The 67,475-nt window shown below is 51.7% G+C and overlaps 4 protein-coding genes across 8 annotated transcripts; 3 read left to right on the plus strand and 1 right to left on the minus strand.

Annotated features, from left to right (window-relative positions):
• Window positions 1-212: 212 nt before the first annotated feature.
• LOC137442118 (disintegrin and metalloproteinase domain-containing protein 9-like) lies at window positions 213-20,726 on the plus strand. Its single transcript, XM_068140454.1, has 22 exons — window positions 213-297; window positions 1,864-1,961; window positions 2,863-2,939; window positions 3,510-3,588; window positions 4,499-4,575; window positions 5,557-5,776; window positions 6,229-6,294; window positions 6,380-6,451; window positions 7,236-7,408; window positions 8,064-8,148; window positions 9,103-9,224; window positions 10,450-10,621; window positions 11,370-11,459; window positions 13,087-13,282; window positions 13,895-14,000; window positions 14,120-14,294; window positions 14,722-14,802; window positions 16,201-16,306; window positions 17,710-17,842; window positions 18,202-18,253; window positions 19,674-19,726; window positions 20,078-20,726. The coding sequence occupies exons 1-22, from the start codon at window positions 228-230 to the stop codon at window positions 20,154-20,156; spliced, it is 2,382 nt and encodes a 793-aa protein (XP_067996555.1). The 5' UTR covers window positions 213-227; the 3' UTR covers window positions 20,157-20,726.
• Window positions 20,727-21,457: 731 nt separating this feature from the next.
• PSTK (phosphoseryl-tRNA kinase) lies at window positions 21,458-24,691 on the plus strand. Its single transcript, XM_068140455.1, has 6 exons — window positions 21,458-21,715; window positions 21,917-22,202; window positions 22,582-22,795; window positions 23,213-23,288; window positions 24,268-24,361; window positions 24,486-24,691. The coding sequence occupies exons 1-6, from the start codon at window positions 21,479-21,481 to the stop codon at window positions 24,689-24,691; spliced, it is 1,113 nt and encodes a 370-aa protein (XP_067996556.1). The 5' UTR covers window positions 21,458-21,478.
• A 361-nt stretch (window positions 24,692-25,052) lies between these two features.
• IKZF5 (IKAROS family zinc finger 5) lies at window positions 25,053-37,789 on the minus strand. Of its 2 annotated transcripts, XM_068140460.1 has the most exons (6): window positions 37,705-37,789; window positions 36,100-36,165; window positions 35,182-35,276; window positions 34,675-34,838; window positions 34,215-34,397; window positions 25,053-29,063 (listed from the first exon to the last, which is right to left on the minus strand). In XM_068140460.1, exons 4-6 carry the CDS (start codon window positions 34,805-34,807, stop codon window positions 28,120-28,122), a joined length of 1,260 nt encoding a protein of 419 aa, XP_067996561.1. In that variant the 5' UTR covers window positions 34,808-34,838; window positions 35,182-35,276; window positions 36,100-36,165; window positions 37,705-37,789; the 3' UTR covers window positions 25,053-28,119. The 2 variants fall into 2 exon arrangements, with proteins under 2 accessions (XP_067996561.1, XP_067996562.1); XM_068140461.1 differs by lacking the exon at window positions 35,182-35,276.
• Window positions 37,790-37,830: 41 nt separating this feature from the next.
• ACADSB (acyl-CoA dehydrogenase short/branched chain) lies at window positions 37,831-55,234 on the plus strand. Of its 4 annotated transcripts, none has more exons than XM_068140459.1 (11): window positions 37,835-37,917; window positions 43,320-43,482; window positions 44,365-44,465; window positions 45,241-45,447; window positions 46,048-46,218; window positions 47,677-47,802; window positions 48,254-48,346; window positions 50,880-50,969; window positions 52,415-52,552; window positions 53,815-53,914; window positions 55,052-55,234. In XM_068140459.1, the coding sequence occupies exons 1-11, from the start codon at window positions 37,876-37,878 to the stop codon at window positions 55,120-55,122; spliced, it is 1,302 nt and encodes a 433-aa protein (XP_067996560.1). In that variant the 5' UTR covers window positions 37,835-37,875; the 3' UTR covers window positions 55,123-55,234. The 4 variants fall into 4 exon arrangements, with proteins under 4 accessions (XP_067996559.1, XP_067996558.1, XP_067996560.1 ...); XM_068140456.1 differs by having other exon boundaries at window positions 43,323-43,482; XM_068140458.1 differs by lacking the exon at window positions 46,048-46,218 and having other exon boundaries at window positions 37,831-37,917.
• Window positions 55,235-67,475: the final 12,241 nt, after the last annotated feature.

The raw sequence follows: 67,475 nt of genomic DNA on the forward strand, positions 1-67,475 counted from the left end.
GAACCTGCTGCTTTTTATTTGCCTTAAGATGCCTGACCAGTTTAATTTCGTTTTTTTCAAGCCTAATGGCTCAACTTTGCCTTCCTGTTTCCTTAGAGCTGCAGTATGGGAGAGCTTTGGCTGCTGTTTACCTTCGGAGCAGACGGTTCCCGTCCCTCGGGCTCTCCTGCACAGAGCAGCTGAGAGCCGGGCAGGCAGCGCCTGCAGACTCTCTGGGGAATCCAGTCATGATAAACCACAGCCTGGTTCTGCTGACTTTTGGAATAACTTTAACTGGAAAGCCTTCTTGGATCACAGGTAAGCTCTCAGGGTTTGTCACATATTCAGGAAGTTTCTCTTGTGCTCAGCAGTGCTGATGGAATGATGATGTGCCCCTGCTCAGTGGGGTCACCACCCTCCCCAGATGCCAGGCTAGGAGCTGATCTGCTCACTGAGAAGAAAAAGCTGTCTGGAAAAGATGACAGGTTGAAGCTTTTTACAGTTGGGCTCTTTGTGTTTGTTTTTATTCTCCAGAAGGTAGTAAATATCTCCTCCTCCTCACGGGACCCTGCTGGTGACAACTGCAGTCACTGTCACCCTCATCGAGTCCAGACTGGAGACTTATTCCCCAGGAGTGTGAAGGAAATCCCTACAGTTAGTAGGTCCTCATTAACTCAGTTCCATGTGTGTTTTGGCTCCAGGCTTTAGATTTAGATGTAACAGAAGATATTTTCCCAGCACATGATGTGCATTAAGGGTAGTCTCCAGAGCTCAGGTTTCAAAATGTGTTAGAACAGCATTTCCACTGTTAAGTTGAAGCTACACTTCACTCACAAAACAGGATGGGTTTTGTTATTCAGACAATCAAACTAACTGAAGAGCAAAGCCCCGAGTGCCACTCTTCTTTGCAGACCTATTTGCTGACAGCAGCTTCCACATTTTGATCGCAGAGGTAGTCTGTAATGCTAAACATATGCTACCTGCACCTGGCCTGCAGAAGCCCTGATGTTATCTCACAGGCAGAGATCATCATTACACTGAAGACTCCTCCCCCTCACTTTGGGTGATTCTGTGGCATCTGTGCAATTATGATTGCCTTTCACAGAATGGTGGGAGGTTGAGAGTGACTTTGTGCTGCTATACATGAGAAGAACAGTTTAAGAAAGCACTTCAATTGCCCTTATAAAAAGGTTTACCTGAAACCAGACACTCAACAGACTTCTTGTCTGTAGCTTCCTGCACTGGCACGATGCTCTGCAGAGAATTCTGATCCCATGCAAAAGGCTACAAACCTTGTGCAAACCTTTGACAAAATGCAGCACGAGGCAGAGGCAGGAGGCAGCGTGCTGAGCCTAGACTGGTGGCACAACTGCATCCAGAGGACAGCTCTAAGTGGTCCTCAGGGCATTGGGGAAAGGAATATGAGAGAAGGGATATGAGGAGAAGGCTGAAAGGTGAGTTGATTTTGTCTAGGAAAGGGCAGAAGGAAGTAGAGGAGCAAGAGGGAAGAGATAAGTGCAGGACCTAACAATATCCAGGGGGCAAAGCTACAGCAAATGACTCTCTAACCAGTTAAAGACATTCCCAGGGTGTCTGGGAGCTGCATTTATTCTTCTGCAGATGCAGTGTTCTCCACTTCTCTGTCTAGTAAATCCTGGGGAAAAAATGAATTAAAATGTTGATTCCTGTAGGTTTCCCAGCACAGTCCTGGACAGCAGAGACCGTTCTGCCCATGGCCAGCCAGACCTTGTACTGGTGATGCTGCTCTTGCTCCATTCGTGACCAGATCAGAATGGGCTTTTGGCTGTCACCACTGTGTAGATGCCCACATAACATCTTCATGATCCTTGCTGGTTCATTAGAAGTGTCAAATTCTATTTGTAGGTGTGTCTTCTGAGCAGACCTCTAGACTTCCTACGGTAGAAATCGTCATTCCTCAAAGCCTGACAGGCAGAGGGAAGCATCACACATCCTTCCAAGAGGTTTGTTACTCTCTTGCTTCTCCTGTTGCTGGCTTTCACAATACTGCCCTGGGTCACACATACAGCCTGTGGGCTATAGAGATTGTTACTGCTGTGAAGGAATGTGCCCTGTGCTCTCTCTTCAGACTCTTAGTGGTTCCACCAAGTTTTGTGCAAATATCTTCCCACAAAGATCTGTGACTGCACTCTGAGTTACTGCACTCTGAGTTAGCACCTTTCAAACCTCAGTGAGCAGCCTTGCTAGGCAGAAGTGAGAAGGACCATGAATATTGCCATTTCCTCCAAGTCAGAGCAGATGTTGAGCTCAAACTTGAATTAACATCCATGCTGTGCATCCCCTTTTGCTCACTGTACCTGGTCTTTGGCCAACCAGAGGATTTCAGCCATGCAGCACCTGAAGGGCTTGACGCTCACTTGGGAGAAGTGGTGCCAGAGAGCTGTACAGGTTAATGAGTTAAAAGAGAAAGATCCAAGCCTCAATTCTTCAGCTGTGAGGTAACTAACTTTTGTGCTAGATATCAAGTTCACTTACTGAAGTAACTGTTACTGAAACAGCGTTAGTCAGCCCTGTGCAAACCGATTCAGGAAGGCACAATTTGCAGAAGGAGTGTCGTGAAACCCCATACGACAGTCCAGCAAAGAGTGCACACATGGGCTCTGCCCTTCTGTCTTCTACAAGCAAAGATACAGATTATGAGACCATAAACTTCCCAGAGGAAGGAATGTAGAGTGTGCTGCTGAGACTTCAAAGCACAAAAGGCATGAGGGTCAGCAGTCTGTGTTTTGGTAGATAGTTCACACCTATATAGTAGTTTGTCCTCTCTTCTCAGACAAAAGATGGGACTGAGGCAAGCGAGCAGAAAATCACCTCATGTAGTGTTCTCTTTTGTTCTGCTTTCAGGAGCACCCTGATGACAATCTGACTTACTCACTTAAAACCAGCAATGGAACCTACCTCCTCAAACTGAAGAAAAATAAGTATGTGACAGGGTGTTCTAAGGGGCTGTGGGAATCAGTTGCATGCAGACAAGAATCTTGATGCTGAGCAAATCCAGCAGCAAGCATTTGAATGCCAGATTGTAGTAACCACAAAGTGACTCTTGAACAGGGTCTCTGTTACAGCAGTGGCTTGCAAACAGAAAGGAATCCTGTTTTTTTCTGATCATGAGGGAACTTATTTTGACTGATTTCTCACCAGCAGCCCCAGAGAGCACATTTCAGCAAAGCCTTGTGGACAAGGACGAGTCGTGGTAGCAGGAGGGAGGGTTGTTAAGCCCTGTTGTATTTAAACAAATTGGCCTGTTACTGCTGTTCCTCATTCCTCAGCCTGCAATAATCAAGTCCTTGATGCAACACAGTCTGCTCAGATCCCACTCTATGGGCATTTGAGTCACCACATCTCCAAGTAACTTCTTTCCCAAAGCCTACAGCTCCCTTTAAGGCATTTTGTTTCACAGCTGTGTGCTGCTGACAGGATCTACTCACTAGGAGTCTGAACTTCTTGATCTCTGGACTGCTAAAAGAGCATTAGCTTATGTTTGTTTCCAGAGAGCTTGTCAGTGAAGACTTTATGCTGTACACATATGGGGAAAATGGGAGCCTGGAGGCAAGACAATCAAAACCCCAGGTACTGTATAGGATGAAATTCCCTCTCCGTGCCAAAGCTTCCTCAGCTGAGTGAAGCCAAGCTTGGGGAACTGAAGGCCACATTAACAGTGTGATGGAGCTAAGGGTGGCAAGGATGGCTCTGAATCTAAATGTGTCTGCAAAGCAAAAGCCAACACCCAGGCATCACTTCTGAGTGTCTCCATGGCTCTGTGAAAGGACAGTGGCAGCCAGTGACATTGGTGGCAACGGAGGGGAAGAGGCTAGTGATGCACAGAAAGCATCTGCAGAAGGAACATGCATTTGGGAAAGAGGCTTTTGTGAGGTTTCACACTGCAGCATTGCTGTTGAACCACTGACACAAACCACACAAAGCTGTGTGTGATAGGAGGGAGGGGGCTGTGCATGGTGATACAGCACTGCTGCTTTCCAGGGTGTGAAAGGAGATGCCAGGGCTGAATGTGAGCTACCTGATTAGGTCTTCTTTGCATAGTATGCAATTAAAGGTGCCATGGCAGCACCAGAGCTCTGTGGCTTTTGGGTCCCACATAAAACAAGCTTTATACATACTTTTGGGTTTAATTTGAACTTGCAGCTGCATGTGAGGTCAGTGAGGCTCGTTTGGGAGCTCTGCCTATGGGAGATCTCAGATCAGGCTTTGAGAGAGGCCTGTTCAAGAGCAGGATGCTGAAGGCAGATGACAGGATTTTGCTAAGAGTTAAGGTACAAAGCTGTTTGCTTCCTGGAAGCAAGGCACAAAATGCTGTTGCAGTCATTCATCTGCCCCAGGGTTGGGGTTACTTCTAGAACAGGGCACTGTGTAGCAGCCAGCCTTACTGTCCTGCAAATAAAAAGGCTAGTTAGCAAGTAAGTTTGCATGGGAAGGGAACAGTGCCTTCTGTCATTAACTGTGTGGGCTTGTTGCATTGCAGGCAGACTGTCACTACCATGGCACCGTTGAAGGAATTGCTGGCTCAATGCTTGCTCTCAGCACATGCACTGGCCTTAGGTATTGCCTCCTGCTTTTTGCCTTCAGGATAACTCATGGTGCAGTACCATAGCAATCCAGTTTAAAACCAAGCTGCTCTTCACCATGCAGCTGGAGAGAAACCACCATCTCTTTGTCAGTGTTTCACCTTTTGACAAAGCTGAGACTCTTGAGAGGTTTCATATCTCTCCCAAACTGCATTTCTTCCTCCCTTTTCTAAAATTCATTCACAGAAAAAAGCCAACATGAGAGCACAGTGCAAGTAGAGGCAGGACACAGGCATGAGGTGAGGCCTCTCTTACTTGGTGTGAAAGTCTTGACCAGAGGTAGCTTTGTAGAAGCAATGCTGTCTGATGAAGCTTCTGCTGAACTTCAGACACCCCTGCAAACAGTTCTGTCTTAGGACTGGGGGCAGTTCAAAAGAGAAATCATTTCTGAGGACCAAAACTGAACCACTTTTGTGGTTCAAATCCAGTAAAATTGCATTTATTTGAGAAACATAAAGGGGCCAGGTGAATGCATAACAGATGGTGCTGTTCTCCCCCCAGAATCAGCCCATGTGAGCTGGCAAAAGGAGACAGCAGGCACGGCAAGCTGCAGGTATGCAGCACGTGCTCAGCTGTGGCCTCCAGCAGCACCCTGCTGGTTGCTCTTAGCCTCTCTTCCTTAGGAGGTCTCCTTGTCCAAAAGGCTGGATTGCTTTAGCTGCACAAGGCCAGAGATAAAGACCAAAGGAGACCCTTGGCATCAGCTCTGTACCCACAGTCTAGACTCATGCAGGAACAATTTGGCTTTCCTGCTAAGTGATTGAAGGGTTGGGTGTGTGATCAAAGTTCTGTTTGAACACACCCCTGCTGTGAAGATAACTCAAGATAGTAACTGAGTTCAGCACAGTGGCATGAACAGCTCTAGTCTTTGAGTGTCCAGCTGGTATTCACTCACCTAGTCCTGACCATGAGGGGAAAAGTGTGGAAGAATTGTTCATTCTTTGGTGATTATTAGAGGAATTCTCTACATTGGGGGCCGATGGTACGGGATGGAGCCGCTCAACACGTCCAGCACGTCTGAACACATCTTCTACCGGTTAGAAGACAAGCAGGAGCTCCCCTTCCAGTGTGGTGTGCTGAATGGCAGCCTCCATCAGGAGCAGCTTCTTGTCAAGCAGGCTGGGAAATATGCCTCTTTATCAAACAGTACCTCCAGCAGGGAAAAGCTTCTTAGGGTAAGTGCCTTTCTGTTTCTCTCTCGCACCCAAGCCTTCTCCTCAGTTTGTTCCAGCAGCCCAGGGGCTCCGGAGCTCTTGCTTTGGCACGGGGTCGTTGCAGGTACGCTGGCAGCAACTGCCTCGGTGCCTTCGTTACCGAGGGAGTATTGCTAGGGAAATCCTGAAACAGAACAGCAGCACCATGGGAAGAGCTGGAAGCAAGCAATTTTCTAGCAGATTTGCCCAAGACAGTCCTGGGTATGAGGTGGAAGGCATGAAGCTGCCATGCAGCTCGTGCACCCCAGCGTCTGAGCAGAGAACTGCTGACATGCAGGCATTGATGTGGAGATCTCAGGCAAATTGGTAGACCACAGTGAAAGAAAAGGCATAACTGCTGTGTGAAAATCACAAGGAAGAGCAATAAAAAGTGGAGCTCCCTATGTTGACTTCTTGTGCTTTCTGCTTTGCAGCAGAAGCGAGCTGTCCTGCCACAGGAAAGCTACGTGGAGTTATTTGTGGTTGTGGATAACAACAGGGTAATGATTTCATCCTCTGCTACATACCTTTTTACTACACCATTACATTCTTTTCTCTCTGACATCCTCACGTGGTATTTTGCAGTTTTTGATGAAGGATTCTGATCCTGCTGCAGTGCAAAAGGAAACAGTTGAGCTGATTAACTACGTTGATGGGGTAGGTCGGATCAGCTGCTGAGATTCAGTGCTTCCTGCTGTATGGTGGTTTGCAGAAGAGCAGCTGCTGCCCTACATCTGAACAGTTATCTTCTGAAACTGCAGTTGGAAGTTATTCAGCAATTTTTAACACATTTAAGGCACCTCATGAATCCATGCACAAGTTTTATAGAGGAGTGGACAGAGGAAGAGTTGGGAGATGATTTTTAAACCACTTCTCCATGCTGCCAGACCATGGCTGCTGCAGGGGTGTGAGCTCTCCAGTAGGTTTCACACTTCCAGCTCTTTTTTGATTAAGAAAACACTCAACACTGTGAACACCTCTTACCCTAAGAGGTTGGACTAGATGATCCTTGAGGTCCCTTCCAACCTAGTGTTCTATGAATCTCTGAATTCCCTAAGTTCTGTGGTCATCTGCTCCCAGTTTCTCCTCCAGACAGTTAGCTAAGGAAATGAATGGATGGGGTCTTTGCAGCTTCTCCAGCTGGACCTGACGGTCTTGGAGGTCCTTTCCAGCCTGGATCTTGATGGTTGGACTCCATGATCTCAGAGGTCATTTCCAACCCAAAGAATTCTATGAGTCTATGAAAAATAAGTTTAGGTATCTTCATGAAGTAGATTGCTTTCACTCCCCTATTCTTCCCTAACATCAAGCTGTTAATTACTCAGGGAAAGTGAAGCTATGGCTCGGTCGCTGCGCTCCGCTCACCGCTTGCTCAGTACCGGCGAGGTAACCTCTTCAGAACGCAGCTGATGGACAGTGATTGTCATTGTGGTTCTTTCAGATGTATAGAGCATTAAACATCCACATTGTTTTGGTTGGGTTAGAGATCTGGACAGACACAAACCACATCTCTGTGATGGATGGTTCAGCTGGAGATGTGCTGAGCAGATTTGTTTCTTGGCGGCAGAAAGATCTCCTCAAGCGATCACGGAATGACGTTGGGCATCTCATAATGTAAGTCTTTGTTCAGTGGCAGCAGTGGCCACACAGCCAGGGCAGTTAGTCTATGAGATTTGGGGGGGGTGTCTGAAGCAAAGTGTAACTAGAGTAAAATTCACTCCACCTCCAAACTGTTTTAACCTGGGAAACATGTAATGAATCCTTCATGGATAACCAAATCCAGGTAGCTCTGCTTGCGCAGGCTGCCCAGAGAGGCTGTGGAGTTTCCTTCTCTCCAGAGACATTCAAACCCCACCTGGACACATTCCTGTGTGAACTACTCTAGGTGATCCTGGCCTGGCAGGGGACTTTGGACTTGGTCTTTCAAGGTGCCTTCCAACCCCTAATGTTCTGTGATTCTGTGCAGGGAGGTTGGGGCAGATAACCTCCATCAGTGCCTTCTGGCCTCAGCCATTCTGTGAACTTGGAAGCAAAGACACAGAAGATTAAGGTGCTGGATCATTATTTCCAAGCTGTACTATTCATTGCTGTATTTCAGGCTCTAGTATTAATTATTAGGAATAGTGAAACTCTGCCCTGGTGATAAATCTCCTCTTGATTACACAGTTAGTCTTGCACTATTTGTTTCAAACTCATTAGTGTGCTTAAGTAGAAACCAGGAACTTCCAGCCCCTCTTTCAGCAACACCTTCAAACTGCTTTTGTTGCAGAGGGAAAAGCTCCTATGGTGGGTCCATTGGAATGGCTTTTGTGGGAACTGTCTGCTCACAGGTCCAGGGAGGGTCCATCAGCACTGTAAGTACCTCCTGTGGTGGTTATTGGCAGAAGCTAGGGCAGGAGCTGCTGAACTGTCATAGGAATACTGCCAGTGGCACAAAGGGGCACCTGAACAACTGGAGGCTTTCCCCTCTGCATGCACAAAACCCAGAGGCATAGCTACTGCTACTGCCAGACACTGCTTCCAGAGAGCTACCTGCCAGAATATCCCAAACCAAGTGCCCTTGGCTGACCTCTTTGCTCAAGCCCCCCCAGGCTTGGAGCTGTATGGTTCCTGTCCTGGGGGTGTCTTTGTAAAGGCTTGTGCATTGAAAAATCAACACCTACTTCCCAGTTTCTGCCTTCAGCACACTCCAGGCCTCTTGGCTGATTGATTCTTGAGGCAGTATTTTGGTCACCTTTGGAAGTTCTTTATTGCATAAGGCCATCCTCATACCACTGAAGTTCACAGCCACAGTGCTTATGGGATGGGAATGCAGACACAAAATAATGTGCATTGGCTTTGCCTTTTGCATGGGCAGGCAGTGAGCATACTGCACCCCAAGTGCTGCAGTTCCCCCCAGGGAGGCTGTAACAGGCCAGCATCTGAAAGGTGGCTACATAAACCATTGGGGTTTGTCCTCCATCCTTGGGGCATCCTGCCCCTGCAGTATGGATACCACAATGGCATGGTCTATCTGAAGGGACAAATTCTGCTCTTTTAACAGTCTCTTTGTCTTTGAAGACTTCACTGACGTGGGTGTGATGAGTGGTTAACTGTGTCACGACCCAGAATGTGAGCCTGGAGGAAGGCACAGAAAGAGTGGCAGAATCTGGCCCTACTGCAAAAAAACACAGACAAGTTGTCCTTGTTGCTTTCATTTTGCAGTAGAGGTCAGCATTTTGTCTTCACAGCCTCTGAGGGCTTGGCCAAAGCAGTAGGCAGAAGCCTGGCAAAGTCTTTGCACCTCCTTAACCCTGGTTGTCTGTCAGCTGCAGCACGCCGACATGCTCCGCCACGCCACCGTAGTTGCGCACGAGCTGGGGCACAACCTGGGCATGAAGCACGACGACCAGAGGTGCCCTGCCTCCTACATCATGCACAGCACAGACAAGTAAGGCTTCCAGCTCTGATTTGACTAGTGCTTCTTCACCTGCAGTGGCCATGCCTAAGGGACATCCCATGGCGCATGAAGAGCCCCTGAGAATGGGAGCTGTCTGGAGAGCTCAGACACAGAGGTGGATTCGCTGACTTGATGCTCACAGACTGCATCAGGTTGGGAGGGACCCTCACAGGTCCCCTTGGCCAGCCCCCCTGCAGTGAGCAGGGACCCCTCCACCTAGAGCAGGCTGTCCATGGCCACATCAAGCCTGACATCACTGTAACTCATTTTCAGTGTCAGCTGTTCTCCAGTCCTTCCTGCTGTGTAGCATCCCCACAACTGTTTGGTTGGTTGTTGGGCTTTTCCATTGCAGCCACTCGCTCATTGACCTTTCCCCTGCTGACAGTGCTTTAGCTATCCACATTTGCACTGCCCAGGCAGGGCAGTTGGGCACTGGGCAAAGCTACTGACATGGAACTGTTAGAGGGAGTCCAGAGGAGGGCTGCAAAGATGATCAGAGGGGTGGAGGACCTCTGCCATAGGCAAAGGCTAAGGGAGATGGGGTTGTGCAGCCTGGAGTAGAGAAGGCCCCAGGAAGACCTTGAAGCAGCCTTCCAGGGTTTGAAGGGAGCTACAGGAAAGCTGGAGTGGGACTTTCACAAAGGCTTGCAGTGACAGGACAAGGGCTGATGGCTTCAAAGTGGAAGAAGCTGGATTTAGCTGAGCCATTAGGAAGAAATTCCTCACCACAAGGGTGGTGAGACCATGTTGGACAGGCCCCTGAGCAGCCTGCTCTAGTGTGAGGTGTCCCTGCCCATGGCAGGGGGCTTGGAACTAGATAACCTCTAATGTCCCTTCCAAGCCAAACCTCTCTATCATTCTATCAGCAAATGCATCCCTGAGCTCTTAGGCACTCCAAAGGAAGGTGAATGCCCTTCTAGAAAGCATTGTTTCATCAAGCCTTTTCAGCCTGAGTACAGAGCAGGCCTTTCTAAGGGCTGCTTTACACAGGAGGCCAGGCTGGCTATCTGCTGGCCTCTCCTCCCCCTCTGAGAATGCCTGCATTCATGTTACAGATTTTCATGTCCAGTGCTGTATTCTAGTGCCAAGCAAAGTGACAATGAGGTGCCTCCTGGAGTGGTGAAACCTGGGACCCAGTACCTGAAGGGCTGGGGTTGGACTTGCTCCTGTGAGCAGAAGATTAGTAATGTTTCTCAATTACTGTGATGCTTTCCAGTGGTGCCAGGAGCTTCAGCAGCTGCAGTGCTGATGATTTTGAGAACCTTGTCCTGAGTGGAGGAGGAAACTGCCTCAGGAACCCTCCAAAAGCAAGCACCATTTACAAGGAGCCTGTCTGTGGCAACAATGTGGTGGATAGCAGTGAGGAATGTGACTGTGGCAAACCAGAGGTAAGGAATGGAACCCAGCTGGGGGCTCCTTGCACATGGATTACATCTGCTGTATACCACTGCCCTTCTCTTTCCCCTGAACCAGGGCAGTTCCTGGGGACTTTTCCCTGCAAAGTCACCTTTTGGGCAAGCAACATAATGACAGCTTTTAGGGAGAGACTAAAATCATACCTTGGCTTCCATGGGAACTCAGCTATGAGTGCAGGACTCCCCAGAGCTCTGAGCCCATGCCCACAGCAGCAGAGCACTTCAGTGCAGAGCACATGGCAACACCAGGGGGGGTGTGCTGGCTCTAGCAGCGTGGGCACTGCTGTTACAGCAAGGAGCTGCTCAGCTACAGAGCACTGTAGCTGTGAACAGTAAGCTCTGTAAACCCTGAACTCTGCCTGCTACACTTGCATGGTCAGTGTCCCTCCAACAGTGGGATGTCAGCAAACCCAGGGGCCACTCCATAGCCTTTTCTGTCCCACGAGCAGGAGCCAACATTTCTCTACACCAGCCTGCTAGAGCAGAGGGAAAGTAGGATGGGGGTGCTAAGAAGTGTTCTTTAAACCCCAGAGTGTTCTGCTGCTTTCAGAGTCCTCCTGTGGTGCAAGCCTGTCCCACAGCCCTGTGGCACAGCACACAAACCAGCACGTGCAAGGGCTGGGGTGCTTAAGCTTTAGCTGCTCTGTGCGCTTGGTTTGGTGCTGCTCTCTACAGAGCAAGGCAAAACCACCGTGTCCCCTTGTCTGTGGGTGTCCTTCAGGAGTGCACTAACCCCTGCTGTGATGCTGCAACCTGCAAACTCACCCCTGGATCACAGTGTGCTCAAGGGCTCTGCTGCAACAACTGCAAGGTAGGCTGTGTTTTACTGAGCTGAACTGCAGCCTCTGTACTGACTCAGGAGGGCTGTTGTAGCACTCCTGGTGCCAAACAAGCCCTGGGCAGTAGTCTAGGACTGGAATCTCACCTCTGTCTCCTTGCTGGCAGGAGGCAGGGGCACTCAGGGCACTCACCAAGGCCTTTTCCATTCCTTTCATGTGCACTTGTGTGCATGTCTGGCTGATCTACCCAAGTCCTCTGCAGGCTCAGCTCACCAACTCTATACCATATGAAACTGAGGGAAGGTTTGGCTAGCTGTCAGATGTGGATCTGTGTCTAAGCTCAGTCTGTGCCTGGGACTGAGCCACAGCAGTTCTCTCTCCCCAGGAGAGAGGGGGCACTGGGAAAAGGAGAGGAGCCCCATGGGCTGAAACCAAACTGGACTTCCTAGAACAAGAACACTGATGCCAGTGCCAGTGTAAAGTGCAGAGTTACACTCAGCCCAGCAAAGGTACAGCAGCCACAGCAAATGGGAAGGCAGTCAGCAGGAGAAGAGAAGCAGGCTCAGGAGGAGACCAAGCAAGAGCAGAAGCCCAAGCAGGAAACCTCCCATCCCCAGCAAACTTCCCCCTTTACCCTGTGCTAGAAATGTGGAAGTTTATGGGCTGGGACACGCCTGCAGCCACCTGGGGTGAGCTGCCCTGGCTGACTCCAAACTGCCCCTGGCCTGCAGCCCTTGGCTGGCCTAGGATTCTATCCCAGCAAACTAGGACAACCTGAAAAGCTGTTTTGTCCACCTTGGAATCACCAAACGTTCCCAGCTGTCAGTGTTTCAAGTCAGAACTTCCACTCTTACAGAATAAAAGCAGAGTGGCTTTCCTCTCTGGACATTAGGAAAAAGAGTTTCAGGGCAAGAGTGGTCAGGGCTTGGAATGTGCTGCCCAGGGAGGTGGTGGAGTCCCCAGCCCCAGGTGTGTTTAAAGGTGGTTTGGATGTGGTGCTTGGGGCTATGGTTTAGGGGTGAGCCTTGCAGAGGAGGGTTCTGGGTTGGACTTGGTGACCCTGAGGGTCTCTTTCAACCTGAATGGTTCTGTGGTTCTTACTTCCCTCTACAGCTCCCTGGAAGGAGATTACAGTGAGGTGGGGTTGGTCTCTTCTCTCTAGTATCCAGTGACAGAATGAGAGCAAATGGCCTGAGATTGTGCCAGGGGAGGCTTAGGGTGGAGAGTAGTGAAAGAGTGGTCAGGCAGTGGGAGGGGAGGCTCCCCAGGGAGGGGGTCAGGCAGTGGGAGGGGGTCAGGCAGTGGGAGGGGGTCAGGCAGTGGGAGGGGAGGCTCCCCAGGGAGGGGGTCAGGCAGTGGGAGGGGGTCAGGCAGTGGGAGGACAGGCTCCCCAGGGAGGGGGTCAGGCAGTGGGAGGGGGTCAGGCAGTGGGAGGACAGGCTCCCCAGGGAGGGGGTCAGGCAGTGGGGGAAGAGGCTCCCCAGGGAGGGGGTCAGGCAGTGGGAGGGGGTCAGGCAGTGTAAGAGGAGGCTCCCCAGGGAGGCGGTGGAGTCTCCATCCCTGGCTGTGTTCGAGAGGCACGCTGGGACACGGCTTGATGGCCGTGGTGGCGCTGGGCCGCGGGCTGGGTGTCCTTCCCAAGCCATTCTGTGGTTGCAGTTCCGAGCGGCAGGAGCAGAGTGCAGAGCCAGGAGGGGCTCCTGCGACCTGCCGGAGTACTGCGGCGGCGGGCAGGCCTCCTGCCCCGAGGATGCCTACGTGATGAACGGCCACCCCTGCGACAGCAGCAGCGCCTACTGCTACTATGGGCTGTGCCAGAGCTGGGACTCGCAGTGTGAGGCCATCTATGGGAAAGGTATGGCTGCCACCTCAGCTGGGCAGGCTTGCAGGCTCCCCGAGACGGGGCCAGCCTGCCCTCCTTTCTCAGCTGCTTAAGGCTGCTGAGGTAGTTTGAGGCCTTTAAGTGGAAGAGTCTGAGCTGTCCAGCAGGACCAGCAAGGCCCAGGGGAGGGCTGGAGAACTCTCCTGTTGTGTTTCATTCCCATCATTCTGCTCTCCCTTTGACGGCTGGCAGCAGGGCCAGCTGGGGCTCTGCTCTCTGGAGGGGGTCCCTTGCCTGGTCACAAGGGGCAGGAGGTCTGCTTGGGCCCTCACAGACCTCATGAGGTTTCCCTGTGCACTCTGGGCCTGCCTGGGCCTACTGGAAGGGAGGCAACAGGAGGGGGCAGAAAACAGGCACTGGGGTTTGTGGTTTAGTCCAGCTGGGGGAAGGTCTGGGGGGGTCTCTGTATTAGCTGTTAAGGATTGAGGCATTTTCCTGTGTCATTTTGAACACAACTCTGTACTCCTCTCCAAGTCAATGGCAGCCTCTTGATTTCACTTCCTTGGGGAGTGAATTGTTTCTGTCCACTCTGTACAGTAAGAGAGCTGTGCAGTGGCTGACTAAGACTCTCTGGGTTCCACACAGGGGCACGAAAAGCACCTGATGTGTGCTTTGAGAGAGCAAACATTAAAGGAGATAGGTTTGGAAACTGTGGAATGAGAGGTGGAGTCTACAAGAAATGTGCTGTACAGTAAGTCACCAGCAGAGGAAAGCTCACCCCAAAACCTTCCTTGCCTGGGCAGAGTGTCTGCACTGAGCCTGGGGCCTGCTCTGCTCACCTTCTCTCTGGGTGTCCCTTGCTCCCTGCAGGCACAGTCTGTGTGGCAAGCTCCAGTGCACGTCTGTTAGCCTTCAAAACCTGCCTGCCTGGAGCGTTGTCAATAATGCCTCTGGGGTTTTGTGCTGGGCTTCTGACTTTGACCTGGGATCAGATGTCCCTGATCCTGCTCAAGTGCACGATGGAACAGCCTGTGGAGAAAAGAAGGTGAGACAAATCACAGACTGCCTTCACCAACTGGAAAGCTCTTTGCTTCCCAAAGCACTCCTTAGCTCTCTCATTGCTATGCCTCAACACAGCAACAGTCTGCCTTTGCAGGTGCACAAGGAATTAGCTCTTCCAAAACTGGGCTGCTGCAAATCACTGCTGCAATGGCAGCTGTCAGAATCACCCCACCAAAAGGCAGCCACAGGCCTCAGAAAATCTGAGACAAACACAGCCATGATACTGTGAAGCCCTGGGTGTTCTCTCAGCCCTTTTCCTTGCCAGCTCAGCCAGTGCTGGAGGCCTGGAACCATAGACCCTAATGCAGCACATGGCTTAATGGCCAGGGGGCTGCTGGGTCGATGACCTCGGAGGCCCTCTCCCACTGAGACAACTCTGTTTTGTTGAAGTTCTGTCTCCCCTCTTCCAGGCCTGTGTAGGTTTTGAATGTGTTGATGCAAGTCGCCTGGGCTACAGCTGTGACGTGAAGCAGAGGTGCAATGGCAATGGGGTGAGTAGGTGGTGCTTGCATGCCCTCCTCCTTGATCTGCTGGAGGGCAGAGAGCCTCTGCAGAGGGACCTGGGCAGGCTGGGCAGATGGGCTGAGGCCAAGGGCAGGAGACTGACCACATCCAAGTGCCAGGTGCTGCACATTGACCACAGCAACCCCAGGCAGTGCTACAGGCTGGGGTCAGAGTGGCTGAGAGCAGCCAGGCAGAGAGGGACCTGGGGGTGCTGGTCGATGGTAGGCTGAACATGAGCCTGCAGTGTGCCCAGGCAGCCAGGAGGGCCAATGGCATCCTGGCCTGCATCAGCAACAGTGTGGCCAGCAGGAGCAGGGAGGTCATTCTGCCCCTGTACACTGCACTGGTTAGGCCACACCTTGAGTCCTGTGTCCAGTTCTGGGCCCCTCAGGTTAGGAAGGAGGTTGACTTGCTGGAACGAGTCCAGAGAAGGGCAACAAAGTTGGTGAGGGGTTTGGAACACAGCCCTGTGAGGAGAGGCTGAGGGAGCTGGGGTTGCTTAGCCTGGAGATGAGGAGACTCAGGGGTGACCTTACTGCTGTCTACAACTACCTGAAGGGAGGTTGTAGACAGGCAGAGGTTGGTCTCTTCTCCCAGGCAGCCAGCACCAGAACAAGAGGACACAGTCTCAGGCTGCGCCAGGGGAGGTTTAGGCTGGAGGTGAGGAGGAAGCTTTACACAGAGAGAGTGATTGCCCATTGGAATGGGCTGCCTGGGGAGGTGGTGGAGTCACCATCACTGGAGGTGTTCAGGAGGAGACTTGATGGGGTGCTTGGTGCCATGGGTTAGTTGATTAAGTGGTGTTGGATGATAGGTTGGACACAATGATCTTCCAACCTGGTCTAGTCTATTCCTGGAGACAGAGGCAGGGATAGAATCCCTGCAGGAAGCACTCACCACCCAGCTGGCTGTGGGGGCTCCTCTCATCTGCATTTAAAGCTAAGGCCACTTGTTAACCTGTAACTGGTGGTGCCATTCCCCAGGGAGTTTTCTGACGTTACTGAGCTGTTGCCTTGTGGAAGGCAAACAGTGCTCCAGTGAGGCAGCTGAGCCACTCCTGATCTCCACATTTCCATAGGAACAACCACAAGGGACTCCCAAGGGTGTAAAACTGAGGAGTTCTTTGGAGTCTGTTGCAGGCAAACAAACCCCAAAGATTAAATTGTGGGGAGGGTAAGTTCCTGGTACCTGCATCACTGAGTGCTCTGGAGGGGCAGAGCTCACCCCCAGGGACTGCTCCATGGATTTGTGCCGTGCTAGGCAGCAGTGCCTGCTCCCGTGCACAAGCCTTAATCACTAGCTCCTGACAGACACTGGAGATTGGGGATGGCTGCTTCCAGGAGGCGCTGCCGGCTTGGCTGACGGCTGCTGCTGTATCCCTGCAGGTGTGCAACAACAACGGGAACTGCCACTGCCACCGCGGCTGGGCTCCTCCCTTCTGCAACCAGTCCGGCTACGGCGGCAGCATCGACAGCGGCCCGGCCCACCTCGGTAGGCTGCCGGGACCGGCCCCCCAGCTCTGCTCCCGGCCCTCCCGGCCCCCCGCCTCTGCTGCCGGCCCCCCCCTGCTCCCGGCCCCAGCCGCACACTCACAACAGGCACTTTGTCCGCTGCTGTTTGCTACGGCACTGGGTCACAGACTGACTCACAGAGCAAACCTGACTGACTGCTGTGTAGGTCTGCACACAGCAGGAAGTTGGTCCGAGGGGGAATTCACCTCTCTGGGCCTGAGATAAAAGGCAGCAGGAGTTGCTTAGGATGGCTGCCACATGGTTTTCAAGGGCTAGCTCCTTTAACACTTATCTGACATCCTTTAACAGATGTCTGATCAAATGGATGTAACAGAGCAAGAGGATGAAACCTTCATGTATGGAAAGGGCCAACAGGAATGAGAGGGATAAGGAGGTGCAGCCAGCAAGCAGCAGCTGGCTCGTGCAAGAGCCATGACATCCTGCAAAGGGAAGGTGGAGGAGACTTTGGCCTTCACACTCAGAGACCACACAAAAACGTTTTCCCTCTCTTTGTTTCCAAGCCCAGGTCATCACCTGTAGCTCTGTGGGGCACAAAAAGCCAGTTCATATCTGATCTAGTTTATCTGCACTCATGTTTTGGGAAAGGGAAGAAACAGGAAGGCAAAGAGGTGAAAGCAAAACCAAAATGGATTTGTCTGCTTGAGAACTCTTGGAAAAAAAGAGGTGGGAAAGGAAAGAGATTGAGTATGGCACAGATGGAGTGGGTGAAGCAGAACTTGTGGATAAATCCTGCTCTTCTGATCATAGCATGTACACATTCCAGTGGAGTCACAGGTTTTAGCTGTACTCCTTTGAAGATGTCAGCAAGGAACTACTGGAGAGAGCCTGGGGGAGGGCTAGGAAGGTGCTGAGGGTACTGAAATGAGGAAAGGCTGAGAGACCTGTGGCTGTTTAGCTTGGAGATGAGACAACTGAGAGGGGATTGTGTCAGTGGTTGACCTAAATGGAGGGGCTCAAAAATGTGGGGCCAGGCTCTTTTCAGTGGCACCCAGTGACAGGATGAGGGGCAACAGGGACCAACTGGAACCCAGGAGGCTCACTCTGAGGATGAGGAATTACTTCTTTCCTGAGAGGGTGCTGGAGCCCTGGAGCAGGCTGCCCAGAGAGGAAGCAGAGCCTCCTTCTCCAGAGGGACTCCAACAGCCTCCCTGCCCATTGTGATCCTGGGCAAGCTGCTCTGGGTGGCCCTGCTTTAGCAGGAGGCTTGTGCTAGATGATCTCCAGAGGTCCCTCCCAACCACCACCATCCTGTGATTCTGGGACTGCAGTTTTTCCCCCCCAAATGTGATTTTACCAGAAGAGATGCCTTAATGTGCAGTCAGTTGAGGTCACTCTCACGTGGCTCCCCTCCCTTTGCTCTAGATACATCACTTCAGGATGGCCTGCTCATCTTCTTCCTCCTGGTCTTGCCAGTGCTCATCATGGCTGTGTTAGCAGTAACTAAGAGAGATGCAATAAGAAGGAAGCTCTGCAGGAGCAGCAGAAGGCAACACAGGTATTGTCTTCCTGCACCTGAGTATTTCAGCACTTAGAGCATGCTCCAGCTCAGTTTAGCAGGCAGGTAAAAGCTTTGGCTGCAGAGAGAATTCCCCAAGAGAAGAGACTTCCCTGCTGCTGGGTGGTTTGATGCACAGCCTCCAGCTGTCAGATCTCAAGCAGGTGTCTTCCCCCCAACCACACTGCACTTCCCTAACTGGCATGGGTTATTGTGTTGCACAGACACACTGGAAGGACTAGCCCAGGACAGAAAGGGGTGAAGGGAGTCAGCTGCAGCCTGGTGCCCTGAACACTGCTGCAGCCCTGAGGGTGACTAAAGCAGCAGGGCTCTGCCTGATGATGTGGGGTTTGTTTCAGGGACACCCACCTGCAGCAGCCAAAGCAGAACAATGGACCAAGCAATGATCAGGTAGGACAGATCCACACTTGCTTTGTCTCCTGGTGAGTAGCCCAAACCATGCAGCTCCTTCTCTCCAATACACTTATTGATCCCTTTATGCTCTTTGATGCACTGAAACCACCTGAATTGCCCAGGGGTTAAAGCAGTGCTGCCAAGGGGTTCTGAAGGCCAAGGGTTTCCAGTACATGAAGTGGGCTACAAGAAGGCTGGGGAAGGACTTCTTCCAAGGGCTTGTAGTGATAGGCTGAGGGAGAAGGGACTGAAGCTTGAGGAGGGCAGATTTAGACTGGAGATAAGGAACTGCTCAAGGCCAGGGTGGACAAGGCCTTCAGCAGCCTGCTCTAGTGGAAGATGTCCCTGCCCATGGTAGGGGGGGTGTGGAGTTACAATGCTGTGGCTTGGATTCTATGACCTTCCAATGTGTTAGGATTTCTGTTTGGGTCAGTATGGGCTTTATGGCCTTCCCTGTCAACACAGGCTCTGAGCAGACTGGGTTGGAACAGGCTGCTGCTTTGCAGAGCACCCAGAGACTGAACTCAGAATTCCCTGGCCCAGTGCCTGGGAAGCTCCTTAGCCAGGCTGTGGATCTTTGACACAACAGGATAAAAACTACCAAAACAAAATGCTGCAAGGAAATGTCAAGGGCTAGGACTGGGCTGGCCACCAGACAAGTGACAGCTGCTGGCCATGAACCCCTCTGCCTCCCAAAGGGAAGAGAACGGGAATAAGGGAGAGGCTGAGTGGAAAGCTAAACCAGCTTCCATGAAAACGACAACAACAGAGTGAAACAGATGCAAACCACCATCAGACCTGCCCCCTGATGGCACTCAGGTCCCATTCACCACTGATGCTGAGGGGAGCAGTGGTAAGTCTCAGACTGGACTTCAGGAGCTGGATTCTGGATCTGAGTTCAGGAATTCATGGATCAGAACCAAAGGCAGAACACCCAGGGTCCTCCCTAGACACTGGGCATTGAAGCAGAGGTTTGACACTGGTGATTGTTTGGCTTTATCCATCACCCTCATGGAATGGAATCCCATGTTGCTCAGTCTAGGGTCACCTGGCCTGTCCACTCCCCCTCTCAGGTGCCATCTCTTACTCTATGCACCCCCAACATGCCACACAAGGTCTAGCAGTGCCCTTGGTCTGCACCCTGACCCCTGGCAGTAACTCTGCCCCTCAGCATTCTGCCAGCAGCAGCCACTGCCTGCAGAAACCTGCCCTGGACTTCACAGCCAGTGCCAACACTGAGCAGAGCCTGAGCTGAGAATCAAATCACTGGTGAGCATCAGTCCTGGTCTAGCTCAAACCAGGAGGGGGAACAGGAAGAATGGCAGAGGTGCTGAGGCCACTCCCTTAACAGTGAGGCAGGAGCTCTGCCCTCAGAGCTGTGTGTTGTTAACCTGATTGTCTGGAACATCTTTTCCAGCCTGCCACCTCCAGTCCTGCTTTCTTCACCGTATCACATCTCCCTGCTCCAAGGTTTGTGGCATTTAAACCCTTCTCACTCCACATCTGCTGTGTTTACATTGCTGTGTCATGAAGTGAAGCTCCTGATGTCTCCTCTCCTGCTTAGGAGTTTGCATGCAGCATCACATGAGATAGTAGAGAGGAAATGCTCAAAGGAGAGATGCTGCTTTCAGTGCTTGTGTAGAATCCAGCACAAGGGGAGGTGTAAATGCTAGGAGGGAGAGGAAGAGGGAGGGACAGAGAGGGTGAAATCTAAGAACAAATGCCAGCAGCTGTTTCAGGATGGTGGTAAGGAAGCAGTTTACAAATACCAGCTGTCTCCAGTCATTAAATACATCACACTGTCTGTTTCCCACCCTTCAGGCAGCCACTACAAACCCAGCCTCCTGCAGTTCCTTCAGGACCAGTAAGACCTCCAGTCCCACCTAAACCAGCTGTCTGACTTGTCTCTTGGGAACCCTCAACCAACTCTGATAAGCATTGGGGCTGAAAACAAGGAAGAGCCTGGGATCCTGCAGTCCTCTCCCTGTGCAGCCAAAACACCTCCTGCCAGCACATACCTCTGAGAAGAGACTTGGTGCCAAGAGGCACTGACCACAGATTCTCTAACACACTGACTTCCTCCACTGCTGCTGGCTGTGTTTATGCCTCCTCTACCTCACCTCTTGGTTTTGGTTGTTTAGTTGTTTTTAATGAGAAGCCTGAAGTTCAGCTCTGCTAGATGAAAGCTGTAACAGCAGGGGAGGGCAGTGCTCTGCCACGGGGCTGCCTTCTGTGCAGGCTGAACTCAGCTACTCACAGGCATCATCTATCCACCTCTGGTCAGCTGCTGCTATGAGAATGGAATCTGACCTCCTGGGGACTCTGCAGCCTACCTCCCGGGCTGGCTGGAGACCTCTGTGGTGCCTGCTGAGCGGTGCCAGGCTGGAGGACAGCTCCTGTGCATCCCTCTGAGCCCTGGCTTCAGTGCAGCCCTACTAAAGCTGGGATCCAGAGTCTCCCTCCCAGTACCTACTAGACAAGGGGTGAGAGTTTTAAAATAAAGGAGGAGAGACACTAGAGCTAAGGAACACATTTTTCACAGTGAAGGTGGTGAAACACTGCCCCAGGTTGCCCACAGAGGTGGCAGATGCCCCTGTCCCTGGGAGCATCCCACATCAGGTCAGACAGGGCTCTGAGCAACCTGCTCTAGTTGCAGATGTCCCTGCTGGCTGCGGGAGGGTTGGACGAGATGGCCTTTAGTGTCCCTCCCAACCTAAAGCGTTCCACGATCAGACTCTAAACCCCACACTGTCTGTGTCCGTGAGCAAGCTGTGGGAACATGGAGTGAAGTGACTGAACTGTGAGGTGGCCTCACCGACCAAAGAACCCAAAATCTATTGCAGGCAGAAGTCTGCACTGGCAGGAAGCATCTGCCAGAGAACCTTCCCTAGCTCCTCAGAATCCTGACCTGCTGTCAACCATTCCTGCCCTTCAGCCCTTAACTCACGCGGCTGTCATCAAAAGCTGAATCACCAGCGTCAGCACACCGCCTGGGTGCTCGCCGCATGGTCACAGCCAGCCGCCCCGCGGGACACGGCCGGGCTGCCCAGCCCCCGCCGCTTCCGGCCCGGCTGAACCAGCCCCGAGCCCCGCACCGCGCCCCGCCCCGCGCCGCGCCCCGCCCCGCGCCCCGCCCCTCCCGGCGACGCCATGACGACAGCCGGGGGCCGCCCCCCGCGCATGCGCGCTCCAGCGCCGACCGCGGGCGGGCCGGCCTGACGCATGGCGGCGGCAGAAGAGGAAGAGGAGGCGGGCAGCGCCGGGCGCGCCAGGGTGGGCCTGTGCGTGCTGTGCGGCCTACCGGCGGCCGGCAAGTCCACCCTGGCCCGCGCCCTGCGCCGCCAACTGCCGCAGCGCCCGGGCTGGGCCTGCGCCCTCCTCACCTACGACGAGCTGATCCCGCCGGAAGCCTTCGGCCCCTGCGAGCCGGAAGCGGAGTCAGAGGAGCCGTCCTCATTGGTCAGTGCGGCTCTACTTCCGCTGCTCCCATTGGCCACCCTGGGGGCGGCGCTCGTTGCTAGGCAGCGCGGCGCGTCCTCACGCGGGGCCTCCCCGGTACCGGGGCCCGGACGGGGCGAGCGGCGGAGCGGGACCCCGGGGAGCTCAGCAGCGGCGCCATGGGAACCCGGGCCTTCATCCTTCCGCTGCCTTCCTCCGCAGCTGCCGCGCTGGAAGCGGAGCCGGCGGGAGCTGCTGCAGTGCCTGGAGAGCTTCCTGCTGGCGCTGCTCACCGGGGAGCCGCTCTCCCGCCCTGCCACCGCCACCCAGCCGGCCTGGGAGCGCTTCCTGGCCTGCTGCCGGCAGCAGGGGCTGCTCTCAGCGGAAAGCCACGCCGGAGCTGGTAACCGGATACTGGCAGCCGCGTCTGGGCCCCTCTACCTGGTCTTGGACGACAACTTTTATTACCAGAGCATGCGATACGAGGTGTACCAGCTGGCTCGCAAATGTAATTCCTCTGCCTCCCTGTGCATGAGAGCGTTTGCAGCGCTGTAGGAGGTCCAGCGGCCTTTAACTGCCTTAAGTGTTCTTGTGTAACATCTGTTACTCTGAGCTGCTGCATCCCTGCAGCAGAGCAATCATCACCTTTGTCCCTGTGACATGAGGTATTGCGAGATCACCTAAAGCCTTTCTCATGTGCATTGGCCTCAGAAATTACTACTGGAGCAGCCTGCTAGGCTGCTTGCAGTCTTTCATAGCTGGTGTTTTCAGGCTCAGAAGTCATGTAGCAGCTCCTCATTCACATGAAGCCTTTCTGGTAGGTGTTACTCTCAGCAGTTTCCACTTGACCAGTTTGAAGGGGAAGTTCTCTGTTTATGTTCTTTTAGATTCCTTGAGCTTCTGCCAGCTCTTTTTAGAGTGCCCACTTGAATGCTGCTTGCAGAGAAATCGTCTCAGGAGCCAGCCCTTACCTGACCAGACAATATCTCTGATGGCAAACAGAATAGAAATGCCTGATCTCAAGAAGAATGCCTGGGAGCAGAACAGCCTCCTTCTGCAAAGCCTTGGCACTTCAGAGCACCCCTGTGCTACTGGGCTGAGGTGAGGGGTTTCACTAAGTACTGATTTCAGAAATGGGGGGCCAGAAGCACTCTACTGCATCCACACAGGATGTTAACACTCTCCCTGTGGTGATGTTTGGAAGCCAGCCCCTTACACACACCACGTTTGCCAGGTGTTGGGAGCTTACAGCCACCACTCCTTGCAGAGTTAACCTGCAAACTAACTGCATTTCCCCAGTGCTGGTGAGGAGTTGTGTCACTTGCCTGAGACATGCAGAGTGGAAATCACTCCTGTAGCCTGAGCTGTAATTGTCTTTCATCTCACCTGCTGTACAAAGACCATTGCATTGATTACCTCAACTGAACTTGTGCCTTTTCTCCTCTGTGCTCAGGTGAAAAAGGGACACTTCAGTGAGCCTGTTTGATGAATGCCTTTCACTGTTGTTTGTTTTCTTAGTGAGCAGATCATTGGTTTGCTGGCCACTGCTCTGGAAAACCCACTCAAGCAGAATGAGGAGAGCACTGAGCAGAAGGTAGCCCTGCTTGTCTTCACAGCCATGTCTCTTGCAGGTGGTGGATGGCTTGTTCCTGAGCTGTGCCAGAGCACCCTGATGACAGGAAACAGCCATTGCATTCCTGGGTGTCAAAATGCACACCAGAGAGTTTCTCCTATTTGAAATGGGTATTTCTGGCCCCCTATGAAGGCAGCCCCCTGTTGTGTTTGTTGTGTTCTGGGGTGTTTAACAAAACTGTGGAGCTGTCACATCACACTGAGGAAAATGACCTTCACTTCTTAGCACAGAGCCACAGAATGGCTTGAGTGGGAAGGGACCTTAGAAATCATCTAGTTCCAGCCCCCCTGCCCTGGGCAGAGACACTTCCCACCAGACCAGGTTGCTCAAAGCCTCCTCCAGCCTGGTCTTAAACACTTCCAGGGCTGAGGTGTCCACAACTTCTCTGGGTGGCTCATTCCTGTGTTCCCCCACCCTCATAGTAAAGAGCTTCTTCCTAATGCCCAATTTAAATCTACCCTGCTCTAGTTTCAAACCATTGCCCCTTGTCCTGTCACCACAAGCCCTTATAAAAAAGCCCCTCTGCAGCTCTCCTGTAGCCCACTTCAGGTACTGGAATGCTGAACAGCCCCAGCTCCCTTAGCCTGTCCCTATAAGGGAGGTGCTCCAGCCCTCTGATCATCTGTGTGGCCTCCTCTGGGCCCTCTTCAACAGATCAACATCTTTCTTGTGTTGGTGGCTGCAGAGTTGGATGCAGTGCTGCAGGTGCAGTGTCAGAAGGGCAGAATCACCTCCCTTGACCTGCTGGCCATAGGTACACCACAGATGCCAGTCTCTGGCAGTCACCCATGTGTGCCTACCTGGCTCCTAATGCAGCAGAGCAGGCATGAGCCGTGCTGGTCGCTGTGTTGCTACTAAGGTACTTGAGAAGCTGGTGACAGCCTACATCAGCTGTTCTGTGCTTGCATATGACCTTCCTCCCTGTTGGTGCCCCCTGCAGGAAGCAGCCCGGGCAATCTCTGCGGCCAGTGCCATCCACCAGGCAGACCAGGCCTGCAGGCGCATCATCTCCCAGGCCATGAGGGATGCCAAAGGTACAGGCAGGAGCCAGCCCTGCAGGTGTGGCTGAGGCAGGTGGCCTTCAGCAGTCTGCTCAGCTAGTGGGAGAGCTGCAGCCAAAGCCTGTCAATTAAAAGCTCAGCTTTCATTTTCTTCCAGATCAAAGTGTCCTGCCAGGGGAGATGAAGAGCCTGGCAGAAGAACTCAGCAAGCTCAAAGCAGGACTCCTGGAAGGCCTGCGGCAGGGAAGCAACTGGGAAGCCCAAATGTGCCTGGAAAACCAGCAATCCAGCCCTGCTGCCTGGGGCATCTCCTCCTTCCAGCACCAAGCAACCAAAGTGCTCAATAAATACATTTCCAAGTAATGCCCTGGGGGTGGTTTGTGTTTTAAGAGTCCACAGTGCTTAAAGTGCAGCACAGCTCAAACCCCTTGAGACAGCTTCCTCCTCTGGAGGCCTGTGCCCAGGCATATCATGGAGCAGAGCCTCCTAGCAGCTCCCCAGCATCAGCACAGGCTGGGGGACGATGTGGTAGCAGCCCTGGGGAGTACCTAACCAGGCCCTGTACCTGGAGACATTCAATGTCAGCCTGGCCCAGGGGGGACTCTCCCTGCTTACTGCAGTGGGGTTGGACTAGATGACCTTTCCAGGTCCTTTCCAACTCAATTCAGCCCATGATTAGGGAAGAGAAATGCACTCACATTTGCCTTTGAAGCTCAAACCAGCCTTAGATTTTATTTGAACTTCAGAGACTTGTGGGAAAGGTTCCCCTGGGGGGCACACCTAGAAGGCATCTAGTCCTGTTTCCTGCTTACTGCTGGACTAACTTCAGGCTGCAGCAGCTTTCTGAAAGCCTTCTCCAGCTGAGGTTTGGAAGAGCACCTTGGTGACTAGCTTTGCCCTGCCAAAGGGGTGGCTGAGGATTTCCAGAGCACACCTTTCTAAGTAGGTAGAAAACCAAGGAGATGGGTGGCTCTTGGCTCCTTTGCTTGTTTCCCTGACAGAAAGAGCAAAGAACAGAAACCTGGCAGCTGTGTGCATGTAGGCTTAACTCCAGGGCCCCAAGGAGCTCAAAATGTGCTGGCAGCTTCCAAGCTGCTAATACCAACGTACACAGAAGCTCCTCCTGCAGTGACACCACCTCACCAGGACAAACACTCTGATTTCAGACACAGAACTCCTGATCAGAAGGAAACAGGAGCATGAGGAAACAAAGAAATTGGAGGAAGAGCAAATGTTTAACAGTGAAAAGGAGTAAAAGTGGGGCCTGGTTCAGCACTAAAATCAAGCCTTTTCCAGTTGAGCAGAGTGAAACACATGTTCCTTTGCTCACCCAAAGTCAAGCTTGGCTTCCTCACCACATCCTGGACCACAGCTGGTCAGCAGCAGGTCAGCAGCTGCACCTGCTGCAGCTCAGGCACTTCACAGAAGCCCTCCTTAGAAAGTGTTACTTTATTCATATCTTACAAAAGCAAAGCTTCACAATGTGGACTGCACTGGACAGAGTCAAGTGATGTCAGAATTCACCTCGGCAGCTGAAAACATTCACTGCATGGTAAGGTTCCTGGGACAGCTCTACCAGGCCTCATGGCTTTGCACAGCAGGTATCTCCTTACAGTGAAACACAGGCGATGAACAAAGCAGGGGGCTGGAAGCACACACACCGAGACTGCTCCATGAGAAACGCCTCAGCAGGGGGGAGACCTCCTGAAGCACAACATCCATTTGCTGTAGATTTTCAAAGCAGCTTCAAATTAGGAGAAAACTTGCCAGTGAAGCCTTCTGAATTACATTCCCTTTGTCAGGAAGGAACCAAAACCAACCAAGCAACTCCCCCACACCCCCCCCAGGCATCCTGGAACAACACAGAGAGGCAGATCGTGTGGCTAGGACACACTGCTGGAACCTGGCCTCCAGCACTGACTTCATCTGACAATGCCAAGGGTTTCTCTCAAATTCTTCTCTAAACATGCATCTGGGAAAAAAAAGCCAACCACTTTTCCTTCCTAGCTGCATCACAGCTGGGTTAAGAATTAACCAAGATAATCTGCTGTGATCTCCAGCCCAGTGTTTGCATGTTCACTGAACAGTCTGCACCCAGACTCCTATAAATAGTGCATGTTAAAAAGGTCAACAAATCTATCAAACCATCTAGGACAGGGAAAACAAAACCCCCACCAAGTTCATGTTTTGCCCCTACAGAAGTTAACAGAATCAAGCTGCAGAGAAATTTCAGCTCCCTCCCAAGCTTGCCTGTTGATAGAAGTTAAATTGCACATCATCAGCTTAAAATAAAAGGCTTTGGGGTTTGTTCAGAACAAGTTTGGGCAGTGTAGCACGTGGGGATTGCAGTATGGCAAGTCCTCCTGACCAAGGACTCCATCCCATAATGCCTGACAAATGATCCTGCTGGACTCTGCAAGGCCTGCTTGTGCAAGGGAACCACCAGGATGCAAACCAGTTTGCCAGTACTGATTCAGGACTTCAAGCACTCTGTACCCAAGTCTGAAAACCCGACCTGAAAATCCTCCTTCAGACCTGCTCAGCAGACAGAAAACCAAAGCAGACTCCTAGGAAGGAGAGCCAAGTGCAAGGGACATCTTCAGCCACCATCTCTGCCCAGGCTCCTCACTCACAACGACCTCACCTGGCTGCTTCTCCCGTGCCAGCCACCCCAGCGGCTCGCAGAGCCCAGACGCCCTGCCCCTTGCTCCTGGCACACCAAAAGGACAAGCAAGTGGGGGAGGGGGCAAGAGAAACTAAGCTCCAAGTGGGCTGAAGTTGGCAACAGGCTGGATCACACACCTTGCCAGCACACAGGCAACCTGTCTGCTGCAGCTTGGCCCCAGATAAAACTGAACTGATGGCTCCTTTGCAAACCAGCTGCTTGTTCCTACGAGAACTTCTGCCAGGAGACAGCCAGGAGACGGCAGCCTGACTGTGCAAACGGCAGGCAGCTGTACGAGTTAGCTTGAGGCAGCTGAAAGCCCCACAGAGTGTCTGTTAGTTCTACAAGCTCTTGCCTATGACTGCTCCAAAATGACCTCCTTTCACCAAGAGTGAGCTGGAGCAAGCTGGTAAGGGTGCTTCAGGTGAGGGTGTCCTGTTCAGTGTTGTTTGCCTAGCGAATGACAAGCTCTCAACTCCCTTCCTGCCCAGGTTTCAGTCACCACAACCTGCCATCTTCTTTAAAACACAACAAATTGGGGTTCAAGCCCTAGCATGAGGAGTTTGGCCTATACTAGCCCAAACCATCTTATTAACCCTCAGCAGATAACAGCAAGTTTTACATCCAATTGAATTTGTAAGCCCAAGCTGCTCCTGTTTGGCTTTGCAGCTTTCCCAGCTACACTTACAGGGACAAGCACATCTCCAAAGTCACTACAGCTATCCTTGCATTAACCTGTCCTATTTGATGGTGAGTATACTTTCTCTTGCCCTACTAGACAGGCTGCAAGTTGCATCCTGTGTCTCAGGACACAAGCTCTGCTCCTAGGCTTGCAGAATGTGTGCTGGGATGAAGTGGAAGCAGCTTCGATGCAGCAGCCAGAGCAGGTGAGCGCTTCCCAGCCCTCAGCCCAGGCTCCTGGCTGGCTTTTGCCAGGCCACACACAAAACCAGCACCACACCTCAAGATCAAATTCCCCTGGCAAGTTTAAAACAGCACAAATTCGCCTCCTGTGTCGAAGTGATGGATGTGAAAACCTCCTCCTGGGCACGTGCAAGCCTTCCCTCCCCCAGCATGAACAACAGACTGCAGTACCTTACAAACCTAGGCCAGGGCAGCTGCTCAGTCAGTGCTGGCTGTGCTGGCCCCGCGCAAAGTGGCAAGCGAAGTCGTACTTGTTTTTGCACTTGCAGCCACAGATGTTGCACTGGAAGGGGTTCTCAAAGCCGTGGCAGCCCATGTGGATGGTGTACAGGATGTTGTCTGCAAAGTACATGTCACAGTGCTGGCAGTGGTGCAGCAGCTGCGGGTCCTGCACCGGCAGGGTGGGGGCCGGCGTGCTGGGCTGGCTGTTGCTTATGCTGGGGGTGCTGGTGCGGGCGCTGCGCTCGCTGCTGGGGCCTGCCACGGGGCTGTAGTTCCTCTGGCTGTGCGCGGGCCGGGGCTCGGGGCTGGTGGGGGAGGAGCTCTGAGGAATACTTGCTGACACAGCAGAAACCACCGCGGGCGCGGCGGGCTGCTGGATCAGGAAAGGCTTCTCGTCCTGACAGGAGACCACGTCGGGAGAGGCTGGGGCTTGGGTTTCAGGGGGCAAGCTCGATAACTGTCCAGCTAAGGTAGAGAGCTGGTTTAGAGGATTATCCACCATGAGGTCCTGCGGGTCTCTCGGCAGCCCGCCGCCCTGGGCCGGCTTGGCCATGCCTTCGTAGGCCTCCGGCTGGATGCTGGGGATCTCGTGCGTGAAGTCGTTCAGGTAGTCTGGCTTCTGAACCACCATGGAGGGCGGGCTCAGGTTGATTAAGGCCCTTCTGCTGTACCCCAGATTGCTGCTCTTCTTCTGCAGCACGCCCCACATCTTCTTGCTGCTGAGGGAGGCCCTGGTGCCCTTGGCGGGCACCATCTTGTGCTTGCGGCGGCGGTGGTGGGACAGGTTGCTCCGGTCGCTGCAGCGGAAGGAGCACAGCTCGCACTTGTAGGGCTTCTCGCCCGTGTGGGAGCGCATGTGGGCCTCCAGGTGACGCTCATAGGCTGATGCAAAGGGACACAAGTGGCACCTGTGTGGCTTCTCACCTGGAAAACGAGAGTGCGTTACAGCAGGGCACCGCGGTGCCGGCCGCAGAGGCCTTGCGCAGAACAGACCGCGGCTCACTGGGAGCTGCTCGCCAGGCAGCTCAGCTGCAGCGTCAGGATACCGAGCCCTGAGCTTAGCTGGGCCCTTGGTGAAGGAGCAGGGTGCATGTAGGTGTCTGCCTCACCCAAGAGGTACTGATCATCAGACAAAAAGGTGCCCAGGTTAGGGAAGTGCAGCGCTGATGCCAAGGACAGCAGGCAGCGGCGTTTGTGCTCCTCGCTGCATCCAGCCCTCGCCGACACAGCGATGGCTGCACCACCACACTGCAGCATTCCCAAGGACAACTGTGCTTACACACTGAGGGAGGCTACCCTCTTGGTGTCTGCTAAACACCCTGGAACTGTTATCCCAATGACCCATGGACACACTCACCCGCTCAAGAACTCGGTTCTGAAGAGGGTCTTGGAGATGAAGAGTTGAAGAAAACAACAGCCAGCCCTGGAGAGCCAGGTGCTCTCTCACACCACAGTACCAGAGAGTCTCCTTCCTGAGAGGCACAACTTGGCTCTTCTTTTAAACATTTAGAGATACTGACACCTTTAAAAGGCCTCTGAAAAACTTTCCAATGCAACTACATGCCCCCACCCTCATAGCTAAACACTTTGGCACTTCTGATTTGCCTTTCCTAACAGATCACTGGCAGAAGCTTGCAGATCCAGATCTGCAGTGCCAGGAATGCCTGAAGGATCTGAGGCACATGAGGTGCTGGAATGACACATCATCTTAGCCTCCTGTCTGGAGGGCAAGGGCAACCTCGAGGTCACTGCTGTGCAGCTCATTCCCTCGCCACACAGCAAGACAGCCTCACAGCAAAGGTGAGTGGGCTGCTTCTCTGCAGCCTTCATGGCTTCTTTAAAGCATCTCCTGTTTCCAGCACAGGCCTTGAACATCCACCCAGAGCAGCTCTAACAGCCAGGATGCAGCAAGGGCCACTCATGCTGCAAGCACTGTCCACACCCTGGAAGACAGCACCTGACTGACACAGAAAGGCAACCCCAAGCTGAGCATCCCATAGTTTGGAATCTCAGCCTGGAATACTTCCTGGAAGCCTTTTTTCCTTACATCACTGGCTCTTCAGGAGGAAAGAAGGCAATTCCTGTGCTAGCTGTTAAGCATTTGATGTGCCCCAGCTGAAACCACGAGCTCTCCACAAGGATGTCTGGGTGTGTGCAGAGACCTGGAGGTTTGGGAACAGCCCCCATGGAAAGCCTGACAGAGTCCCTGCATTCCCAGAGAGTCTGGCAGTCTGGGCTGACTTCATTCCACCCTGCTTACACAGAGATAAGGATTTGCATGCCCTGTTGCATGCCCTTAATACCATGCAGCTGGTGAACCACTAATTATGGTGCTGTCAGCCTCAGCAGGAAGTTGATTCTGCAGCAAGTTGCACTTCATGCTGGCAGTGTGATGGTGTCTGGCTCGTAATTGCTTTGGCAGGTACCTTGCTATGCTTGCACGCTATCCAGGATGCATCATCTTCTACCTGCACTGCCCTGAGGCTACCAGCCAGCTACCACTGCCCTATTGTAATGCTGATTCAGTCACTCTGAGCCCTCACACTCCGTGCAGTTAATCTCTCGGCCTTTTGGCATGCTTCTCTCCTACAATTCTGAGCAAAACTACACTCAGGTCTTGGATCTCCCTGCCCTTGAGTGGGAAAAAACCAACAAAACAAACAAGACAGCAAAGAGAACTCCTCCAAAAAACCCACAACCACCAAAGAACAAACACACACCAAAACCAAACACCACCTCACACAAAATCCCCAAGCAAACCAGAGGCTCCACAGGGTTGGGTTGGCTGGAAAAGGCCTTTGAGATCACGGAGTCCAACCATCACATAACTCTGCCAAGGCTGCTGCTAAACCACGTCCCTCAGCACCACAACCTACAAGGCTTGCAAATCCCTCCAGGGAGGATGGTTCAGCCACTGCCCTGGGCACCCTGTGCCAGTGTTTGAGAGCCTTTCAGTGAGGGATGTTTTTCTAACCTCCAACCTAACCCTCCCCCCATGCAATGTGATGCTGCATTCTCCTGTCCTATCACTCCTTATCAGGCAGAAGAAACTGACCCCCCCTCACTCCAACCTCCATTCAGGTAGCTGTCATGAGTGAGGTGGTCTCCCCTCAGCCTCCTTTTCTCCAGTCTGCACCCCCCCAGTTCCTTCAGCTGCTCCTCCCCAGCCCTGTTCTCCAGACCCCCCCCAGCTTTGTTGCCCTTCTCTGTGCTCATTTCAGCACCTCAACATCTTTCTTGTAATGAGGGCCCCAAACTGAACACAGGATTCCAGGTGCAGCCTCACCAGTGCTGAGTACAGGGAACAATCACTTCCCTGGTCCTGCTGCCTGCACCTTTGCTGATCCAGGCCAGGATGCTGGTGGCCTTCTTGGCCACCTGGGCACACCCTTGCTCATGTTCAGCCCCAGGTCTCTCTCTGCTGGGCAGTTTCCAGCCACTATTCCCCAAGCCTGGAGCATTCATGAAGTTGCTGTGACTCAAATGCAGGACTCAGCACTAGGGCCTTGCTGAAGCCCTCCCTGCTCTGGAGTGCCTTGTCCCTGTGCAAAGAGACAAAGCAAGGCTTTCTGAAGAGCCACTGAGGTGCTGCCAAAATGATGTTGCAGTGGGACACTCTACAGGGCAGCACTAACATCAAGGACATGCAATGTACTCTCAAACCCAGAGAAACCAGAAGGACTGTGGCTGCCTAACCCATACCCCCAAAGAGGCTGTAGCCCTTCACTGCTGCAGCATGCTCCTGGTGTCTCATCAGCTGTTGGATGGGAAGCATTCACTGTGTGAAGGTGTCTCCAGACTGCTGACAGCAGGCCCCTGGCTCCCCCTCTCACTGCTTGCCAGGTTTCTGGAACAGAACTCAGCCTGCATGCTTTTGCAGCAGTGATGAGTGCCTCCCTTTTGGCAACCTCTTGCCAGCACCCCTGTGAAGGGTTCCTTAGCAGATGAGCTGTGCACACACTCCCTGGCAATGGGAATCCCTGCAGCAGCACCGAGGCAAGCCACAGCCTGCTCACAAAGCTCCTTCCTCCAGTACAATCCGGGGTGCACCACTGCCCTGTTCTTGGCACTGCTGAGGCAATACCTCAAATACTGGGTCCAGTTCTGGGCCCTCACTACAAAAAAGCTAGTCCAGAAAGAAGCTGGTGAAGGGTCTGGCAAACAAGTCTCATGAGGAGCAGCTGAGGGAACTGGGATTGTTTGATGTGCATAACAGGAGGCTGAGCAGAGACCTCATTGTAAGTCCCTGAAGGGAGGCTGTCATAAGGTGGTCTTGGTCTCTTCTTCCTAGTATCAAGTGACAGAACAAGAAGAAATGGCCTCAGATTGTGCCAGGGGAAGTTTTAGACTGGACTTTAGGAAAAAGCTCTGTGCTGCAAGAGTGGTCAGGCACTGGCAGAGGCTGCCCAGGGAGGTGGTGCAGTCACCATCCCTGGAGGTGCTCAAGAAACCTGTGGACATGATTTAATGGCCATGGCCACCTTAGGTCAATGGTTGTACTCAATGATCTTAGAGGTGCTGTGCAAGCACTTGACTTCCCCAAAACACATCCTGAGAGTGACTGTGTAACAGCAACGGTTCCCAGCAAGGAGAGAACCACAGCCAACAGTAACCCTAACTAAGGAGAGCTACAGTTACAGCCAAGTTGCAACAAGTGTGCGTCCTCCAAAGCTCCCAGAAGGACACCTTCCCAGGAGCAGGGCATGACACACCTCAGGACAGCCCCTAGCAGACTGGGAACCTGCAAACACTCGTACTCTTTGCAGGGTAAGCCTTCCTTTCTCCCTTTCCTCATTAGGTAGCTGCTATAAAGTGGTTAGTACTGGTGTAATATACTCAGCAGGCATCACAGTCAGACTTCACAAGGGCCCTTTGCTTGTTTTCTCTGGCTGGCTTGGTCCCATTTGTTTCCACCAAGAAGTCAGAGCTGAAGAGTTTAGGATATTCTAACTCTACTGAGAGCTTTGCTTTTCAGCTTTCTAAACCCAAGAGGGACAAAGGCTCTTAAACAAGCCTCACTAAGCATCTTTTCACACTGTTACCAACCACCTGTTTGATTATATACCCTCAAGTTTGACTATTCTGCCACCATCATTCTTCCGAGTGTGCTTTGTACTTGCCCATGTACAATGTGGGACAAACCAGGAGTACTTTCACAGCTAAACAAGAGAGGAGGGAAAGCCTCTACAGATCTCCACGTGGCAGTAGGTACATTCTGCACTTCTCTAACCAGCAGGGGAAAACCAAAAGTTACATTTAGGGCCCTTCAATTTACACTGGTGCTTTCATGTTAAACTTCACTCCCATACATAGCCAACAAAACTCCAAAGCTCCCTTCCAACCCCTGCCACTCTGTGACTGTGATAAACCTCTCAAACCAGCTGAGTGACTCCAAGAACCATCCCATTACTTGAAGATAGAAGAATAGAATAGAATAGACCAGACCAGATTGGAAGAGACCTTCAAGATCATCGTGTCCAACCCATCAACCAATCCAACCCACCTAAACAACTAACCCATGGCACCAAGCACCCCATCAAGTCTCCTCCTGAACACCTCCAGAGATGGGGACTCCACCACCTCCCCAGGCAGCCCATTCCAATGGGCAATCACTCTCTCTGTGTAAAACTTCCTAACCTCCAGCCTAAACCTCCCCTGGCGCAGCCTGAGACTGTGTCCTCTTGTTCTGGTGATGGCTGCCTGGGAGAAGAGACCAACCTCTGCCTGGCTACAACCTCCCTTCAGGGAGTTGTAGAGAGCAATGAGGTCACCCCTGAGTCTCCTCCTCTCCAGGCTAAGCAGCCCCAGCTCCCTCAGCCTCTCCTCACAGGGCTGTGTTCCAAACCCCTCACCAACTTCGTTGCCCTTCTCTGGACTCGTTCCAGCAGCTCAACCTCCTTCCTAACCTGAGGGGCCCAGAACTGGACACAGGACTCGAGGTGTGGCCTAACCAGTGCAGTGTGCAGGGGCAGAGTGACCTCCCTGCTCCTGCTGGCCACACTGTTGCTGATGCAGGCCAGGATGCCACTGGCCCTCTCCCACCCCCCAGATGCAAAGCAGTGGCAGGTTTCCCACCTGTGTGGATCCTGATGTGCTCGATCAGCCGTGCTGTTCCTTTGCTGGCGTAGTTGCAGTATCGACACTTCAGCTTTCCATCGAAGGTCCTTTCAAACCCATCCACTAACATTCCTGAGTTTTCATCCAGTGAAACTTCAACAGAAGGATGATCCAGGCCATTCTGATCACCTTCAGTCCCAGCTGGGAATAAGCCAACAGAGATGTCAGTTAAGACTCAGCGAGAGATCACCTGCAGTGCTGTGGGAATGTGCCAAGTGTCTTTTGCTTCTCGACACCCTTTAAACACACAGGGCTATAAGATCATAGCCTGGTCAGAACAAAGGTGTGTGCACAGCTTGGGTGACATGAAAACATCCATCAGAAATGACTCCAGACAGCCACAGCAGCCTGCCTAATTATCTAGAGTATAACCAGTGCAGTTACTCCGAATGACCAAAGAGCCCAGGAACAAGCTTACCTCCCTGAAGAGGCTCTGCCTCCTTGTCTCCACTCACTGAGCCAGAGATCATATTCACATGGTGGGTCTGCTGGGTGAGGTACTCCTGGAAATCCTTTACAAAGTCCAGAGGTTCTGGCTTCTTCTCACCCATATTCACTCCTTGTGTTTGCAGCCTCTTGTGCCTAGAAACAAAAACATTTCCCAAGCCGAAGTGACACAGAATTGTCCCTGCCCATGGCAGGGGGGTGGAACTGGATGATCCTTGTGGTCCCTTCCAGCCCTGACTGATACTGTGATACTATGACAAACAACCAGGGCTGGGTTTTCCCAAGTGAAGGATCACTTTTATCAGACCCAGTGCACAAACTGACAAGAACTTGTAACTCATTAAAAACATGCATTGTCAAATACATACTGCTGGGGAAAGCATTTGCAGCAGCAGTAACACACAGACAGCCCCAAGCTGGGTCAAATGGTGTAGTGACCAAGACCATGCTGTCTTTTGCTTTTTTAAATGGATTGTACCTGAATTTCAGCTCCCTGCTAAGTAGCAAACATGCTCCAAAGTGCACTCCCAACAGGTCAGATAGAAAACACAGAGCACAGCTTCTGTACCTTTCCTGGAAGGGAATAAAGAAGGCAATGCAGTCCGTCATTCCTCCCAGCTCACAGGAGCTGCCAGAAAGAAACTTCCCCAAAGCTTTCACATGCAGCTCCCTGCTGTAAGTGTTGTTAACACAGTGCCACTGCCAGCAAAAGCCTGCCAAAGGCTCTATCCACTCCTGGTTGCCTCACAGATCATCTGCTCTGGTGAGCACCTGGCTCCACACAAATCCCAGACCCGAGTGAGTCAGGTAGGGCAACTGTAAGGCTGGGAAACCAGCTGAACATCACTGATGAGCAAGGATGGAAAGAAGCCTTATCAAAGGCGGAATTTCACAGTTCTCCCAGCATGTGAGTTTCATGCTCTGCACAGACACCTTCACTGATGTCATTATTCAGCACTGAAATCACAAGCATCTTCACTGGAAGTCATTGGTCATGCTCTTCTCTGGGGCTGTAAATGACAAACCTCCAGAGTCTCCATTTGCAGTGACTTTGTGAAGACAGAGTCCAGGATTCAGTTGGAAAGAGGGCACTGAGTCACTCCCGTTACTGCTCAGGAATAAGCTCTAAGGCTACATCTTGGTAAGAATATCTTTTTCTTTTCCCAGTAGCTACTAACCCAGGCATTAGGTGACCTACAAAAGCTCAAGCCCCGAGTTCAAGGCCACATTTACACACCTTCTCCTCTATTTTCAAAGTCATTTAGAAGTGTTAGCTCATTTTCAGTATCCAGAGGAGTATCTTCCCTTCCATCCTGTCTCAGTGTGCTCAGCCACCACCACTATTGCCACCAGCAAGTTAGTTTTGAACACATCTTTACATAGCAATTTTGCCTACCCTCTTTCAGGTGTCACCAGCCTTCTGCAGGCTTAAGTTAATTTGTGTTCCATTTGTTGGTGTCTCCTGCAATAAAACAAAGATGTCAAGACAGCAATGTAAGACAGGGAGAAGGAGGACAACGCAAAGCAGAGCTCTGACCAGGCTGAACTACAATCGCAGAGAGTAACAACTTCAAACTATTCTAAACAGGGAGTGGTTCAACATGAAACAACGTTGAAGGTGCACACTTTGACAGAAGAATCTGTGTAACACTTTGTGTAAGGCATGAAGACTCACTTGATGGATCTACTTTCCTAACGACATTGACTTGTTACACAAGACATAATGAAATGTGACTGGGGGAAAGGCTTTGTTTTGGTGATCCTCTTTGTACAAACTTCCCTTCTCTGCTTCACTGATTCTTCCAGGGGTTCTCTCGTGGCAGTGCAGGTAAATTGCCCCAATTGAAGCACTGCCTCAAACCTCTACAAAGAGCCTTTTGTGACTTCATGTGGCGTTTCTTATAGGTATACAAGCAGCACTTCTCCTTCTCAGGGGAGAATGACGAGGATCAGATGCTCGCTGTCATTAGTGCAAACTAGTAAATGCAATGCTAATCATTAGAAACCTGAGCAGAGCAGCTCGTGTTTCAGGGGCTGATGACAGCAGATGTTCCTCAAGTCTTGCTCAGGACATTTTCTGCATAGACAACTGCACCCTCCCCAGCTTTATAGGCTGGTGGGTAGAGCGCTGGGTATTTGCTTTCTGCAGGGGCACAACTGTTGGGCTTCCCACTGGCTACCCTGCCCGTGGGTATGGAGTTTACCGTCTGATGAGACCCATGGGACGAAGGGGTGTTGTAAATGTCTTGCCTACAGAATTCTGCTAAAGAAAATCATTCAGACACAGCAAAGCCAGTCATTTAACACGGAGAACAAGACCTCCAACTGCCCTAACTGCGAGAGACTAAAACGACTGAGACCCACACGTGTCTATCCCGTTGTGCTAGAAGGAACCCAGGGTCGGAAAGCCGGAGATGTCTGTGCCCCAGACACATCTTTTTCCACTCAAATATCTTACAACTGAGGCAGGAGGAAGAATCCCAAACTCTCCCCCAGCCCTTCCTGCTGCTTCCCAGGGAAGCCTCCCCGAGCCCCAGGGGCTGTCATCAAAGCAAGCTGCCTGCTCGCCGCCACCTCCCTCCCTCCCGCCCCGCAGGAGGTGCGAATACCCCCGCGCCTCCTCCACCTTCTCCGACCCGCGACACGTTCGCTCGTGGGCGGGAAGCCACACAGCCAGGGCAGACTCCTGCCTGCGGCTGGCTGCCTCCTGCCTGCGGCTGGCTGCCGCCCGGCTCCGCGCCACGGCAGAAGCCGAGGGGCTGCCCCGGCCTCCGCTGCCGGCGGGGCGGCACGGCACGGCCCTGGCGGCCGCCTGTGCCCCCCCGCTCCCCGCGGCGACCCGCGGGCAGCCTCCGCGCCGCCCGGCCCCTCGCGCCAGGGGGAGGCCCCGGCAGGGGGACCCCGCGGCCGCCGGGCAGAGGTCTCGCGGCCGCCGGGCAGAGGTGTCACGGGCAGGGCCCGCGCCGCCGCCGCCGCCGCCCCCTCCCGGAGCGCTACTCACCGCCACCGGCGCCGCGCCGCGCCGCCGCCCGCCCCTCGCCCCGCCGCCGCCATGTCTGCCGCGCCTCCCGCGGCCCGGCCCGGCCCACCGCAGCCTCGCGAGACCGGGCCGGCGCGCGGAGGGGGGCGGCGGCCGCGGGGGCCGGGCCGGGCGGCGGGGGGCGGCGGCAACATGGCGGCGGCGGCGGGAGGTTGGCTGAGGAGCTGCGCCAAGGTGAAGCGGGGCAGCGGGGCGCCGGGGCGGGCTGGGGTCCCTGTCCCACCCGGGCGCTGCCGTGCCCTCGGCGCCTCCGGGCCTGCCGGCGCGGCCGTGCCCGCTGTCACGGCGCCCGGGCGAGCGGCCAGCCGGGGTTCCGCGCCCCGCGTGGGGAGCCCGCCCCGCCTCTCACCTCGCAGCGCCCCCTGAGGCTCCCCAGGGCACCCCCGCGGCGGCCGCGCTCCCGTCCCGCCCGGGGGGGGGGCGCTGGCTCCGCTGCCGCCTCTGGGGCCGGGGGCGCGGCGGGGCCCTGGGGAGCCGCGGGCTGGGCCGGGGAGCAGGCGGGGGGCGGGGGCGGGGTCTGCTCAGCCCGACGAAGGGAGCTCCGGAGCGGGTCGGAAAGCCCTCTTGCACTCGGGTCTGGTGGGGTTTGTGTGGAGGAGTGGTGTTGAGTAACTCCTTGAGACGGAGCGTGCTTGCCAGGGCTGTGAAAGAGCTGCAGCCCCCCGCAGGGCTAACCGGGCGGCGAAGCGAGCCAGCAGAGAGCCAGCAGAGAGCCAGCAGAGAGCCAGCAGGGAGCCAGCAGGGAGCCAGCAGGGAGCCAGCAGAGAGCCAGGGTTTGTGCCACACACTCTCACTGTGCAGAGGGAGAGGGCATGCTGCCCGGGCACCTCCTCACGGCAGCGGTAGGGATGTTGTGGTGACTGAAACAAAGAAAACCAGCCCGATAAACGAAGCATCTCTGCTGAGCAGTAGGAGCTGTCCGGAAGGCAGCTGGGACAGAGGCAGGAGTGGAAGTCACCAAGGAGAGCAAAATCACCTTAGGAAAATACATTGCTCTGGCCTTCTTTTATTTGTATCTTAATGCTGCTGCCAGGTCCACCAGCATTAAAAATCGTGTTTTAGAATGTAAAACAAGCAGAAGGAAACAAAAACAAACCCTGATCTTTAAAGAGCTGAGGTGGAGGTAAGAATTGAGATAAATAGAAAAATCAATGCTGTCAGCAGCCCAGGGAGCAGTTTCCAAATACATGTGCTGGCTTGGGCACGCAGCCTGCATCCTGCAGCAGTGGAAAGCATTTCCTTACCTGCAGAGGAGGAGGGGGGAGGAAAGCAGGGAAGCAGTATCAAAGCATGTGAGTAAAGCACCTCTGCACTGTGTCTGGAAGCCAGTGGTGCTGTATGCCTGCGTGGACTCTAAGAATAAGAATGTGCACAGTTAAAATGTACACACTATGATTATTAGTGTCTTCCCTCTCCATTCTAAGTGTTGAAAGCCAGCATCATTTCTACGCTGTGCCATCGCCCTGCTACGCCTGGGGGTTACTGCCCTGCCTGGGGGTCCCGTCCCTTGGGGCCATCCTACTGACTGGTTTTAAGACTTTTTGAGGTGACCTTGTTAGGACTGTTCATTTTGTCCTGGAGTGCCACCTCGATGTGCTGTCTAACAAGCTTCTGTCAAACCATGTCTGCGTGCATCTGCCTTTGCTGCTTCTGGGGTAGAACAGTTTTTGATTGCAGTGGGAGAGGCTCTCCAAGTGAACGCTCTGGGGGGGGAGGAAAGCCTGGGATGGTTTCTTCAAAGGGGGAAGGAGGGGAAGTGAAGGAAGGAAGGGATCCTTTCAGTGAGTTCCAACTTCCCCAACACTTGTGGCATTATTCCCAAGAGCAGCCCTGCTGTAACCTGTAGCAAGTACTGAGTTGTTTATTGTGTTGGAAAGCCTCTACTTGCAGGCACTCGGCAGGGCACCTCTTCTGTTACAGCATGCACTTGTGCTTGGCCTTGCTGAACTGCTTTTAATCAGGTTTGGCCAGCTTCTCATTTTCATGAAAGCACTTGAGAGAAATCTGGGGGGAGGCACTGATCTATACAATCTGTACTTCCCACTTCACATGGAGCAGTCTGCTGCATGCATTCAGTGGTGTGTTCACCTCTCTGGTTACTGATCCTATATCCAAGTGTCAGGTGCCACCAAATGAAAGCAGATGTGAGGCTGGAGTCCTACCAGCTGTAGTTTCAACAGTACTGCCTTGTTCTCTGCTGAGAGTACCTCTTCAGAGCATCTCAGAAGTGCTTTTTTCCTGACAGCTCCTGGTCAGAACTGCTGAAACATTCACAGTGCTGTGTCTTTGGCTATGCCACCTGAAAGAAACATGCTCTTTTCTTTGCACTTGGGAATCGAGTAGTGGAAGAAGCAGGGAGAGTGTGTGATTTGTAATCTTCTGAGTGCTCAGGAAGCGTAGTCTCTCTGTGTGTACTTAGGTTTTTCTGCTCAGACTTTGCTAGGAACACAAACCATATGCAGGTGGATGTGCATAGCCTTGCACTTGTGGATGTTGAGTGACCCTGCTGTGGCTGGGTGTTCTGTGAATAATCCACTCCTGACTGACAGCTGCTGCACCGTGGTTGCTTTGGCTTGCATCTTTGTTAAAAGAGCTCCTCTTTTGGTTTTCTGTAAAGACCTACAATGACTCAGGTAGAATAGCTGAAGAGGGAGTTTTCACAAAGGCATGGGGTGATGGGGTGACGGCTTCAAACTGGAGGAAGCTTGATATAGAGGAGACATCAGGAAGAAATTCTTCCCCATGAAGGTGGTAAGGCAGTGGAACACATTGCCCAGAGAAGTTGTGGAGGCTTTGGCCCTGGATATGTGCAAAGCCAGGCTGGACAGGGCCTTGAGCAGCTTAGTCTGGTTGGAGGTGTCCCTGCCTGTGGCAGAGGGATTGAAACCAGAAGAGATTTTAAGGTCCCTTGCAGCTCAAAGGATGATTCTGTGATTTGAAAGTGTTGCAGCTGTCACTGGGCATCCAAACTTTGTGTTCCTGAATCAGCCCCACTAGCAGCATTTGCTCTACGGGACCAAGGGTATTCATGTGAACAAAGACTGGGTGTTCACAGCAGGCTCACAGGGGCTGGTGAGACCTCTTGAGCAGAGTCCTATGAGGAGGGGCTGAGGGAGCTGGGGTTGTTTAGCCTGGAGAAGAGGAGACTCAGGGGAGACCTCATTGCTCTCTACAACTACCTGAAGGGAGGTTGGAGCCAGGTGGGGGCTGGTCTCTTCTCCCAGGCAACCAGCACCAGAACAAGAGGACACAGTCTCAGGCTGTGCCAGGACAGGTTTAGGCTGGAGGGGAGGAGAAAGTTCTTCCCAGAAAGAGTAATTGGCCATTGGGATGTGCTGCCCAGGGAGGTGGTGGAGTCACCATCCCTGGAGGTGTTCAAAAAAGGCTTGGATGTGGCACCTGGGGCCATGGTTTCGTTGTCAGCAGGTGTTAGGTATGAAGTAATGGGTTGGAGTTGATGATCTCTGAGGTCTCTTCCAAGCTGGTTGATTCTATGATTTGTTTTCTATCTTGCCATCTCCAGCTGGTGGTTTGGGGTTTTTCCTTTGGTCCTGCTCGAGTAGCTGTGCTAAAGTTGTCATTTCCTTACTGTAACAGCCTTAAGCATGCCATCTCTTAAGACAGAAAGAGTCCATAGCTCTGTTTTCCATCAGCTCTTCAGCCAGGGAGGTGCCAAGTGTCGAAAGCCGGCATGAAAGAGAGTGAATTGTCAGGAGGATCAGCAGGATCGTTACTTCCTGAGCCCAGCGCTGCCGGTGCTGTGCCAGGAGCGCTGCTGTCAGAGCGCACAGCGCTGTCCCGCCCCGTGCTGCGGGAGCCCAGCCTGGCCGGTGCCCTGCGAGCTGCGGTGTGTGCTGGCAGCCCTGGGCTCCTACCTGTGGTACTCTGATGGGGCAGCTGTGTCTCTGCTGGGGGGCTCTGTCAGCACTTGCTTTGGGAAGACGTAGCAAAAAACCTGACGTGGCAGCAATGTGCAGCAAAGAGCTGATCTGTTAGCCACAGAGTGAGGAGGGGTTGGGGAGCTACCAGAGCAGAGCTGCTTTTCTGTCTTGCCTCTCCTGAGACCGGTCAGTGTCAGGTGGAGGGGGCCAAGCTCCTTTGGGTGGTGCACAGTCATAAGAAACAACAGGTTCAAACTTGAACAGAGAAGACTTCAGCTCAACATGAGGAGAAAAAATACAGTGAGGATGACAGAGCCCTGGAGCAGGCTGCCCAAGGGGTTGTGGAGTCTCCTGCTCTGGAGGTGTTCAAAACTCATCTGGATGCATTCCTGTGCAGACTGCCATGGGTGATCCTGCTTTGGCTGAGGGGTTGGACTGGGTGATCCCTGGAGGTCCTTTCCAGCCTCTACTGTACTGTGATGCTGTGGTGCTTTTTTTGGAGGCTGCTTTTCAGCAGTGGTTTAGCTATTCTTAGCCTGTTACTCTTTGAGCCAGATCATATTCATTGTGTCAACTTCTTTCTGAAGTGCTAGGAAATTACTCTGTGGTTGGAAAGTGTAAGACCTTTCAAACCAAGCCTCTTCCTTTCTAATGCCTGCTGTTACCTACTCAAGTCTTTAAACACTAAAGTATGGTTCACCAAGGTACAAAGCTAATTGCCTATCACTTTACCTGTGTCTACCCAGCTCACAATCGCCGTGCAGCTTGCTCCCAAAAGCCACTGCTCTGTTTTGTTCTTTGTAAGACTTTTGCCACATGCTCAGTGCCACTCCCCTGCAGCAAAACACTGCAATACCTCCACTCTCTCGCTGGGATAAGCAGTGCTGCTTGGTATCATTTGAAACTGTTGTGTGTCAGGGAGAGGCTGGGAGAGGGTAAGCAGAAATGGCTCACCTTTAGTTCCCTCCTCTTCAGTAGTTGTTAGTTACATAGTGCTATCACCATGCTAGCAGGGTTTAAACTGGCTCTGTAGAAATTAACTGCACAGAAACACCCAGGTGCCAGGGCTTTGTCTCTGAAATGGGTGCTCACTCTGCAAGTGATGAAGAGGTAGATGAGAGCTCAGCTGGAGTACAGAAATCCACAGTGCTGTTAAAGTTCTGCCCATTCAGCTGAAGTGCAGCCAGGTTGCTTTAGAAACAAGGGGCTCTGATTGCTGTCAAACCAGGGAGAAAGCAGTTTTGCCGTGGAAGTTGACTGCTCTGCTGTGAAAACCTGGGTCCCTCTGGTTTGCAGTTACCATCTGGGTTGATGCAGGGATTAACTGTGTCAGAATACACAGCGACACTGTTGCAGCAGAGGTACAGAGCCCCCTGTCACCGCCAACGCTAGCAGCAGGGTTTGTTTGCTGTGAGCACCAGAACGGACCAACACGAATGTCTGCAAAGACTTTGTACAATACCATCCTGTTAGCAAGCCTCTGAAAGAAAACTGTTTGGAGCTAAGAGTAACTGGAGGACACTTTGGACGCTGGAGTGGGTTCTATCTCCTCAAAAGCTGTCAAGCTAGACCTTGCATGTAAAGGATGTTTCCTGCCCCCCTGCTGAATAAAACCCGCGGGTGGAACTGTGTGTTGCTGTCTGTGCACAAATAGCAACTCTGTTACATGCTCTGATGCTCTGGTTTTGTTGTCAGCAGCTGCAGAGAAACGCACCAGCCTACCTGGCTCCTTGGAGGGCTTCTCCACGTGCCTTTAGATCCTCTAAATCAGAACTCAGGCCAAATCCAGCCAGCGATGGAGCTGTCTGTGCTCCACTCCAGACCTTCACCGAAGAGGAGACCATGCTGAAGAACATGGGTACCTATTGTCTGTGTGGTTCAAATGCAGAAGTGCCTCACTGGAAGGGCAGTTGTGGCTTCAAAATGTCTGCTCATTGTTCAGTTGTGGTTAAACATTCCCATTGTTGTGTGGGATTGTGCTTCATCTCAGAACTGCTTTAGTTCAGGGGAGAATAAAGTAATGTTCTTTATCCTGTGTTGCCATAGAAGAGTTCCACCTACCACAGTGCAGTTTACTCAGCATAAATAAATATTAACTGCTTCAAACTGTTGCTGTGGCAGAAGTGAAGCTGCCTGGCATTGCCCCAGCCTTTTCCTGAGTGTTTAGTTCAGCTGCAGTTAGCTGCTCAGCCTGCTTCTCGGAGATTTCAAATGTGCTCAGGATGGTGGCAGATGTGATGTGTTGAAAGAGTGTTTCAGAGGGGATCCTTGGAGCAAAGGTGAAAGACTGAGGAGCTGCACATCTGAGAGAGAGCTCATGAAAGGTTCTGGTTAAGCAGCAAAGGCCTTACAGGCTTTGTGCACTCAGCGTGAGGAAAGCCTGAGACGATCTTCCCGAAGTGGAGGTTAAATCCTTGAAGGGACACTAGCCAGCTAACCTCATAATGGGGTATTTGAAAGATTTGCTGTCCCTTTCCTTTTTGGGTCACTGTTACATAGGAGTCACTGAGGTGCTTCCCAAGCCAATGAATTGTTTCTGTTTAGAGAGTTGTAGCTGAGTTCAGAAAGCAATTACCTTAACAGACTTGTGGCACATCACCCTCCTTCACTTGGGCAAGTTTTTGTCCTCATTAATTGGTGTGGGAGAGTGAGGGAATACAAGTCAGAAGCACCACATTACCTGGGTCTCCAAGGAGGCTGTTAGAACACTTACCTGGCTGCTTCCTTCTCTTCCCTACAGTGACCAAATTCGCTCAGGACCGAGTGGCACCTCTGGTGCAGAAAATGGATGAGGAGTCGAAGATGGAAGACTCTGTAATCCAGGGATTGTTTGAACAAGGGGTCTGCACACTTACACTTCATCTCTCATTCACAAACTGATGCCATTTGATGAACCTCTAGCTCTGCACTTTTCAGATTGTTAAACTATTGAGGGGTGGAATTCAGAGGAACTAATGAACCCTTACAGATTTGGGCAACTCTCTCTTCTCTGTTACTGCATTCTCCTTCTCCATCTTTTACTGTAGTATTCTTTCCATTTCTTCTACATTCCCCATCTTCTCTTTGAGTTGCTTGTCTTTCTTTCCCTGTCCTTTTTGTTTGTTTTTACTAGGATGATCATAACTGTGTGGGATGCCAGAGCCAGCATGACTCTCATAAGTGTTGCTGGAAAAGGCTGTCAGGAGTCCTCTATGCCCTTACTGGCCACCCACAAGGACTCGTGTTGCAGATACCATGCTGATCATTCCTGCCTTCAGTTTCAGCCTTTCCTACCATAACCTAAACCCTGTTTGTCTTTATGATGTCATTTTATACAATGCCAACTCTAAATATCAGACTTCTCCTGGGGCTGCAATTGTTCTGGAGGATGTAACCAAGTTGGGGCGATGATGTGCATCCTACCCTGCAGACGTTAGCCATGTCTTGCATGAACTGACTGTCAGCTGTGAAGAACTGCTGGCTTGCTAAGGGTGTGGAGGGGTAAAAGGGCTTTGGGGAAGGGTCTGGAAATCCTTACATTCTCTGGTTTTCATTTTAACCTGCCAAGTATCAGCTTGGACTGACAAATTGTTGACAGGAACTACAGATTGATCTGCTTGCATCTCTCACCTTGCAGCTGATGGCTATTGAGCTTGGGGAAGAGTATGGAGGAACTGGAGCCTCGTTTTTTTCAACTATATTGGTGGTAGAAGAATTGGCCAAAGTTGATGCAGCTGTAGCTCTTCTGTGTGAACTCCAGAACACACTAACAAATAAGTTGTTTATCACATATGGAACAGAAGAACAGAAGAGGAAATACTTGCCCAGGGTTGGTAGAGATCTGGTGAGTCAAAGTCTCGCTCTGCTGAGCTGTACCATGACTTTGATTAGTTCAGTAGTGTTAGCAGGGTGAGAGCAGCCCTGGGAAATACCTGTGAACTCTGAAATACTGGCTAGAGATGAAATCTGTGATGTCATCAGTAGCTGAGAGGTGAAAGTAGCACTTAGCAGTTCCATTCAAATTGAATGTAGTGTGGGAAAGAACTTCAAAGCAGCTGACTGTGAGGGGTGTGTCATTACATACGCTCTGCTCTTAATCTCAGAGCTGAAACTTAGCTGCTTGGCTGCAGCAGGTGGTGGAGTCACCATCACTGGAGGTGTTCAGGAGGAGACTTGATGGGGTGCTTGGTGCCATGGGTTAGTTGTTTAGGTGGGTTGGTTGATGGGTTGGATGCGATGATCTTGAAGGTCTCTTCCAACCTGATCTGGTCTATTCTATTCTATTCTATTCTATTCTATTCTATTCTATTCTATTCTATTCTATTCTATTTGGTTTGAATGGAAGAGTCTTGTGCTTGTCTAGAGTTGTTACTGCAGCAGATGTCTTCTCTGCTGTGCCTGTATGCTCAGGGCTCCTCCAATGAATTCCTGTCCCCCCCTGCAGATAGGCAGTTTCTGTCTCTCGGAGGCCGGCTCTGGCAGCGATGCTTTTGCTTTGAAGACTCGGGCTGAAAAGAAAGGAGACTACTATGTCATCAATGGCTCCAAGATGTGGATTAGCTTAGCAGAACATGCAGGAGTTTTCTTTGTGATGGCCAACACAGATCCATCATTAGTAAGCTGCTGAAGAGCGGGTGCGTTCCGGTGGCACGTGATGCTGTATGGAGCTGTGGGGTTTGTATTGATAAGCTGATGGTGCAGGTTAATGTTCTTTGAGCCTTTGCCTGGCTCACAGCAAACCTTAACAAATATTTCCCAACAATAATGGGGAGGGAGCTTGCTAAGAAGTTTCATAGATTCCTCCCACCAGGGAGAGTAAACATGTCAGAGCCAGGATTGCTTAGGTGAAGAGCACAGCCTGCATTACTATTCTGAGAAGCAAGTGGCTTCCCAGCCCTTCTGACTCAACTGGCTTAACTCTGTCTTAACTGACTTGTGACTGGCTGAAGTTGTTGGGTTTAAAAGGCAAAATAGAGCTCATGCTACATGCACTGAAGAGCTAACAGGAGTACACCAGCAAATTGTCCAGGTGGAGAGCTGCAGAGCTGAAGATGCACGTGTAAAGTTTTGTCACCAGTGTCAGGATCCTAGAATGGGTTGGGTTGGAAGGGGCCTTAAAGGTCATCTAGTTTCAACTCCCTGTCATGAGCAGGGACACTTCCTCCTCGACCTGGTTGCTCAAGGCCCCATCCAACCTGGCTTTGAACTCTCCCACTGCTGGAGCCTCCACAGCTTCTCCAGGCAGCCTGTTCCAGTGCCTCACCACCCTCATGGGGGAGAATTTCTTCCTAATGTCTACTACAAATCCAGGGTTTTCCAGTATAAAGCCATGACCCCTCATCCTGTGACTGCATGCCTTTGTGGAAGGGCCCTCTCCAGTTCTCCTGTAGACTCCCTTAACCTGCTGCAGGGCTGCTTTAAGGTCTTCCTGGAGCCTTCTCCAGGCTGAACAACCCCAGCTCTTTGAGCTATCTTCCTAGGAGAGGTGCTTCAGTATGTAGGGAGTACACTCAGGAAAGACAGCTGCAGGCTTTACAATGTGCTGTGCCACTGCAGCTGGGTGGAAGTCAAATACAAAACTCCATTGTTCAAAACTTACTCTTTTAAAACTTCTTCCAGTATCTCTTTCTTAATTAGAGAAATAAAGCTGAAACCAAAATCCAGCCCTGCTTGAAAGGAGATCGTAGTGGGGTGGGACTCCATCTCTTCTCCCAGGCGACCAGTGACAGGACAAGAGAAAATGGCCTCAGGGTGCATCAGGGAAGGTTTGGGTTGGACATCAGGAAAAACTTCTTCCCCTGAAGGGCTGTCAAGCCCTGGAAGAGGCTGCAGAGGGCAGCGGGGGGATCCTCATCCCCAGAGGGGGCTAAGAGCTGTGTGGTACGGTGCTGAGGGACACGGTCCTCTTGGCTTAATGGTTGGACTAGGTGGTCATGAAGGTCTTTCCCAGCCTCACCAACCACAGGATGCCAAGCAGGTGTAACATTTCAGTCCTGGAACGAGATACTTTGAGCACCATTTGTTGCCACCAATATAACCCCCAGTCTGGGGTATTCTCCTTCACTCCCCCTAGGGATACCGGGGGATTACCTGCTTCATAGTAGATCGCAACACGGAGGGACTCCAGGTGGGGAAGAAGGAGGACAAGCTTGGAATCAGAGCATCTTCTACCTGCCCAGTAACACTTGAAAATGTTAAGGTAATGTAAGTTGTTTAGCTAGTGGAAGATGATTCCTGTGTAAGTGGAGCCTGACCACCTCTAAGGAAGGCACATTCACTCCAAGTATTCTTTCCTTAGACATCCTGATTGTTTGGCATGTTTGAACTTCTCCTGCCTGTTCTTTCACCCAAACCCTGTATCCAAGTTACAGTCAAATACTGAAGCAACTGTGAATGATAAATTTCTCCTTGGGTGACGCTAGGGAGGCTGGGGTTCTTAGACTGTGACAAAGTTCTTCTCACTCAGCAGTTTATAACCACAGGTGAGGGAATGCTCTCATCAGGTATGGTAGGCATGGAGTGTCTGCTCTGTGGTTTGTGCCTTCACTTCTGAGGAACGTTGTGTAAGACATGCACTGCTTCACCTGTGAACCCAGCCAGCAGCTGCAAAGCACAGGAGAGCAGGAATAACTGAGTGATTTTTTCACTAGGTTCCTGCAAGCAATATCCTGGGACAGGTTGGCCAAGGCTATAAGTACGCAATCGGAATGCTGAACACAGGCAGGATAGGCATTGCTGCCCAGGTGGGTGAGTTCGGTGCTTCATACAGCCAGCATTTCTCCTGGAGTTTCGATTTGAATGCACAGGGTATTGAAAGCTCCCAGAAATGAACCCAACGACCTTGTTACACCCGACCTGGCCACTAGATGTCGCTGTGCCTGTGTCTAAGAGGCAGGGGCACAGCGACGCGGGGCGGCTGCGTCCTCCCGCAGTGACAGCAGCAGCAGAAAACATTCACTGGCAATCGGTTTGCCTTTGGTAGCTAACTTACTGCTCCTGAGATATATGAAGGCTTTGTCTTCCATTATGCAAATGTGGTTTACAAAGAAAAGCAGCCGTTGGAATGTGTGATGCTCATTTTTCCCCCCACTCCCAGATGTGACCTCATGCCAGCTGATGTTTCTCCACACCTTAGCTTTCAGAGTACAGTGATTTTTAAATGAAACACGATCATTTCTTTCACAGCAGAAGTATCCAAGTTCATTGTTGTGGTCAACATTTGCCCCTTGGGGGAGGAATATTACTCCAAAATGTTGTGTTGCAAACTCCATTTGGATCTTGGATTTCAGTGGGAATCAGGTTCAGCCCCATAGGAAAACGACTTACAAGTTTTGCTGGTTTTAATTTGCCCTTCCAAGTAATCTTGGGTGGGGTTTTTATTCCCTGGATGTGGATGTGGTTGTGCTGTATCCACACCTGCACTGCCAGTCTCCTGTATCATGTGTCCGGGTTTGCAGGCAGACCAGAAGCATTCAGAGCTTCCACATGGCACTGCACTGTGCTGCTGGATGGATTGGCTCTTCCACCCCTTGCTGAAGCTTGTCTGTGACTGAACTTTTCTGATATGACATTTAAAAACTGGGGCTGTGGGCCCCACTGTTCCCAGAGACACAAATAATGGAGAGGCTCTGCCAGTAAAATGCATGGTTGAGGTTTGACTCTTAATTACTCCAAGTTAGACTTAGAACCTAATTAAAGTTAAGGTCAGGTAGTTGTTATATCTTAATTACTACTTTCTTGACACCTTCAAATGAAGAGGAATGTACTTGAGTGGACAAGAACAGCAGCTCTAAAGCCCTGTGGTATTGAATTGAGTTTGGAAGTAGTAACAGTTTGACAAAGATAATGAACACCTTATCAAATGCAATTGTGGCTGTGAAGAGGGCTGCAGGTAGTTTTAGTGCCAGGTTTGGAGCAGATCCTGTGGCAGGTGCTGGTGCTGGTGTGCTTGGCTCCTCTACAGGAGTTTCTGTAAGAAGCAAACCCAAAAGGTGTAGTTCAGCTGATTATTTTCTTGTGTTCTTTTCCCACCTTCTCACCTTCCTGTGTATTGTGGGGTTTCTACTAGAGCATCACATCATTAAAGGCTGGATGTCTGAACCCAGCCAGTCATGGTTTTGCCTTCCTGGGGCTCTTGCTTTTCAGTGTGATAGGATGTGGGCCTGCCCAACCCCCCCATACCCTGTTGTGTGGCATTGAGAGTAGTTGGACTAAGCTGCTGTACACAGACAGACACAAAGGCAGAGTTCCTTCTTTACTGCCTTGTTTGGGATGGAATGCACTTCTCAAAGTCTGCTAGTTCAAAGCCCTAAGAGTAGTTTACTTTTCAGAGCTCTTCATGTTCCCTCAGGCCAACAGCTCAGACACTGAGGCAGATGCAAGCTGCAGGTCATTTGTAGCTTTCCTACACGCTGATCTCCACGATAGCAATCGTGTTTGCTGCTGGCTGAGGAGAGTGTGAGTAGGCAGTGGGGCTTCTCCCACTGTGCCCTGGCCAGTGCTGGCAGAAATGCTGCCTCTCCTTCCATGACACCAGGGTTCCTACTTCTGGAATCAATTGCTGCTTCTGACAATCCAGTGGCTTCTGGAAAATGAGAAATTATTTTGATTTATGGAAATAGCTTTGAATAATCATTCTCATTCTGCTCCCTTTACTGGTGTAATGTAGATCTATAGCTTCTGCTCTCTCTTTAGTTTGCAGTCATTGCCTCTGTAATTAGGAATCTTTTCCAGACACACTTAATATCTGTGCAGCCACAGATGCTACCTGAGCTTTGGTCAGGAACTACTGATAGTGTTTCCACAGGTCATTTGATTTTAGTAAGAAGGAGAAGAGGAGAGTGAGAGGGGATGTGATCGATGCTTATCAATATCTGAAGGGTGGGGGGCAAGAGGGTGGGCTAGATTCTTGTCACCAGTGCCCAGTGATAGGACAAGGGGTAAGGAGCACCCACTGAAACACAGGAACTTCCATCTGAACACGAGGGAGAACTTCCCTGGGAGGGTGCTGGAGCAGGCTGCCCAGAGAGGTTGTGGAGCCTCCTCCTCTGGAGAGAATCCAAACCCTCCTGGACACAATCCTGGGCAACCTGCTCTGGGTGACCCTGCCTCAGCAGGGGCTTGGACTAGATGGTCTCCAGAGGTCTCCCCTGCCCTTCTGTTGCTTCTGTTACTCTGTGAAGCTTCTTTCAGGAAGGTAACAATATGGACTAAACCCTCTTCTTTCAGGTCTGTGTGGCTTTGTTTGTTCTCACTGAGCTGCTTTCTTCCTGGCAGATGCTAGGCCTGGCTCAGGGCTGCTTCGACCGCACCGTTCCCTACACAAAGGAGAGAGTCCAGTTTGGGAAGAGCGTGTTTGATTTCCAGGTACTCCTGAGGGATAGGTGGGAACTTCCCTGCCAGAGACTATGGGTTACCACACTAGGTGAAGTCATTCCAGTGAGTCCCTGCTGTGCATGGTTTGTGCTCCAGCTTGTGCCATGTCCCTCACTTCTCAGTCTCTGTGAAGCACTTGTCAAAAGGCTCTCAGATGAGCTGATGTGGAATACATGAACTCAGTGCTCTCTGCCTTTGCAGCTGCCATGGGAAGCACTGCAAACTTCCAAAGCATTGATGGCAGAGCATCTTGTCCCAGTACATGCACTGCCTTTGGAAACAATGCCCATGGAACTCCTTTCCCTTCTGGTTTTAATGTCCCAGTATGTGGAAGGTATTTGAGTTCTGACACCCTCTCAGGAGGGGCAGGGCAAGGCCTTCTCCTGCAGACACGAGAGGTTAGGCAAAGATGAGGGAAGCTGAGTGAGTGATTCGATTGCCTGTGTCATATACAAAGAGATTTCATTTTCACCATGATATCTGTGTCTTAAGCCCCAAAAGGACTCTCTGTTGTGAGAATGGTGCCTGGTTTAATGAGGGAGATAGATAATTGTAATGACTCCAGTAATTTTCCTCTTAAAGGAAGGCTGCATCTTGGGTGAAGGGAAGGATCATTAGTAGTGCTTATCTTTTATATCAGTCCTAGGAAGCACCCAGAGATATCTGGGCACTTAATGGGCCTCTGTCTCTCAAATGGGAAGTGGAGCTTGCAATTGCCAGAGCATTGTGTTACTGTGACCTGCATATGGACTTTTGCAGATTTTAGGGAGCAGCATTCATGTTTTAATAAGATGAAAGATTTCATTGGCTTTTTGGAGCCAGTTAGACAACTAAATGTTCATTTCCAGTCACCATCATGTTTGAGGCTCCTAAAATAAAGCTATTTCTCTGTAATGCTCACATTTGGAGGTGACCTCCACCAGCTTTGTCCTTCCCTTTGAATCCATTAGTCCCATTCTCTAGACTCTCACACTGCTCCTTACCCCTGTCTTGTGGTGATGGGAGATGGGAAGTACTTGTCATCTTGCTATTGCTCCACTTTAGTTAAGACTTCTGTTGGTGAAGCTCACAGCTCTGACCTGCCTGCATCTCTGTGGTGCTGAGGAGAGCACTTAAGATGTGGCTGAGATTGTCCCTGATATTCCTGGGTGCACAGAGGTTCGTATTGGACCCTCCTGTCCAGCTGGTCAGACAGTAAGTTCCCTAGCACTGCTGTACTGAAGAAGAAAATGGGAGTGCAGCCCTTGAAAGGACTTGGGTGGGCTTCCCCAGCTGGAGTGTGACTAGGTGCAGAGGGCTGTCCAGCACCCAGCCCTTCTGGAGTTGGTGTTTGTACTGTGGAGTGTGGGGATGGTCCTTGGTGAAAGGAGCTTGCCTGAGGTTCTAGTGGAGCCCTGGAGCGTGGCTGTGACTGACTTGCTGTGTGCTTCTCCCAGGGGATGCAGCACCAGATAGCTCAGGTGGCCACGCAGCTGGAGGCGGCCAGGCTGCTGACCTACAACGCGGCGCGGCTGGCGGAGGCAGGCCAGCCCATCATAAAGGAGGCCAGCATGGCCAAGTACTACGCTGCCGAGGTGACTGCCACGCTCCTTGCCACTGCTCCCCTGAAGCCCCATCTCTTCTGGAATGCATCACTGCAGCTCCTCTTTTGCTGTGAAATCTGTGGGTGTGTTTTGCCCTGTGGCTCGTCCTTGGTCACGGGGGCAGTGCAGAGTGGGCCCCACAGGGCGAGCGGTGCAGTGCGTGGCCCTGGGCAGCCTTCTGAGCACCCAGGAGCAGCACTGCAAGGGCAAGTGACTCAGCACTTTCACTCAGTGAGAGGTTTCATTTTCCCAGAACTCTGTTTTTCTGGCAGGAGGAATGGCACAGGGGAGGCTCCATTGAGGCTCCATTCATCAGCATTTCAGCAAGTCTCACTATAGAGTCACAGAGCAGTTTTGCTTGAAAAAGGCTTTAAAAAGGTCATCAAGTCCAGCCATCACCTACTGAGTCTGGTGCTAAACCATGCCCCTTAGTAGCACACCTCTGTCCTTCAAACACCTCCAGGGATGGGGACTTAACCGCCTCCCTGGGAGCCTGTGCCAGGGTTTGAGAACCCTTTCACTGAAGAAGTTTCCTCTCATACCAACCCAAACCTCCTCTCATACCAACCCAAACCTCCTCTCATACCAACCCAAACCTCCTCTCATGCAATTTGAGGCCATTTTTCTCTCACCCTATCACTTGTTACTAGGCAGAAGAGACCAACCCCCACCTCACTCCAGCCTCCATTCAGGTAGTTGTAGACAGTGTGAAGCTCTCCCCTCAGCCTCCTTTTCTCCACACTAAACACCCCCAGTTCCCTCAGCCACTCCTCCCCAGCCCTGTTCTTCAGACCCTTCCTCAGCTTTGTTGCCCTTCTCTGGACCTGCTTCAGCCCCTCAATGTCCTTCTTGGAGTGAGCTGGCCCTAGGACTAAGGTGTGGCCTCACCAGTGCTGAGTGCAGGGGGAGATTCAAAAGCCCAAGTGCTAAGATTCAAAACTGGATTGCTTCTGCCTCTGTGGAATTGCTGTCTTGCCTAGCCCTGCTAGTCCTATTCTTGGTGCAGTATCTAACCCACTGCCATTACATTTAGTGCATCCTTGATGCTCTCTGCTGCAGGAAAATGCCATTTTTGTTCTAAACCAACTTGCATAAACAAGATGAATGAAAAAACAGCAATCCTTCCCCTCCCCACCTGCTCCAGTAGCTGCTTTAGTTGCTGCTCTGTGCTTTACCTCAAACAGAGAATAAGATTCACTGCCACCTGCTTCCCCTTGAATCCTGAAATGGTAACTCTGCAACTCTTTTGACAGGTTGCAACCCTGACAACCAGCAAGTGCATTGAGTGGATGGGTGGAGTTGGCTTCACCAAGAATTACCCCATAGAGAAGTACTATCGGGACTGCAAGATAGGTGAGTGAGAGCTGCTCAGCAAGCATTCCCTGGAGCCTTCCTGCTCCCAAAGCTGGAGGATGAGCAGCTGCCTCACTGCGGGGGGCTTAAGACATCTCTTCCCCCCTGACACTACTCAGCTGATTTAAAGGCTCAGGTGTAAGAATGTAAAAGTTCAGGTGTAAATCCCTGTGTGAGAGTCCTCAGGGGCTGCAGCCAGGGGCTGCAGGCTGGCCTAACCTGCACAGGTACTGTGATAAATGGGGGGCATCAGGATCTGCCTGCTCAGCACTGTCCTGATGCTGAGCTGTGTAGGAGCTCCTGTGGGCCACTGCCACATCAGCAGTGAGATGCAAAAGCCAAGAGCTGAGTGGTGGAGAAGCTGCTCTCTGCACCTTAGGAGGATGCTGATGGTTGCCAGAGCTCTCCCCCCATGTTGTTTGCTGTGGGGGATGCTTTGCTTTGCTTGCTTCTTCCAGAGCCCTCAAGTTTCATATAGTGGACAGTAAGAAACAGATACTTAGGGATGTTGCTGCTGGGACACCCTCCCTGGGAGTGTTCAAGAGGGGACTGGATGTGGCACTTGAAGCCATGGTGTAGTTAGTCAGGAGGTGTTGGGTGCCAGGCTGGACTTGATGATCTCTGAGGTCTTCTCCAACCTTATTGATTCTATGGCAGGTGAGGTGGAATGTTGAGTTAGGTAGCAGGGGAGTACAGACACACTCCTGGTGTTCCAGTCCAGTGAACAAGTAACAGCAAAGATGCAAAACAGTTTCTTCCTTGGAGCTCTGACTCTTTGTGGAGGTTTACTTTCAAGACCTCCTGGTGCACCAGTATAATCCTCAGCCCTAACACACTGGCACTTCTAACAACATTGGCCTCTGGCTGCCATTGCTGACAGCCTTTGTCAGCACCCAGTTTTTGTTGGTCATTTAGGAAGTGCTTCTCAGGCACATGTCCCTAGGTCGCAGCAGCAGAGCAGGATTCTAATTGTTGGAGGTGATCAGATAGGAACATTTGTGCAAATAACAACCCTGGGTTCAGGACTTGCTCAGTAAAGCTGCTCCTCAGAATGGGAAATGTTCTAACTGGACTGTTAGGTCTCTTCCTACACTCACTTGTGGATTTCTGTTCTGCTTTGTTTCCTTCTGCTTTCAGGTACCATCTATGAAGGAACGTCAAATATCCAGCTGAGCACCATTGCTAAATGCTTAGCACAGGAGTACTGAAGCCACAAGGACTGCCTTGACTCTTAACACTGTTTTCCTGACCATTGGTTGTGAATTGCACCTTTCTTTGTATAAATCTTAAAGAAGAATACATCATCACAGACAAAGCCTTGAGGGAAGCCAGGAGAGTGAGTGTGGAATTCCACTTCAAATCCAAGGCCTGGGTTAAAAGTGTCTCCTTCTGCCCCAGGCCTTTCTAAGCTACTCCATTGGCTCAAAGCATTTTGTTGCCTGTACCAAAGGCTTGCCTCCACCTTGAGGTGTCCAAGTGAAGCCAAACCCTCGGCCTGGCTGATGTGAAGGGTTCTGGTGAACCACCCAGGGGCGAGGCCTCTCCAGGCGCAGTGGAAGCGCTGCGTGGCACGGAGCTGCCGTCTGTTCATTGTGCCCCACGCTAGCATGGGGCACAGGAGAGGGCTGTGGAAAGAGACACAAGTGCTGCTTGCCTCTCTCCCAGGTGGAGCCATGTCTGTGGAGCTGCTGTAATTGGAGTCATTTTTATAGCAGCCCTTAGTGTGTTCTTAAGTATATCTTGGTAATTAAGCCCTTCCAGCCCCAATTTGTAGTAGTGAAAGGTGGATAATATCTGCCTCCCTTTCCAGCCTTCTCAGCTGTTAAGGGGTTTAATCTAAAAGCCTATTTATAGTTCTCCTTTCATAAAAGGTTGAGTTGAAATCTTTGTGAAATGGGGTTAAAAAAGCTCTGGCAGTTTGCAAAGAGGCAGAGAGAAGCTGGGTAATGGGGATGCTGTGGTGCTGCCTCACAGTGGCCTTGCCACGCTCGGTGCTCTCACCAGCTTCAGTCCCTAGAGCCTGGCTGGGGCAGGGGGAGGCTGTTCATTTGCAGCCTACAAAACTCACTCCTGGGTGCCAGTGGTTCTCTAGTGAACTTTCCCTCCTTTTGAGAGAGAGAACTGGAGGGAGGTTTTGAGAAGAGTTTGCTTTTTATCCCTTTCTGTTTACTTTGAACTGCAGCTTTGGGCTGGGACAGAGGTAATGTTCTCCATAGCTCTTCCTGAGCTGACACTCCTGAAGCCCACAAACCCACTGCCATGTGCTGACCCTGAATTGTGCCAGGTGTTCTGGAGTCCCACAGAACAGCCAAGCTCTTCCTCCTGCTCATTGTGCTGGATACTTTATCTACAGCAGAAACCTCTTCAGGGCTGGAGAACTAATTGGCTAAGAATCAGGAGATAGAAGGCTTCATATATGAAGCATCATTCTACTGGCTGTAATTGGCAGCTTGCTTCAAGGGGGTTTGGGAGGGCAGGATCTGGTTTCTGCTTTTGGCTGACTTAGAAGAATCTGGTTTTGAAAGCTTGCTAGTCACTGGTGATTCACTTCAAGTGGAGCTTAGAATGCTGCAGGCTGGGACTGCCAGAGGATGTCCAGGGGAAATGGCTCTTACAAAGTGTGACTTTGTGCAAGCCTGCAGTGCCTTACACACAGAAACAAGCAAGGAGGAGAAACACTCTGACAAAGTTTGCTTTCTGCCAGCTTCAAAGGAAAGCAACTCTCTCAGTGAATTCATCCCCTGCCCACTGCACACTGTCCCTGTTGACAGGCAAGGAGTAGGCCACTTGAGAAAGCCCCTCCCCTACCAGTGTGGTGAGCAGCAGGGAGACTGGAAGAGTGGGAGGGCAGACTGCAGGATTCCTGAAGTTACCTTCTGGCATCATCAGCATCATTATTGTGGCTGTTAGCATCTCCTCATCAATGCATTTGAGGCTGCTTGCAGGTCTTTCCTCAGCTGACATGAAATGGCTGTGCAGATGGTTAGACTAGAACCCAGACTGCCAACACCACAACAGTTAAGTCCAGTTACTCTGCTCAGCATGCTCTCAGCAGTGGCTCTGAGGTGATCAGTGTGATGAGTTGTGCAAAGGTGAGGCAGCCCTCAGCTGCTGAAGTTTAGCCTGCTTTGCTAACATGGGTGTCAGCAGAGATCAGGCTGTGATGCAGACTTCAGCAGGTCTGGAGCTGGAGTTACTGTCTTAGCTTGGCTCTGCAGGCTTGTGTGAGGCTAGGAAGTGCAACACTTCCCTGACTTGCTGCAGTGCTAAAAGCCCTTCTGGAGGAAAGTGCAGAGCTCTTTGGAGGGCTGTGAAGAGCTGGCTGCTCAGGAGGATGCAGAAGGACTGCCTCCTTGGCTGCAGCTCTGCCAGGTGCCCATCTGAGAGAATCCTCAGGAGGAAATCAAACCCATGTGCTCAGCTGCAGAGGGATGCCTTAGTGCAGGGGGCAGCTGCACAGCCTCACCAGCCCCTCACCAGCCCTTCTCACAAAGCAAGGCTCAGCCTTTGGCTTGTCTTGCAGCTGGAAACACCTCACCTCTCTCACTTGTGTGTGCTGTACTCTGTGCCCAGGAGCTGCTGGAAGCAATGCCAGTGTGTATTGGAGTGTTGTCTGCAAAGTTCTGTGGAGGGATATGCACACTAATGGATCACAGCCACTGAGTTTCTCCCCTTGCTGTTGTAAAAGAGCCCTGCTGTGGGGAGCAGCAGCTACTCTAGCCACTGACTCTGGGAAGAGTTCAGCTGCTTCATCCCCTTCCCCCCACTGCCACACCAAACACAGCTGTCAGCTTGGTAATATGATGTGCTGTGCTGTGCTGTGCTGCTGGGAGCTGGGAAGAGCTGCCTGTGCTCCCCACCCCCTGTTCACTTTGGGACAGGCATTTATGGATTGTCATACACTGCATTTCTCCACGTGGGCACAGGGCTGTGGGTGGGGTGGAGCTGCAGAGCTGGCCTTGTGAGTGCTCTGAGCTAGGTTCAGAGTGGCTTCACACTTCCTATGGATTTCTGTTGGTGAGTTCTCCCTCGATGTGCCCTTGGGCAGGCTGGGCTGTTGCCCTGAAACAGCATCTTCAGGCCAGATCTTGCACCTGGGCATCCCTGGTTAGGAACAAATCCTTGTGTTGAGAATGTCCTCTAAGTGCCTGAGGTTGGTCTGAGATTTGAATCAGTGGTGATCTTGTGCATCAGGTGATAGCTCTCTAGTCATCTGTCATGTAGCATGGGGCCCAGGTCTTGCCATTTCTGTGCCTTCAGAGAGCTGCTGTATCATCTCCCAGGCTTCTTTAGCTCTGCTCTGCTCTGTGATCAAGGTCTGAGGCAGCCTTAACCACTGCTTGGGAAATACCCAAAGACACCATTGGCTATCCTGTTTGCTGTGCTGCTGTTCTTTGCTCCATGTCTTCTGTGCCCCATGTGAAGGTTGTGTTAGAGGAGGCCTCTGTGACCTGCAGTGTACAGCTGGGAGCCTTTTGCTGTGCAAAGAATGTTCTAATTCACATGGTGCTGCATTGCCACTTGGAATGCTGCTGGTGAGAGACACAGTCTGTGAGGGGAGCAGCTGCCTGGCTTTCCCAAGCATGGGGTTTGGCTACATGAAAGCTGAGGAACTGTCTTTCCTCAGCCCCAGAATGTATTCAGTGTGACAGATCTGCTCCTAAGGAATTCCATGGAAGTGGTGGCAGCTCCCACAAGCACTTCATCAATATTTAGCTGTTGTGGTTTTGCTGTGCACAGTGTTGGTTGAAGGCACAGATCCAGGGAGAGCTGGTAGGCAGGTGAAGAGGCATGGCTTGCTGAAGAGAGATGGGATGGTTCCCAAAGAACCTTCACACAGTTTGGCAGTTTTGAGCTCCAGTCATTGCAGAGTGCTTTGCAATCCACCTTCCCTGCAGTGCAACTCCTTGCTCTAGGGCCAGGTGAGAGGATGTGGCTTGAACTCTTCTGGCTTGGAGTGTCTGCAGTCAGGTAGAGTGGCTGGCAGTACACACAGGTTCTGCACCATGAGGGTGGAGAGACACTGGGACAGGCTGCCCAGGGAGGTGGTTGGAGCTCCATCCCTGGAGATACTCAAGGTGAGGCTGGACAGGGCTCTGGGCAGCCTGATCCGATTGAGGATGTCCCTGCTGAGTCCAGAGGGGTTGGACTGGATGACTTATGGAAGTCCCTTCCAGCCCAGCCCACTTTGTGAGGGGGAGCAAGAGTTCCTTCTGCGCCAGTCAAACCTCAGTGCCTGGGAGGTGTTCAGGAGGAGACTTGCTGGGGTGCTTGGTGCCATGGGTTAGTTGTTTAGGTGGTGTTGGATTGGTTGATGGGTTGGACATGATGATCTTGAAGGTCTCTTCCAACCTGGTCTGGTCTATTCTATTCTATTCTATTCTATCCAGGCTAACAAGTAGGATTTTCAGTCCTTGTTTCAGTCAGATCTGCCAGATGTAAGCTCAGTTGCCATGATTAGCAAAGTCCAGCTTAGCAGCATGGAGAGTTTCTCATTACCTGCTCCTAGAGACATTATTTAGCTGCTTTGAGATGTTGGCATTTATTATCCCCTAAAAAGATTTGGTTTATGTAGCATAGCTGCCTCATAGATGGGGTAACCACAACTAAGCAGTGTGTCTCCCACCAGCCTGTGGCAGAGGAGAGCCTGCAGGTGTTGATTCATGTGGGTCCCTTGATGCTCAGAAGAGGAGGCCCTGTGCAGTGTAACATCTTTCTCTCTGCTGTGTGTTTAAATATAAATCAAGCCTCCCCAGGCAGCAGCAGCACTTCCACAGCATTCTGCTGCCTTTCAGCAGCAGCTGGATTTACATCTTCCTGAAATTATTCTGCCTGTGTCTGAGCAGCTGCAGGGCTGCCAGTGCTGGAGGACTGTACCTGGAAAGTGATCTCAAGGTGGCTTCACTAGAGATCCCAGAGCACCCCCACTGCTCCCCACCTGCCTGAAGCCTGGGTGTCTTCACCACACACAAGTAAGGACCTCTCAGCATGCAGGGAGATCCCCTCAGCAAGCACTCTGCAGGCACCTCTGAAGGAAGCAAGGCTGTCCCAAGCTGTGCCTCTCTTACACTGGCAGAACCAACACAACCAGAGGAAGGCCTGAAACAGAGCAGTAAATCCCCGATTTCCACAGGCCAGCTGGGGTGTCTGGGGGCACCTAGCCAGGAAATTAGCATGCATGGCCTGAAACTGAATTGTGCCCTCCCAGCAGCCAGAGCAGGAGGGCTTGCAGCCTGCTGGCAGCCTTGCACAAACCATTGTCACCACTTGTGACCAGCTGTGGTTAATGGCCAGGTAAGGCAGGGCTGGAGTGCTTCAGAAGAGCTAACAGAGGAGAGAAGTCAACTTTCAGACAGGAGCAGGAGTGAAAATGGGCCTTAATTCACCCTCAGTGACAGTGGAAGGAGGGCAGTGGAACAGTGCTGGGTGGTGGGAAGAGCTGGAAAGGAGCATTGCTGCTTGTCTGGGTCACTGCCAGATCCAGAGATGTCTTCATGTTTGCCAGCTGTGAGGTGGCTGAGGGAAAGAAGGGAAGAACAGAGCTGTAGTGTGGTGGCTTCCTGGAGAGTTTGTATGCCCTGCCTCTGGCTTCCCCAGGTTTGGTCGATTCAGTCCTGCAGTTCCCACTCTGGAGCCTGCAGAAGGACTCTGGGCCTCCACAGGCAGCTGTCATACACACATCCAGAGCTGAGGCTCCCCTGGTTGTGGGAGTGTTTCCCACCCTCCCTAACCTCTAGGCCAAGAAGCAGAATCCTTTTCTGATCATCCTTTTCGCAGTTTGCTGCAAGGGTCTTGGATAGTTTTGTCCTGTTCACTACTTTGCATCCAAATCAAATGCAGGATTTGCAGTGTAACCAGAGCAATCAGCTGCTTGGAGTCTGCTAGAGGGCTGGAGCTCCTCTCCTGTGAGGACAGACTGAGGGAGTTGGGGCTGTTCAGTCTGGAGAAGAGAAGGTTCCCAGGTGACCTCATTGTGGCCTTCCAGGATCTGAAGGGGGCTACAAGAAGGCTGGGGAGGGACTTTAGAGGGTGTGAGGGAGAGATAGGAGTGGGGGGCATGGAGCAAAACTAGAAATGGGGAGATAGAGATTGGCTGTGAGGAAGAAGTTGTTCCCCATGAGGGTGGTGAGAGCCTGGCACAGGTTGCCCAGGGAGGTGGTGGCAGCCTCCTGCCTGGAGGTGTTTGCAGCCAGGCTGGAGGTGGCTGTGAGCAACCTGCTGTGGTGTGAGGTGTCCCTGCCCATGGCAGGGGGGTTGGAACTGGCTGAGCCTTGAGGTCCCTTCCAGCCCTGAGAGTTCTGTGACTCTATAATACTGTGTTGCTGAGGGTTTCTGTGCAGAGGGCACCCAAAGATGTGGTCACCTGAGACATTGCTTTTCAGGCACTGACTTCTCTGGGGGGTTTTGTTTGTTTTTCTGTAGGGATACAAAGAGGAGAGGGCACAAAAGGTGAAGAATCCCAGAAGCTGCAAGCATTATTCATGCTGAAAGGTGTTAGCTGATACAACTCTGCTCATGGAGTCACTGTGTCATGCACCCAGTGCCAGCCAGAGCACCAGCTGAAGCACAAAAGCCAGCTCTGGAATGGTACTGAGTTGTAGGACCAACTTCTTCCTTTCTTGTTTTTATGTTGGGTTTTTGGGGGGGTTGGTGTTGTGTGTGTGTGTTTTGGTTTGGTGCTGGGCTTTGGGGAGGGCTTGCTGCGTTTTTTTTTCTCCTAGTAGAGAACAGCTTTGTATCAGCTCTGCTAAACTGACCTAAAAGTAACCATCCCAGAGTTGTTTTGGCTGGAGAAGATCTTCAAGATCATCAAGTAATTGGAGAAATCATTCAGAAATGAAGGCTCTGGGAATGTCATTAAATACTGAAAGCTGCACAGAACTTGGGTTTTTAATGGAGTTAATGCAGTGGGCATGGAGCAAATGTGTTTGAGTGCAGGAGCTGCTGCTGTCTGGTTTAGCAGAGCAAACCTGAGCGAGTCTGCTCCCAGGTGGAATGTGTTTACACAGCAAATGCAGCCAGTTTTCCCTGCAAGGACTGAGGCAAAGCACTTCCTATTTTCAGCTTGGGTAGCTTTGAAGATGTTGTGTGACTCCCCAGTAGGTGCTAGGAGCTGGTCACCTGATGGGAGGGCTGCTTTTCTGTCCCTGGGCTTGCTCACCCCATGCTCAGATGACAAAGTCCTCCTCTTCTGCTGTCTGATTTTCACCAAACACCAACTGCTGCACTCCCTTCTCAATGGCTTGGGTCTCCTCAGTGTCTGTCCAGTCAAACCTGGAAAAGAAAGCAATGCTCTCAGTTTAATTGCAGCTGTGTCTGCATTTAATTGATCCAGCAGGTTACTTTGATTGGATAATAAAAGCTGGGCCCAGTGAGCTATTTGTCCTAAAGCAGATCTGACTGCTGTGCAAGGATCCAGGGCTTGCAAGGGCCGAAGTGAGGGGCAGCAGGAGCTCTTCCCTTTCAGCTCTGCTGCAGTATGGCTTCAGTGATTCAATTTGCAGAGATAAACAGTTCTCTGGAGGTAATAGAGCTTGAATTGAATAATTGTTTCAAATGTGCCTTTGTTACCCTGGTGTAAGAATCTCGGCTGCAGGAGGGTTGTGGTTCCCCTCTCATGCTTCAGGGGGCTGACAGAGGCCTGGGTGAGAGCACCCAATGCCCTGGGGTCTCAGATGATTGTCATTTCATAGCCAACCTTCTCTACACTGCTGCTTCTCTAGAGAAGTGTCCAAAAATCTGCTTGGCTTTGCTTTTTGTCTTCTTTTTTCAGTTGTAAAAGCCTTCTGGCACTGAATTGCATCTACTTCTTGACTGCACCATATCTGCTCCATGCTAACCTCATTATCCAGGAATGATTTCTAGGAGAGGAAGTGGAAAATAATTAAATCATTGCTAACTGAAGGAAATGCTCCACAGAACTATGCACATTCCAATTTGGCCAAGATGCTGTGGCTTCATGTTCTATTTCTGGGAAGGGCAGAGGGAGAAGCAGGTACTTTAAGGAGCCAGATCATGGCTTCAGCTGATCTCTGCCTTGCCTCGAGATGAGAGCGCGCTGGGAGAGCCCTGCTCAGGCTCCTGCCATCGCCTGCTTCTTGGGACCCAACCTGCTGTAAGTGCTTGGAAATTCAGCTTGCCCCACTTGCTGCCACTGCCACCTGCTGTGGTTGATGCTTGCTGGGAGCCCTGAAGTGAGGTCTTCTGCCTGTCACCAAATTTGGGGCTTGCCCCTCCTCGGAAGCAGCGAAGGCTGGGCTGGGGCCAGGTGTTAGGCAGGACTTCAGCTGAGGGCTCAGTGCTGATCTGAAGCAGCAGCTTCTTTGCAGAGCCATGGTTGTCTGCACAGGGCAAAGGTACGAGGGGATGGACCTGCTTCCCCCTGCTGCTCAGCCTGTGATATGGTGCCTGGGAAAAACAAAGCAGGATAACATTCTGGCGTTAAAATATGAGGTGGCTGTGTGTGCAGTCAGCAGGAGCGCCTGGGGGAGCCCCTGGGCTGGGCACAGCCCCCCCTGAGCTCTGGGATTCACATCTTCAGCTTTTTCCATTTTTCCATCTGCAGATTGCACTCTTGCAAGGCTTGAGGCAAAAAGAGGGGGAGAAAAAACCCCAAACCCACCACAACTAGCTATTTTGACAGGAGGATGTTTGCAAATACATTGGTGAGGTGCAACAGACTCATTCACTGGGGGGAGAAAGCTAACTGGAGTGCTGGAGGAATGGCTTTCCAGTGCTCCACAACTTGCTCTTTCAAGGAGTCAGATTGCTAAGATGAGTTGTGCACTCCAGAACTCTGCTCAGAATGAGCAGCATCTGTCCTGCTTTCCCAGCCTTGCCTTCAGAAGTTGCAGCTGACAACAGCGAGGTGCCAACAGCCAGCTCCAGTCCTTTGCTGCAAGTCCCAGCCCTGCGTCTCTGCTGAGCTGGTTGATTTATCTGCTGTTTGCTGTTTGAGAGAACACAAAACAATTAATTTATGTGTGAAAAGAACAGTGAATTAATCCTGGAGGGCCCTGGAGCCTTTAAAGACCCGCATCATATGTTGAGCTCGTTTAAAACTTGCATAAGGAATTAATGTAGAATAAAGCCCTTTAATGTGAAAAGTGCATCTCTAGTAGGTGTCCCTAGGATATCTTCTGGATCATTATTCAGAAAGGTTAAGGAGGACTTTATTTTTTCCTTTCTCTCTCTCTCTCTCTCTCTCTTTTTACCTTTATATTCAGCCTGTGTTTTCCAGGTTGCAGCTCAACATGGTGCATTTCAACTTAGAAAGAGACAGAGGCTTTAAAAAGAAACGGGGAGCTTTTTATTCACCTTCCACTTAATTTCCTTGCTGCCTTGCCAGTCCCAGCTTAATGAATGTAATTGCTACCTTTGATGAAAATACTATTATCAAGATCACACATTACATTGGAAAACAGTTTTTCTTTAAACACAGCTCCTGCAGTCTCTAATTATGCATGTAACAAGTGGCTGCTGAACAAAAGAGCATGTTGTCTACAATTGCTAGGAATTGGAGCAAGGCAAATTTGAACAAAGAACAGATTAGATTTGCTCCATGCTCCACAAAGCCCATTCCCCTGATTAATTTCCTGCAAAAACTAAAACAATTCTCTCTTAAAAGAAACTAACCCTCATCCCCAGAATGATCCATATGCCATTTGTGTCAATCTATATGATGATAATGGCTGCAGATTGAAATTATTAACTATTAGATGGAGTAAAATAGGAGAGCTCTTTTATAAACTTACCTTTTCATATGTAAATAAGCAGCACAAGGACTTAAGGAACAAAACCCTGACTTCTCTGTGGAAAGCAGGAGCAAGGAAGCAGCCAGTAGCTGAGGGGCTGAATTGTGCCTCTGTAATCCAATTACTTTGTCAGCTCGCCCTGCGCTCCCTGCCCTGCACAGGCACTGCAGCAGCAGCAAGTCTCCTGATGTCCTGGTGGGTTTTCCAACAGGGCCATGTCTGAGGGCTGCTTCCCTTGTGTGCACCTCGGGGAAAGTCCTCCTGAAAAGGGTTTCATCCAATCCCTAAAACGAACAATTCTGCCCAGGGGATTTAGTGAGTCAGAAATCAGAGCTGGGGATGCGCTCTGGGGAAGCAGACAGGCCCCGGGAGCGGTTTGTGTTGATACTTGGCTGCTGATAACCCCTGCAATATGGATTGAATTGTTTTTTTGTATTAGTAATACCAGGGATTAGTCATAGCAATTCAGGAGACAGTGTGATTTGTCATTCTTATTTGTATCGATCCAGGACCCCGAGCCACAGCCCGCTGTACAAGATGCACACAAACCTCTCAGCTGGGTAAGAGGTTCTGCTTCAGAGGGTTTACAAGATGGGCTAGGATGGAATGTGGACTAATGCAAACCTGTGTCTAGATTGTTTCTAAGAGAAATTGGTGAGCAGAGGCAGTGTGCTGGTGAAAAAGCAGCCCCAGCCCTGCAGCCTCTCGCGTGCTCGAGTGCAGTCAGGTTCCTGCAAGTCAAGTCAGATCAGCCACACAGCAACGGGGCCTGCAGGAGCGGTGGTTGGTGCTGGCTGCTCAGCACTGCTCTGCCAGGTTCAGTCCAAAGCCCTCTCATGTGTAATAAGTGTCATTGGAATGTGCTGCCCAGGGAGGTGGTGGAGTCACCGTCCCTGGAGGTGTTCAAGAGGGGATTGGATGTGGCACTTGGTGCCATGGTCTAGCCATGAGGTCTGTGGTGACAGGTTGGACTCCATGATCCTCGAGGTCTCTTCCAACCTTGGTGATACTGTGATACAGACTGCAGGCCTTGGCTCACTTAGTCTGGGCCTCAGGTTTCAGTGGTGTCCCCTTGCTGCTGTAAGCTCTGCCTGGCCACAGACACTGGCATGTGTGAACTCTGCCAGTGGACAAAGCCTTTGATGCAGGGGGGTTGGATAGATGACCTTGGGAGAGTCACCCAACCTGGCTGACTCTGGGTTCTGTGAAGTCTATTCGTGGACTCACTGGTACTGAAATAGGTGAAACAAAATGTGTTCTCTCTCACAAGCTGTCCAAGAAAGGAGCTGCTGAGTCCTGTACATAGCTCTCAAACACACTGAACTATATTTCTGCTGGCTCTATTTCTTACTGAAGTGGATTCTTCATAGGGCTGATCTTAAAAGGGTTCATTTATACTCCTGAAATCTGAGTTTCTAGTCAAGGCACTGCTGGAAGCCTCCCAGGCTTCACAGCTATCACCTGCACTCCCAGTGCCTTTACATAAAGCAACATCTCTTCATCCACCATGGATTTTCATGGCTGCATATCTCTGTGTCAGCTGCAGTCCTGCATGCTCTGTGATGCCTGGTTTAGGGCTCTCAGGCTGAGTGAGCCTGGCCTGCAGTGTTGTGCTTGGAGCGAGCGCCGCTTCCCGTGCTGGGGTGACAGGATTATGCAGTGTAGCACAGGACCATAAGATGCAGCAGGAGAGAAATGATTCTAAAATTAATGATGTGCAGTGGCAAATAATAGGTTCCTCACTGGGAAGCTATTTCACAAGAGAGAGTGGCAGGGAGGGGAAGGAGACGAGATGCCACATCCATTTCAAATTGATTTCAGTTGTGAGGATTTCTCTGAGTATCTGCAGCGCTTCCTTTGCCGTGGGGCTCGTCCTGCAAGGCCCTGCAGTCTCTTGGTCTCATGCCAGTCACTAGGGGATGAAGGACTTCTGGAAACTTCCAGGAAGAAGCTGTGAATGCTCTCAGTAAGGGCTGGGAAATTCAGCACTGCTGGAGCTGCACTGCAGGGCACTTGCCTGGACAGGTGGAAGCTGCCTCCTTCAGCCTGCAGGTTCTCTCATACTTCCCATTGAGGCTACCAACTCAGGAGAACAATTCACAGCTCTGTGTGCTTAGAGAATTAATGTTTTGCTGTGTTAGAACACCAGCTAAGCACCCAAAATGGTGCCAGGGTGAAAGGATTAAACTAATCTTCAATGAGCTCTGAGAAGCTGCGAGTCCCTCTCCGCAGGCCTGTCGTTTCCAAAGGGAGCTGTGCCGCGCCGGCGTGCGGCCGCTGCGTGCTGGGGCTGCTGATCTCACGTCTCTCATTCACCACGCAGCACATCATGGAACCACAGCATGCTTTGGCTTGGAAAGGACCTCTAAAGGTCACCTAGGCCAGCCCCTCTGAGTAAGCAGGGACAGCTGCAGCGTCCTGCATCTGGGTCGAGGCAATCCCAGGCACAAAGCCAGGCTGGGCAGGGACTGGCTGGAAAGCAGCCCTGAGGAGAGAGACTTGGGGGTGCTGGGGGAGGAGAAGCTCACCAGGAGCTCTCAGTGTGCACTTGCAGCCCAGAAAGCCAATCAGAGCCTGGGCTGCAGCAGGAGAAGTGTGGCCAGCAGGGCAAGGGAGGTGATTCTCCCCCTCTGCTCAGCTCTGGGGAGACCCCACCTGGAGTACTGCCTCCAGCTCTGGAGCCCCTATGACAAGAGGGATCTGGAGGTGCTGGAAGGTGTCCAGAGAAGGGCCACAAGGATGAGCAGAGGGCTGGAGCACCTCTCCTGTGAGGACAGACTGAAGGAGTTGGGGCTGTTCAGTCTGGA

Source organism: Melanerpes formicivorus, unplaced genomic scaffold (assembly GCF_026170545.1).
Source record: "Melanerpes formicivorus ecotype bairdi unplaced genomic scaffold, bMelFor1.0.p_v2 SCAF_6, whole genome shotgun sequence".
NCBI classification, from domain to species: Eukaryota; Metazoa; Chordata; class Aves; order Piciformes; family Picidae; genus Melanerpes; species Melanerpes formicivorus.

What these genes read in the sequence shown, in the direction of transcription:
- LOC137442118 (XM_068140454.1), top strand. Translation starts at nt 228, where the DNA reads ATGATAAACCACAGCCTGGTTCTGCTGACTTTTGGAATAACTTTAACT. An exon ending in ATCACACATCCTTCCAAGAG is followed by an intron (nt 1,962 to 2,862) that starts GTTTGTTACTCT and finishes TTCTGCTTTCAG; the next exon opens with GAGCACCCTGATGACAATCT. An exon ending in CAAGACAATCAAAACCCCAG is followed by an intron (nt 3,589 to 4,498) that starts GTACTGTATAGG and finishes GTTGCATTGCAG; the next exon opens with GCAGACTGTCACTACCATGG.
- PSTK (XM_068140455.1), top strand. Translation starts at nt 21,479, where the DNA reads ATGGCGGCGGCAGAAGAGGAAGAGGAGGCGGGCAGCGCCGGGCGCGCC. An exon ending in GTACCAGCTGGCTCGCAAAT is followed by an intron (nt 22,203 to 22,581) that starts GTAATTCCTCTG and finishes ATGTTCTTTTAG; the next exon opens with ATTCCTTGAGCTTCTGCCAG. An exon ending in CCCTGTGCTACTGGGCTGAG is followed by an intron (nt 22,796 to 23,212) that starts GTGAGGGGTTTC and finishes TTGTTTTCTTAG; the next exon opens with TGAGCAGATCATTGGTTTGC.
- IKZF5 (XM_068140461.1), bottom strand. Translation starts at nt 34,807, where the DNA reads ATGGGTGAGAAGAAGCCAGAACCTCTGGACTTTGTAAAGGATTTCCAG. An exon ending in GGCAGAGCCTCTTCAGGGAG is followed by an intron (nt 34,398 to 34,674) that starts GTAAGCTTGTTC and finishes GCTTATTCCCAG; the next exon opens with CTGGGACTGAAGGTGATCAG. An exon ending in GCACATCAGGATCCACACAG is followed by an intron (nt 29,064 to 34,214) that starts GTGGGAAACCTG and finishes CTCGTTTTCCAG; the next exon opens with GTGAGAAGCCACACAGGTGC.
- ACADSB (XM_068140459.1), top strand. Translation starts at nt 37,876, where the DNA reads ATGGCGGCGGCGGCGGGAGGTTGGCTGAGGAGCTGCGCCAAG. An exon ending in CCAACACAGATCCATCATTA is followed by an intron (nt 46,219 to 47,676) that starts GTAAGCTGCTGA and finishes CACTCCCCCTAG; the next exon opens with GGATACCGGGGGATTACCTG. An exon ending in AGAGCGTGTTTGATTTCCAG is followed by an intron (nt 50,970 to 52,414) that starts GTACTCCTGAGG and finishes TGCTTCTCCCAG; the next exon opens with GGGATGCAGCACCAGATAGC.